General features: G+C 38.9%; 1 pseudogene; it reads left to right on the top strand.

Moving 5' to 3' along the window:
- The first annotated feature begins 18,342 nt into the window (after positions 1 to 18,342).
- Positions 18,343 to 19,083, top strand: LOC102433674 (annotated as a pseudogene).
- Positions 19,084 to 59,371: the final 40,288 nt, after the last annotated feature.

A 59,371-nucleotide genomic window follows, 5' to 3' on the forward strand; every position in this document is an offset into this window, starting at 1 on the left:
AAAGCAAATAATTTCATCTTTCTCTGTCTGGTCCCATTTGCTATAATCCTTCTGCAAAAGGCACTAGTCTGAAAGGAAAGGCGATGGATTGGGCTTGGCACAGGGCCCAGCAGAACAAGACAGTTACCTTCCCATCGCCTCCATGAACATTTGAGGACTTTGCACTGCTGTTATTTTGAAGTAATTGGTTTGCACACAAGAGTGAACATACAAATTGTGGCACTTGATCCTTCCTCCCTGCTCTGCAGGGACCAACAGGGCACCCTGTGGAGTGTGGATGTCAGAAAAATCCTTCTCTAACTTCCTCCCAAATTCTCTGTTTGAGCCGGGCGTGCAGCCTAGTTGCGAAGCACCGACTGATCGACAGCCCCTTTCTGTGAAGCCACCAGCTTGGATGTGACTCTCTCTACCTCTCCAAAGAGACCCCTGGTTGGTGTTTGAAACCTCTGAGAGTTCTCAGGGATGCAGATGATGGGCCAGAAGGTGACAGCGAGATGGGAAACTTCTTTAGTGCTGAGGAGCTAAAGGTCCTCTGTGGATTAAGGGGAGAGTGATTGCACTCTCATCTAAATCCATAGAGGGTTGTGAGCTATGAGTTGACAAGACCTCCCGTTCCTCTCTGGGTGTTGAAAAAGTAGGCTGACTTTGATATTTTGAAAAGGATTTTTAGAATTTTGTTTTAAGAGCTACCTAAGGTTTCTCAAAAATGCACTTCCCTGTTTATAGAGGGAAACACTCCATACATAATATGAAGAAGAAAATCTCTCAAATGTGGAAAAAACTAATTGACTTTAGATTGTCTTAGCAAAATATGAACTGATATCCTAGGACTCCATCAGATTTATCCACTACAGATCTTTGACTTTAATTTATTGGTTACTTTACAGAATTGCCAACCACATTACAGTCCCATGTGTAGTGGGAAGAGCCCTGTCATATAACTCTTGAGCAGATGTGCTACAAGAATCTTTTCATTTCCTTTCTTACACCCAAAGAATAATGACACTGCAATATCATGTGGTGAAAAGAGTAATAATTTGATAAACATTGTCTTTCCATTAGATTAGAGCAATTAATCTGATCCTAATTTGGCTGAAACATTATCATACTGGAGTCCCCAGAGCCCTGTGAATAATCTCTAAACACATTGGCACACTCAGTAGACAAACATTATCTCCACTCTCACTGTTCTTCCATATGGTCTCCTCCCATGGTGATGGAGGGCACCCCGCTGTTTCAATCAAATAAATGTCAATTATCTGAGATAGATTTTTAGTTCTCAAGCCTGGGCTTGCAGTGCAGCCAAAGTGACTGGGTAGAATGGTCTGCAACTTCTTTCCTGCTCATGCTGCTTGCATTTTATAAGGAACTCACACCTTTCCACATCATTCAGCATGCCAAGCACTCCATAAATAAAGTGAGTGGTTTCAGAGGCTGTGTGTGTGTGTGTGTGTGTGTGTGTGTGTGTGTGTGTGAGAGAGAGAGAGAGAGAGAGAGAGAGAGAGAGAGAGAGAGAGAGAGAGAGATTCCCGACTTTCATTTAGCTTTACATTACTTATTCTGGGAGGAAAAGAGTATTTTTTAAATTCAAGGAGGGATACTCTTCACCCTCCAGGGTCTGAAATAGGGTTACTATGCAGATGCAAGTCATATTCAGCCATTTCCTTTTTCTTAGCAGCCCTCTCTGTTCCTGAATGGAAATCTGGATACAGAGATCTCAGAAACAAAGCCCAGATCTGTCTGCTGGTTGCTTTTGCAGGCCTTTTCCTAGACAGGCTTGCTCTGAGTCTGGTGGGCTTGGTGGTGAGACCTTCAGGATTGTCCCACCAACCTTGTGGGGGTTCCTGATGAGATCAGCTGCAGCTTTGGACTCTAAAGGGCAGTGGAGGGAAGGAGGAAGGAAGTGCACTTTCTCCATGTTTGGGGCAGGGCTTTAGGGAGGCACCTCAGGAGCTGAAGAGGAGGAACTACTCTTAGAAAGAGGGCTCAGGATATGAAGCTGACATGGCAAAACAAGCAAAAGTGGACACGCCTAAGTAGCATGACATGCTGAGAAGACTGTCAGTTCTACATTTCTTTGCAGAACTCTCTATCTTTAGGGTGTCAACTACCAGGTGTTGGTTTTGTTATCAGACAAGCTCTTCTCTCAAAAGCTTGTAAATTTGCCCTGAGACCCGAGGGCCTCTGATGACTATATGTCTAGACTAAAAGCCCTAGGTCACCCTCCTGGCTGCTGCTATTGTGGCAAGCTGGAACAAAAAGAAAGACAGTCCACAGGGATCTGGACTAATTCACTGTGGCAATTCAGTAAACGTTGTCAGAAAGGATTTCAGTTTCCACGTTGGCTGTGATCCCGAAGCAAGGAGGAAAGCCACCGTGTGTGAGTGAAAAAATAGAGTAGCATCAAACTCTTCTTGCCTCTGGGATAGTTTAATCAGAGGCTGTCAGTCATTGACATCAAATGTCAAGCCCCAGGTCTTCCCCTGCCCCCTTGTATTTAGAGGGCAGGAAGTTCCTTGCTCCACAGGTGGGCCACGTGCACCTGCTCTGCAAAGCGGGAGATGTGGAGGATGGATATTTTAGCAACAGCTGGAGCGTTTGCTGAAGAGAGCAATCATTATGCCAGGCTGACATGTGGAGGAGGTTCCTGAAGAGAAGACAGATGAATGTGAGGTGATAAAGGTGCAGTGGTTAAATATGCAGGCTCTGGAGGGAGGTGGCTTGGGCTTAAAGTCTGAAGTCACCACTTCTATATGATCATAGGAAAGTTATTTAGCCAGTAGAATTCTCAGTTTCCTTATATACAAAATGATGATTGATGATAGAACCTAGCCCATGTGTTTGTCGTGGGACCTAACTAAGGTAATGAATGTAAAGCACATAGCATAGTGCTGGCACACAGTATGAATTCTAAACATTCACTGATATTATTGGAGAGTGAAGGGTTCAGAAAACTTTGCTTCACACTGTATGGTTCCACCACTTAACTAGTTCTGTGTCTTTGAGTAGGTCACTAAATTAGTCTAAGCCTAAGTAACTCACTGATGTTACCTGATTATTTTGAGATTCAAGTGACAAACATGCAGTGTTGTAATAAGGACATAATCAAAGTGTCTATAATATCATGGCAGCAGTAGCTATAGGCCTCTAAGTGCAAACCAGGTGAAATACCTTCTTCAGTGCTCTATAGACAGGCTACTGAATAAAATAGATTAAACTTACATTATAGAGGAAAGGACTCAGAGTTTGTATGGGTTTGCTAGGACTGCTATAACAAAGTGATTATAAAAGAGACATTTATTTTTTTTCCACAGTTCTGGAAGCTAAAAGTCCAAGATCAAGGTGTTTTTCTTCTAAGGACCCCTCTCTCTCTTTTATTTATGATGCAAACTGGAGTGGATACTCAAAATTAACTATAGAGGTCAGACTTCTGCCTTACTGATATGATTCAAATTTCAGTTTTCCTTAAGGGGCAAAACACTTCTCAATGAGAGTATAAACAAACTTGTACACATGAAAAAAAAAACCACCACACAAAACACTCCTTGAGTTTGTTGGCTCCAGGATACAGCATCATCATCAATCATCTATTTATTTATTTTAAAAAGATTTATCATGATTGCCTGGAAATTGCTGTGTGTGTATGCATGTGTGTGTGTGCGTGCGTGTGTGTGTGTGTGTGTGTGTGTGTGTGTGTTCTTGTTCAGAGAGGCAATGTGTATGTGACAAAAATATCCCCCCCCCTCAGTTTATTGAGATATAATTGACATATAACATTGTATTAGTTTCAGTTATACAGCATAGTGATTTGATATTTGCATATATAGTGAAGTGATCACCATAAGAAGTCTAGTTAACATTCATCACCACACAGTTACAATTTTTCTTGTGATAAAACTTTTAAGATTTGCTCTCTTAGCAAAATTCAAATATAGTAATGTAAATGGTAGCAATCAGGCTATATATTACATCCCCAGAACTTATTTATTTTATAATTGGAAGTTTGTACCTTTTTCACCAACTTCCCCCATTACAGCCAGCCCCCATCTGAAGACTTCTCTTGTTGGCTTGTGGGTGTCATCACATGGTCTTCCCTCCATAGTGTCTTTGTCCTAATTTCCTTTTCTTATAAGGACACCAGTCATATTGCATTAAGGCCAACCCTAGTGACATCCTTTTAACTTAATTACCTCTTTAAAGGCCTTGTCTTCAAGTAAACTTGCATTCTAAGCTACTGGGGGTTAAGATTTTAACATACAAACTTTGTGGGGTCACAACTCAGCAGAGATTTTAATAAAAAGAAGGCAGTAGGAAGAATATTGAACTAGATATCATGGCTGATATCTAGTCAGCATTCACACAAATCAGCTGAGTGACCTAGAGAAAATTCCTTACTATTTTAGAGCCTTAGCTTCCTCTTCTCTAATGTTTACTCTAGCAAGAGCATCTTATACCAATTTAAATAGTATCTTTCATCCATCCACCCATCTCATCCAATCCACAAATACTTATTGAGTACCTATTGTGTCCCCAGAACCACGATAATTTCTGAGAATACAGAGAAGGATAAGGCTCATTCTCCTCTCTCAAGGCATTTGCTAGTCTAATGGGGGAGACAAACAAGTAAAAAGTACATATACCCTGTTCCCTCTTCTGCATGACAGTCCGTCAAATATTGAGAAAGGCTGACATTTCCCACTTTTTCTCTTCTGGCTTTTTGTTTCCAGATTAAATATGCTCTAGTTTCTTTATTCCTCATATAACACAGTCTCCAGAGTCTACATTCTTTTGAATTAATGTTTTGTGGAATTTTCTATTTTTTTAAACTAAAAATAACAGGTATATGAAGATACTTTAATGCCACTTGATTAGAAAGCAGACAACAACCAAACTTTAGCATGCTGGGACCTCACACTGATTTAATCTGGATCAAGATGGTATATTACAAATTATACTGGCGTCTCAGATGACGTTTTGCTCCCATTTTCTCCACTTACTGAGCTCTCATTTATCACAGAGTGCTGTATTGGGCAAGGTTAGCATATATCTTTTAGTTAAATGCAGAAGTCATAATATTGACACAGGGCCACAATATTAAACAAGCAAAAAAAAAAAGCAAAACAAAACCTATTAATCATATGATAGGCACTTTTTGAACTTTTTCACCTTTAATCATTGTAACAACTTGGCAATATTCACCATTTCATAATTGGAGCTACAGGATCTTGGAGGTTAAATGACTTGCTCAAGGTCACACAATTGGTAGAAGGAGTCAGGATTTATCCTCTGATCTCTTTGGTTCTAAAGACTTGGCTCATAACCCTTCTGCTTAGCATCTCTTTAGGAGCCCTCTGATCAAGTAAAGGTCAGGGAACTGGGTAGTGGGTTTTCTGTTGGGCTGCTCAGATGTCAGGGTGAAGTTATCTGGCAGATTTAGGCCATACTTCATGGGGATTACACCTTGATGGAGACATTATGGTTTTGTGTCTGGGTCTCAGCTTTTTCCTTTTGCTATTTCATTTGTATTATTTTGTCAGGGTGATCAGTTTTTGTAGGATAGAATCTCTCTAACAAAATACAGGAGAATGATTTATAAGCCACCAGTACCCATTTACCATGGGAAACAGAACTGATTTTTAAAATCAGGAACACTTCTTTAACAAGGCACTCCCTTTCTGTGGGGGTTAGTCTCTCAGAAGGACAAATAATCACTCAGAAGGTTGCTTGGTGAGCATAGGATTTACAGCAAAGAGATTAGGTTTTGCTCAAGGGAAGCCTCCTCAGGCTAATATAACTTGGAGTTAATCCTTCTCTGCCCTACGGTTATTTCTGCCTAAATTGCTGGAATCCATCTTCTAGAATCGCAGCATAATTTTCTTTGGTCACTGCTAGACTCAGACACACTGACAGTCTAACCTCCCAATTCTCCTTAGGCAATATTTCTCTTTCGGAAATGTCTATTACCAAAAACATGCCTTGTTACATCCTTCATGTTACAACATTCTAAATTATTGCTGATCTTTATTAGTTTACACTGTAGGTTGTCTACTCCTTAATGAGGTTTGGTTTGGACCTTGTATTGGACATAGGGGTTGAGTCATCTATTTCACAGCAGGCAGGAGGTTTGAGGCATTGACCTCAGCTAGAAAGAAGAGCCCCAATTAGTCTAAGAAAATCACAGTAAAGCTTTACTCCCAAGTCAGCATCAGTGTCTGTTTTAGCAGGCCAGGCCTAAACTGGCATACCATTTCCTTAGCTGGAGAGATTGCTCCAAGAATTTGTGCATCTTTCAATTTGGGGAAATGGGACATGAAGGGAGATTTGAGGGAGAGGCACTTCTGGGAAAAACTTCCCTGCTTTATAGAGGGGGCCATGGAAAGAGTAAGGGTGTGAGACCAAAACAGTAGGGATTAATGTTCTGCCCCAGTGGAGGAGGAAAGAACCTAGAACAATGCAGGGGAATGGTTTGGAGTCATTGTATTGGTCAAGGGCAAAACCCAGCTTACCTCTGAGCAAATAAATTGGCTCTTTGTGGGATCCAGTTTGATTTAGGTTTTCAGATATATGCAGCTGGAGATATACTAATTGAATGATGAATTTCTTGAATCCATTTTTATATTCACAAGCCACCAGGAAAAGTTTTGTAGATGGCAAAACATATTAATTACATGTGATTTTTTTAGACTCTCAGTTCAGTGAGTGAGACCTTTCAAACAGCCATTAGCTTATGGGTCTAATTTGCCTTTTGTGCAATTACTGTAGTTATCAATCCAGCCATGGCTTATAGACAAATCAGTCATAGCCATTTCTCTGAGCTCCAGGCAGCAACCATTCTGCAATCATTCCTATACTGTATATCAGTCAAATGCATTATTCCTCAGAACCATCAGTTAGTTACCAGCTCCTAAAGTCTGTCCTTGACCTCACCTTGGCACCAGGGCTTCTTTGTTTAGCACTGATGCCACATACCATACATTGTCAGAAGACTTTACCATTTCTGGATCCCCAGATGCATCAAACTTATTGGTCTATTTTCTAGGATCCAACCGGAATCATAAATACTATTAAAGTTTTTAATGAAATTAAGAGGTTATAACAGAATGTGAATCAATGTTCTGTTTTCTTCATAGAAACAATAAAAAAATGTCTGCTGAACTTAACAGAGTGCTTCATGACCTGTGACTTAATTATCTTACCTTCTGGAGTGAGCTCCTTATCTTGTTATGAATCAGTAACAATAATTAACATATGGTTATTTTGAGGACTCAATGAAATAATTCCTATAAAATGGTTTTATAGTGTATGGGCTATAACTGTCAATAACTGCTACCTACTATTATATTAAAAGTCAGATATTGGCCTTAGCCGGTTTGGCTCAGTGGATAGAGCATCGGCCTGTGGACTGAAAGGTCTCGGGTTCGATTTTGGTCAAGGGCAGGGTGTGGCCTCGATCTCCAGTGGGGAGCATGCAGGAGGCAGCCAATCAATGAATCTCTCTCATCATTGATGTATTTTTCTCTCTCTCTCCCTCTCCCTTCCTCTCTGCAATCAATAAAAATATATTTTAAAAAAAGTCAGATATTGAACATATAGACCTATAGACTTTATACATAAAGAACTCTAATAAATCAATGAGAAAATTATAAAAACCCCAGAGTTTATGGACAAAGAATATGTTAGTCATTTCTGATTTTAAGAAATGATGACATTAAGTAATTAGGGACTTTCTAAAGAATAAATTAAAGAGAGTCTCAGAGAAATCCAAGAAAAGGAAAAATTAGCACAAGATTAGAAATAGGTCGAAGGTAGTTCTAGGGATTTTCACAGAATCTCCATTTATCTCTTGTTTAATCTGTGTCATTTATTCTCAGCCAATAAATCTGTGCACCATTCTGTTTTATCATAGTGCTTGTTTACTCTTGGTTTGTGCTTCCATAGATCTTTGATTTCTATATGACTTCAATTTGCTCTTGGCCCCTCTTGGATCTTATTCAGAGCTTCAGTTCTCACTGCTAAAAGCCTGATTTTTCTCCATTTACCAAATCAAATTATTTTATAAATGGAATCTGATTGGAATTTTCTTCCCCCCCTCCCCCAAAAATCTTATTGGGTGTTTCTTTGTTTCTAGTAAATCTTTTTGTACCAGCTTGTCTTGAGGCTCACTGCTCAGCTGACTTTTGGCTGCATTTATATCATGTGACCAGCCCTAGTCCAATCAGCTGTGGTCTGAGCGCCAGATTTCCATGGGAACAAAACTGATTATCTAAGGCTGACTCTAGTAAAAGGGCCATTTGTTTTTCTAAATTTTCTATTTACTGATCACTTTTGTTGTAATTTTCTAGTTGAAGATAGACTCCTCCTTCAGTTTTTATGTCTGCTTTTAATAGTTCATCTCTAACTATTTTCATAAGCTTTTAATCTATTTTCAAACTTCTGTCTATAAATCAGGATAGAAATGCAGTGGGAACATAAGATGGCCACGTTTGTAAGTTTGATTTACAGAAGAGAATAAGTCAATGAACTCTGCTTTGAGGGTTATTATTATTATTATTATTGGAATAAATGCATCATTTTTGGTGCAGAGGCTTTTTGGATCACTTCAGGTTTGTTGTGGCTTCTGGGAAGGTGAGGTGGTTAAAGTCTCTCAGGTTCAGTATACATTTCTTGTACATTTGAGCAGATGTGACACTTTCGTTCACAGTATGTCACATTCTTTTATGTACTGTGTTACTTTTTTCTTCACAGTGCCTTTGCTATGAAATGTTTCCTTTTCAGTCAAATCTTCTTGTTATCTTTTGGTTAAAGGAGGAGGTTCCCTTTTCAGGGAAAACAGTTAAAAGTAATGTAAAACTTTACAGTCAAAATAAGATGATCTTTTTATGCAAATACTACCTTGTAGTTTTTAGCCATCTGTTCTTAATTGTGTTTGCAGGAAATTATCCTTACATTTTCAGAGACATACTGTGAATGTTTAGGTATATGTGGGAGAGCCCAAGGAAGTAGGGATCCACATCATGTATGTCAAAAGAAATTAATCAAAGGATAAATTTTACCTATGTGCATGAAAGATGGAACTGAATTGGAAAGGAGATAAATTTTCTATTTGAGGGTTGGAGACAGTCAAAGGTAAACCATGGTGATTCTGTCTGGGGAACTACATATATGTATATCACAAAATAAGACACAGTTGCTCCCATAGCAATAAATTATTTCTATTTCTTCTTGTTTGTTGTGAATTAGACTCTTTTTTATTTCCAAGGCCCCAGAGATTTTGAAGGAAGATAATACAAAGGTGGACAAAGCATACATATGCTCTGTCCCATTTGTACCTGGGGAAGTCAATATACTTTTAATGTAAAAAAATGGTTGTGGGTTAGTGATGAAGACACTGTGGCTTGCAAAGTAAGATGCCCCCTGATAAAACACAGATGTCTTGAATCTTGGAGTTGCTGGTACAAGATGGATAGGACACTGGTACAACAGTTAGTCAAACAGAATTTCTCTAAAGGATATAGAACTAGTCTCAATTTGGGGGCATATGACTTATGTCTAGTATGGCAGATTTATAGATTGAAAGAGAAATATCATTAGGATTATTGGTTTGACTGTGGAGAAAGAAGAGTAAACCTCTGTCCAAGTGGGAATTTGTTCTTTTTTTTCTCTCTCTTCTAACTCAGTTAAGTCACATGTAAAACATAGAGCTGAAGAAGACCTTGGAGATCCAACACCTGAATTTTAAAAATTAAAAAACAGGCTCAGAGAGGTTAAATGAGGTGCTCTAGATCACCCAGCTACAGAGTGGTTGATTCAGGATGGAAATCAGATATGTGCTACAATGTCGTTTGAATTTACTGCATAGAACTTGCCCTGTGTTGTGCTTGCAAAAGTAGGAATTCATATCACACTGTATCACTAAAATAACTCTGTCAAAGTTTGTTACTCTTTCTTAAGACTTAGGATGGTTGTTTTGTATTGGATAGCATTGATGGTTCTTTTCATACATAGCCAGAGAACTCATGACAGAGTCTTCTTCCTGTATGTTTTATAAGGTGATTGGAGGTTAGTAACGGACATATTGTGGGGCTACTGCTTGCTTTGTGTCAGGGTGAGAGGATGAAATGTGGCTGTGTAATTTCTGTGTGGTGGTAATGACACCAGGCTGTGAGTTAAAACAACTGGATTATAGTCTCATTTCTGCATTAACTAACTCTGTGTTATGGATCTTAATTTCCTTAATCTGACCAAAGCAGTCTTCAGTTAAATTATCTCTAAGGGCCCCACAAGCCAAAATATCACAATATTCTAGATTAGGAAAAAATTAGAGAAACTTTAGTCTACACTTATTACAAGGTAGCTATGGGCTAAAGACTTGAAAAAGTCTAAGTCTACTTTGTCACAATTCACTAAACACCCAACTATTAATTTCACACTGGCTTTTGGATTTCTTACTCATAAATTATTGTCTAATTTGAATTTTCAAGTGGTAAGAAGTGAGTACATCTACTTTTCTATGCAATCACACTGAATTCCTGCTTCCACTAACAAAAGTACTGGAACTCTCATGCTTGTCTGCCTTTGCATGTGTCGTTTTTCCTGCCTATCATCCCTACACCCCATATTGGCCGTGGCCTAGCAAATTCCTATTCATCCTTTGAGATCTAACTCAAATGTCATCTCCTCAAGAAGCCTTCCATAACCATCTAGGTTGTTAGTCAAACCAATATTTATTACTCACCTACTATGTACAAAGCACCTGTCAGTAGCTGAGTATGGTATAGCTCCAGCTCTTAGAACTTAGGAAGGAAGATTAACATCTTATATAATAAAAGAGAAACATGCAAATTAACCATCCCTCTGCTACGCTGAAGCCACACCCAAGCCATGCTAACAAACCACGCCCACCAGCCAATCAGGAGCAAGTATGCAAATTAACTCAACTAAGATGGCAGTGGCCACAGAGCTGGAGCAAGCAGGAGGCTTGGGTTACCCCTGGCGATGGAGGAAGCCAAGCTTCCCACCTGCCCTGGCCAGACCTGGACTACAAAGTTTCAATTATAGAAGATAAATACATCCCAGAAAAAAAGAAAAAAGTAAAAAAGGAGAGGCTGGGAGCTTCGGTCGCCGGGGGTGTGTGGCCAGCCTGAAAATGGCCCTCAGCCCCTCACCCAGGCTGGCCACACCCCCATGGGGTGAAGATCCCTGCTGGGGGGCTTGACCAGTCTGTAAGCAGCCCTCAGCCCCTCACCCAGGCTGTCCAGGCCCCCCAGTGGGGACCCCCACCCTGAAGGGGCTGTGGCCAGCCTGCAAACAGCCATCAGCCCCTCACCCAGGCTAGCCAGGACTCTGTGGGGCACAGATTTCACCCTGTGCGCGGTCCTCTCTCCAACCTGAATTGCAAACCGCACCTTTAGGGGAAGTCTAACCTTTCCGTGAGAAGAAGCAGTGCTCCTCTGAGTTCACGCAGTCGCGCTGCTTGAGATCCCTTGTTTCCAGGTTAGTAGCTGATCTCTGGATGCCGGTAACAGCCACTCAAGATGGTGCGGTCTCCGCGGCTGAGCCGGCGCACCTGGAGAGATTTCAGCCGCAGTCTCCAACCGTCCCCTTTTTCCGGGAGTTCTCTGTCTTTCCCAGCTGCAGACTGTCTCTTCTCAGTTGAATATCCTCTGCCTATTCGGGCTGTATGTTACCCGTTTCAGCTGCTCACCCTTATCTGCTCCAGGACAAGGCACAGGACACGTCCGTCTATACCTCCGCCATTTTCTGGGTGAGATTTTAGAATTTTAAGTCCAAAATTTCCTCCTGTTCAGATGATAGGGCAGGATGTATTAGTTTCCTATGGTTGATATAACAAATTGCTACAAAGTTAGTGGCTTACAACAACACATATTTATTATTTTATAGTTCTGAAGGTCAGAAGTTTTAAATGAGTCTCAGACAAAGCTGTGTTCCTTCCCAGAGGCTCCAGGGGAGAATTTATCTTTCTCATATCTCATCACTTTGACTCTCTTGCTTCCCTCTTTTACTTATAAAAATCCTGATAATTACATTGAACCCACCCAGATAATCCAGGATAATCTCCCCATCTCAAGGTAGTTGATTAGCAACCTTAATTCCACCTGGAACCTTAATTCCCCCTTGCCATGTAACATAACATATTCACAAATTCTGAGATTAGGATGTGGATACCTTTAGGGGAAGTGAAGTCTTGAGTTTGTTCATTCTTTTAGCCCCAAAAGACCTATATACAATAATAAAAGTGATTGAGAAAATGTCTAGAGTATAAACAAGACCCAATTAGACATTCTCACAATCACTTTTATTATTGTACTAGAGGCCCAGTGCACGGATTTGTGCACTAGCGGGGTTCCTCTGCCTGGCCTGTGGGATTGGGCCCAAACTGACTCTCTGACATCCCCTGAGGGGTCCCAGATTTCGAGAGGTGCAGGCCGGGCCAAGAGACCCCACCGGTGCACGATCGGGGCCAGGGAGGAATGCGGGAGGTTGGCCAGCCGGAGAAGGACCACAGGAGGGCTCCAGGGCATATCTGGCCCATCTCACTCAATCCTGATCAGCCAGACCCCAGCAGCAAGCTAACTTACCTGTTGGAGCATCTGCCCCTTGGTGGTCAGTGCATGGCATAGTGAGCAGTTGAGTGGCCTTAGCATATCATTAGCATATTATACTTTGATTGGTTAAATAGACAACTGGATGGCCGGACACTTAGCATATTAGGCTTTTATTATATATGATATTGATCTTTTGGCACTAAAAGCCAGAAGGGCTGAGAAAAGCTAACTTTATACGCAGTTGTGCACATGTTTTCTTTCAATGAACCTTAAGATTATTTGTTACAGTATGTGTGAAAAGAAACTGAAACTGTGCTGGAGGATGTATCTATGTGAGTGTGTATGTGTGTGTTTGTGTAATTATTCCATATAAACCTTTTTATTGGTTTTAAATCTGATATGAAATCATATAAAATGAATACTGGAGTTTGTTGTATGCTACACTTAGGGTTTATTTTTGACTTTTATGTATACTTTAGTTTTACAAGGACCATATTTTCAGAACTCACAGTCTATAAAATACAAGTGCCCAAATAGGTCATTGGAAAGAACATTTGAAGTTGAGATTATCCTGGGGTAACTATTATATTTAGTTGGCTCAAGAACTGTCGCATGTTATTCTGAAATGTGCTTCCTAGCTATTCTTACTAACCTTTTCAGGGCCACCTTTTCAGCTCAGACCAGGACTAGCATCACAGTTTCCTAATTGGTCTCACTCAGGTGAGTCTGGAGGCAGAGAGTGCAGTGGTTAAGAGAGAGAGTTCTGGAATCAAATTATTGGAGTCTGGTTTCATGTTGACTCTACTAGATGAATGGTTGTAGACAAGTTATCTCACCTCTGTAAACCTACATTTTCTTTCCAGGAGAATGGGGATAACACAGAACTCACAGAGCTGTCATGAGATTTATATTAAATTACGGAGTAAATAAACATATTGGGTTCTAAGAATAGAAAGGCCAGAGACTATGAGCATAGTAGGCGAGTGGCAGAGGTAGAGAATGAGACACTGGCAGGAACAAGATCACATAGGACACTGAAGGCCTTTGTAAAGAATTTGGATATTTTAAGAGGAGACCAGTTTGGAGGAAAGGGGAGAATTGTTTGAATTTAAGCTAAGGATATGAAAAAGTGATGTTGGGTCTTAGAAATGTAAAGACATAACATCTGTAAGACTTGGTATCTTTTAGATATTGGAGGAGGCTAGGAAGGAGGGGCAGACATTTTTGACTCCTACTCAAATCTAATGTTCTTTATACTTTCATCATTTAAGTTAAAGTTTGAGTTTAGTTGTGCATTTGTGGCTTTGGGAGACTTTGATGATTAAGCATAGTTAAATGCCACTGTTCAATGGGCAAGACCCTTTAGAATGTACTTTCTGCATTGGTTGCAGAAAGTGATCTTTAGGGAAGATTGTGTTGGGTTGTTTTTAGAGTATGCCAGCCCTTCTAATTTTCCCATTCTTATTCCCCAAGAGCAGCAACAGAAAGAAGGAGGGAGGCAAGAGGAATCTGTTCCTTCTCAGAGGCAATGCTGTGGTTCTTGATCATCTGACGAGTCTAGTTAAAGCAGTCGCCTAGCAGTCCCTATATATTAAAACTGGAATCATGGTTGCTGAATGTGTTTAGAGAAGGATATTCCATTGTACTCAGATTTCACGAAAGGGAACTCATAGTTTTGGAGGGAGAACTGTGAACATATCTGACCAGATTACACCATAGAAACAGAGAATCCTGTTATTAAAGCTGCAAGAAACCTTAGAAGTTTTCTAGCTTAACCTTTTCATTTTTCATCTATTGTAGGAATATTTAAAGCTGTGTCTAAAGGCACAATTGGCTCAACTCTTTACTGATTTATCTTGACAATCATAACAATCAAACCAATTGTGTGTAGAAAGAGACATAGAGACAATTTCAGGTGGGGTATTAACCTCCTGATACATTATTTTAAATATCATTCATAAAAAGCCACAGTTTAGAAGCCCAGCTTATGGCTTATGTCATCTTGCATATTATAAATGCACCATAGTTGAAATTCAAATGCCAAATAGATATCACACACTGCCAAATATGCGGAAAATAGACAAGGGCTATGCTATTTATAACCTACAGAACACCACGAAAAACCTCGTTTTTTTAAGTGTAAAGTGTGGAAGCTAGGATGAAAAAGAGTGTTTCACTTGATTTATAAGCTTTAAAATATTAAAAAGAAGGCACCCAAACCAAGACCCGATTTCCAACATTTGATGAGAATTTGACTGCATGAACTGTCTCTGCATAAACTGCCTTACTGTGTGTGGTTAGAGTGCTTTTTCAAAGTGTTCTCAAAAATTGTCTTCCAAGTAGGTGTGAGTAGTTCACAAGGTAGGTAAATTCACCCAGGAGAATTTTTAATACTCCATGCAGTTTTTCTGGAGAAAAAAAAATGGAGAGAAAACTTGCACATGTACGGTAAGGTGAGGCTTGCAGGAAACAAAGAAATCTTTCTGATGTCTAGGTCACTTTCACACTCTTTTCTGGCAGAGAGCAAGACAATTGAATGTGCTAGGGTTTTATTAGGGGAGATGCCTATGAAAGGAAATAGAGAGGGATTCAGAAAGGCTGGGAGAATTGTCAGACCCCGAGGCAAGCCTGACTGTGAGTGAAGGAGGGAGAAAAGGTTGGGTGGAAGCATCCTAGAATGCCCTGTGGTCTATGGAAGGTTCCCCAAGGCCTAGAGTCCAAGTTGGACAATAAAGGAGTCTCTTGTCTCCCAGGAACCAGGAACCCATCCCTCTGAGTAGCCCCCTGCTGCGCAAGGTCTCTGACAGGCAGCTGCCTGTGGGAGGTACAGCCTTGAGGCAAAGGCTCAGGAGGATTTCATAGAACAGCAGCTGGAGCCCTGGATCAATTTCACTCCCTGTCATAGGATGTCTGCAGTGTGGGTTCTCATGGCTGCTACATGGGACCATGGGCAAAACTATGAAATAGACAGTTTCTTCTGCATTGTCTCCACCACATACATCTCTTTCACCTTTTCTCGCCACCACAACTCCTTTCTTTAAAGAGTGCTGCTTCTTCTCTACTCCTCTTAGACATTCAGTCAGAGCCTTTGAGTATCTTCCACTCCTAGAAAATGGTTTGCTCCCAGGAAAAATCTGATAGTCACACTACGGTGGAATTCCATGTTCTTCAAATATTTTGCTTTTGGATTATTCCTTAAAATGATGTATACATTCACAAACTCTTGGTTTAGAGTGTCTTATTTTTTAAAAAATATTTTAAAGCTTATAATCAAGTGAAACGCTCTCTTTCATCCTACCTTCCATACTTTATACTTAGAAAAATGAAGTTTTTCATGGTTTCTCTAGATTAAAAATTGCACAGTCCTTTTCTACTTAAGGCATATTTGGCAGTATGTAATAGCTAGACAATTTGGCACTTATTTAAACTATGGTGCATTTAAAATATGCAAGGTAACGTAATGACAAGAACATGATGTATATATCACAGATTTTGATGTAGACATCTACAAATTTTCTCCCATAAGGCCTCTGTGTATCGTGGTGGTGACACTTTTTCCTAAGGTTCTGTAATGAGACATGCTTTCTTTGCTCACTATATTGTATCAGAGACCTAGGGAGGCTGCACCAACTGAGGGAGGATCCAGATAGCAGGCTGCAGTGGGTCAAGATCCAAGATAAGTTGGGGGACACCTTTTAGTGGAAGTCTGCTATCCCACTTATCCCACATCTCAAAGGAGACTCACGGAAGACAGTGACATTGAGGGGACTTAAGGCTTAATTTAATTGACTTTGGGGTCCTGGCAGTTGCTTCCTAGCTAGCCCCAACTCAACTGTTAGGACACATCGTGGCACAATAAAGGTTTGTTAAGTATTAATTAGCTCAGAACTTAATCAATTGCTCTTCCTCTTAGATCATATCCTTTCTCAATTCTTGAACTTTACTGGTATCTCAAGAAGTTTATTTGCTGCAAATTTGCTGCCCCTTTTAAATTTAAGATCATTCCTCTGTTCCCCACCCCCAGGCAGACTGTGCACTTTGCACTAGCTGATATTGTCTGTCCTTAACTGTGACCCAGAAAAAAAAAGTGGATTGTTTCTAATGTGCTCAAAGCATCTCTAACTTCCTCAAGGTGAGTGTCCACTTGCAACTTCCTAGTTGAAACCTGATGGGGAAATACATTAATGACCATGTTGGAAATCTGAAATCTGCAGCAAATCGTGGACTTAAACAGGGAGAAAAGCCAAGCAGAGAAGATGCAGTGTTCCTCCTCAGACCCCTTTATTAAAACTTTCATTAAGGCTGTTCCTTCCTGCTCTCCCACACTGGTTGTGCTTCATACAGAATTCGGTGATTTTGTTTACATTTGTGGCTCAAGGACATCTTGGCATTTCCTCCTATTTTTGACGAATGCAGCATATTGCTATTACTATTTATAGACTATACTTTTGTTTGGGAAAATGATCTGATCTTTCAATAGAGTAGGATTCAGTGCCACTAATATACTTCAAAATAACATTTTAAAATTGCCTTTCCCCCTCCCCCTATATAGACATTTAGTTGCCTTTCCAACATGCAATTTTTTATGGGTGAGATTGCCATTTAACATCACTATTTATATTAAATTACTTTCTTAAAATCATATCACTCCCATAGTCTACTTAGGTTTCTAATTCCCACATGCTCTACTATTGCCAAAGCAACTTCATCTCTATGATGTAGCTGAAGAGGCAGCCTTCATTCACAACACAGCACAGTCTGTTGAAGTGGTAAATATTACCCATTTCTATTATTAGAGCTGAAATGGAATTTTCTCTCGCTGCATTTTTAAGATGTGACATAATTAGATAGCAAGCGTGGAAAAGTCAGAAATAGTGGAAGCTAATGGTCGTCTTCAGTACCAGGGAAGCTTGAATTCGGTCTTGCCTTGCTCCTGACTCCCTGGCAGAATGCCCTCAGGCCATCTCATTCTCTGTTTGAGTAATAGGGTACTATGTGAGCTTTGCAGGCACTGGGGTAAAGAAGCGTGAAGCAAGGTTTCCAGTTCTATATTAGTTTTCACACTGATAGAGAACAGACAAATTCTTGTTTGATGTTTTAATTCTCTTCAGCCTCCTACACACACACCTTCCCAGCTCTGAGAAGTAGCTGAGTAGCTTTTCACTGTACTGAGAAAGGCTCTGACTTCTTCCTTCTTTACTACATATCAGAAGTAAAACAAACAAACAAACAAACAAACAAAAACAGCTGTCCTTGTTGCAGAAGTGTTATTGAAATTAGTGCAATGTGCAATTCCTGGCAGAAACAAGGGAGGGATGGGGAAGTGTGTGTGTGTGTGTGTGTGTGTGTGTGTGTGTGTATGTGTGTATGTGTGTGTGTATAGATCTCACAAAAGTGATTGAGGAAGGAACTGGGCTAACTGGAGAAAACCTGAAAAAGTAATTTTTTTTTCAAAAAATTTACCATAAGAACATTATAATTAAAAATTGGATTCAAGTTGTGCATTTCTGCATAGTCTGGCTTGTCTCATTGCTGAAATAGATTTTTAATCTTTTATGTTATTATTAGACCACAGTATACCAAGGATACTAGGCGAAGTTAACAGGGTAGCATGGCTTGATTAGTTTTAATAAACATTGGATAAAATTACTGGTTTCAGTAGAGTGGTCTGATTTGCAACTCCCCGTGAAAATCCGCCTTTTGACTCATGTACGTTGGGATCAGAAGAGAAGCAGTTCTTTTTCATGGCGCCTCCAAGGCTGTCAGCTGCTTCAGGATGAAGTTAAACATCTCTTTCCCAGCCACTGGCTGCCAGAAACTGATTGAAGTGGATGATGAATACAAACTCTGTACCTTTTATAAGAAGTGTATGGCCACAGAACTTGCTGCCGAAGCTCTGGGTGAAGAATGGAAGGGTTGTGTGATTTGAAACTAGGTTTCCCCACGAAGCAGGGTGCCTTGACCCATGGTTGTGACTGCCTGCTACTGAATAAGGACATTTCTGTTATAAACCAAGAAGGACTGGAGAAAAAAAGCGCAAATCTGTTTGGGGTTGCATTGTGAATGCCAATTGGAGTGTTTTTAACTTGGTCACTTTGAAAAAAGGGGAGAAAGATATTCCTGGTCTCACTGATACTTCTGTGCCTTGTTGCCAAGATCCCAAAAGAGCTAGCAGAGTCCACTACTTTAATTTCTCTAAAGATGATGTCCTTCAAAACGTTGTGAGAAAGCCCCCAAATAAAGAAGGTAAGAAACCTAGGACTGGAGCACCCAAGATTCAGCATCTTACTACTCCATGCGTCCTGTGACACAAACATAGGCATATTGCTCTGAAGAAACAGCATGCTAAAAAAATAAGGAAGATGCCACAGGATAGGCTAAACTTTTGGCTAAGAGAATGAAGGAGGCCAAAGATAAATGCCAGGAACAGATTGCCAAGAGACGCAGGCTGTCCTCTCTGAGAGCTTCTACCTTTGAGTTCAGTCAAAAAATGAGATTTTCTAAGAGTAACAAATAAAAAAAGATGCAAACTTCTCTTCTTTTCTAAAGTCGTATATGCAGAGAGTAGAAGGAGGCTTGGATAGACTATCAGGGACCATGCCTTCTAAATAGTTTTGCCCATAACGAGCCTTCTGACTTCAGGTGAATTCCTTAACCTCTTTGGGGCATGTTTCTTTATATATACAATTATAGGAAATGGACTTTATGATTTTTTTCTTAATGATTTAGACATTCCCCAAAATCTATAAGATCTGAACAAGAAACACCAGCTGAGGGCTGTTTGTTTGGCATTGTCCTTTGACTTACTTAGCGAGTGAATAACAGGGACACCAAAGATTATTCGTCTTTGTCCATGCTCAACAAACCGTGTTGAGATTATGTCTCTTTGACAGATGGAAAATGGTTTTGGTGAGAAGAGGAATGACTGAATCAGTGATTTTCTTGTTTGTTAAGATGTTCACAGCACACTAGCTGGAAATCAGGAGTTTAGCCACACATGACAGTAACCTTTTCAAGTTATCTCTGTCTCTCTCGGTGACAAACTGATTTCAGTTCATAGGTAGTTCAGAGGTATCTCGGACACCTCTGAAGCAACCATTAGTAAAGAGACTTGATGACTCCTGTCTAGATGCTGTGCTTAAGGGTGCGTATCCCTAGCTCTTTCCCAGAGCTTGGAGAAATGACTGATTCAAATATTTTATGTGCAACTACAAGAACTCACTTATGAAAGTTACACTAGCATCTGAGAATGCTTATATTGTTTCTAATTGTAAATAATTCCCTGCCTTAAATGACCTCACTGCACAAAAATGTTTTGACCAAAAATGTCCATATCAAGGGCTTGATAGAGATGTAGCCTAAGATTAAAATTTCCAGGATGAATAATGATGTGACAGGTTATTGTCATTTATTGGATACTTATCATGTGACAGGTATTATGCATTATATGTGCACTGCCATTTATAGGCATTACCTCATTTTAATGTTTAACAAGAATCTTATAAAGAAGAGACTATTATTTTACCAATTTTGCAGATACTGTGAGGCTCAGATGAATTAAGGGAATTCTCCAGTTTCAATGTAGAAACTGTTAGAACTAGAAATTATGTCTAAGTCAGTTTGACCAGAAAGCTTTGTCTTCACCAACACTACACAATTCTATCTCAGCAGGTCATCTTCCTCCTGCCCAGGAACAAACTTTCTCACCTCCAGCAGGTCATGCCGTAAGTGCAAAGATGCTTTCTTGAACACAGATGTACTCTGAAGGATACCGTGTTACTGCCTTATTAATTGAGTATTCTGATTTTTTTCCCCCAGTGACCAGCCAATGGAAAATACCTAAACTCACACATTTTCATTTATACAGAGACATTACTATTTCCTACATTTAGGAGATTCCTCCAAATTTAAACAAACATTTTTCTTCCTGTTGAAAACAAAAGTGCCTCTCAGCCAACAAATGAGCCAACTATCTCCCCAACAGGTCTTATAATTTGCAGATGCTTGAAAGTGAATGAAGATCAAAAGCTTTCTTGTAGACCACTTTTCCCTCTGGGAGATATTTGAGCATGTTGAGACTAAGTATCACTTAAAAAATTAATAAAACAAGATGGATTTAAATATGTTTGAAAAATAGGTTGCACAAACATTATGCCATCTTGTGCTATTCATTCTGTGCTTTTAGGCACCCAGTGAATAGTTCTTTCCTGCAGCTAATCCAGGCTTTTTGTGCACATAGGCTTTTGTAGTACAGAACATCTCAATTTAACCACAAAGATCATTACCACACAACACATCTGTACATTGCAGAAAGCTCCACAAAAAGGTATGTGTCCTTGCAGATAAGGATGGTCCCATTTAGATTAACTGAAAGAAAAACAAGCCTAACAATGGATGTTGCCTTTAAAAAATAAATAAACTGATTTTCAAATAACATCCCAAAGCCACTGTGGGAATAGCTGTCATTCTGTCAAACAGAGTTGGCCTAGTTTGCAGTGGATCATCTTAAATGGCAAGGGCCAAATGCGTGCTTCAAATTCCTAGCTGAGTTTTCTTCTGCAGGCATATGGACTTTTGGACCATCTTTTTTGTTAGGATTAGGGTTAGTATTTTCTGTCTTGTTTATTGGATTTACTTAGACCCAACTAGGACCAGCTCTAGATAAAACTATAATGGAGTCAATAAGACTTATTTAAAGTATCCCCTAATCTTCCTTTTAAAGCACCCTCCTCCAGGAAGCATGTTGTGTACCCCAGTTCTGAGAGGGGGAGTATTCATGTATTGCCTGTCACTCTAGCTGCCCACCCTGGTAAACTCTGTTTAACCACCACCACTCACATCTCTGGTCCCTACACATGTTCTGGTACATCCCTTTCACCTTGTCTTTCATTAGTGCTTACCCGACCAAGTTCTATTTTCCCTGGGTGACTGAGGCTAATGTGATAAACTAATGACTGATATTGGGTGAGCAAAACATTAGCATTTAAATAGGGACCTTTGGAGGAGATGCACTTAACAAGGAGGAGGTCTTCAGAGGGGGCAATTTCAGACATTATGACAGGAGCAGGTCAAAGATAATTTTGTCAGATGGGGCCTTGAGGTTATGACCAGGGGCAGCCCTAGTTTCGAGCCTTTCTCTCAGTCAGGATTTCAAACATTTATGGCAGGTTCCCAGCAGCTTTCACAGGACTGTTGACATAAGTGCTTTGACCCAAGAACTTTTCTTCCACTCCTTGAAGGCTCCCCCTTTCCTCCTTCAGAGGAGTATTCTGTTCTTGAAACAATTGAATATAGAACCAACCTGTCTTGAGGTTGGAAGGTTGGAAAGGAAACATGATTCACAATATGGCAAGTGGACATTTCCAAAGGGCCTTAAATCCAGGGCCCTGCATTGCATAGCTCTGGGGTGCCATCCACATAGAATCATAATGATTGCTGCCTCCTGGAAGTTGGAACACAAAAAGGCTGCAGAAATCTGGATTTGTGTGTGTGTGGAGGGGCTCCTGAACAAAAGTGGGCTCCCTTTAACCTAACTAGGCCTATATGAGTTTTTACACCCTCATTTTCTACAGGTACAACAAAGGTATCTTGATTTAGGGCTCAGTGCTCAGCATCATCATTTTATCCCTGAAATACTGAGAAAATAAGTTTGCTACATGAAGCAAAAACTACGAGGGGTGCTTTGGGACCATTTAACAAGTCTGCCTGAGGAATACCTATATGGGAAAGCGGTACTGACCTAAGGCTATTTGCTTTATTATCTTTATTAATATATTTAATGTCCCCTCCCGGGTCCTTGGGATAAAGATGATGGGAGAGACATCTGTTCCAAAGCTGTTTCACTGAGTGGTGATTTTGATGACTTAATGCCTTTTCAGACTTCTGCTCCCACTGCTGTTCTTTGGTTTTGATTTTAAGCAGCTAAATGGGATCTCTAAGCCTTCCATTATGTCTGCCTTTTCTTTTTCTTTTTTTAAAATTCTTAAGAAATAATTCAGAACACGTCAAGGACAAATGCTTGAGTTATAGTAACTTTTAAAATTACGATTATTATTACAAAGCAACCCAAAGGATCTTTTAATTTCTTTGATTGTTTAAAGTAGCGCTGTAGAAACATGACAGCTTAGATGTGGAGAGAGTTTATAATTGAGCACAAAAGTCTGAGTGCTGGGACAACGCAGTTGATTGCTGGGATTCCCAGGGACTCCGGAAAGTGAAAGGGGTCAATAAAAGTTTATCGGAATTTGATAGCAGCCGCCATACAAACATCCAGATAAAACTACAGCCAATTACTATGTACAGCTTAATATGCCCTCCCTCCCTCCCTCCCCCAAACTCCCCAAGTTCTGTGGAGATTTAAATCTTTCATCTGGAATAAAGATTTGGAGCGTAATGACCTGATTTAGCTACAAAGAAGAAATAAATCTGACAGCTGGGACCAGAAGGGGTATTAATCTCTAGAGTTCACGTGAGCCTTTGTTTCTCCCTTTCAGTTTTTATGCAACAGGAACAAAAAAAGAAAAGGGAAAAAAAAAGTGAGCAGCTCTGTATTTCAGCTTGAATTACATTGCTTGGGAGAAAAAGGGCAGGGAAGCGGGAGTGGGTGTTAGAGTTGAAAGGAAGATTTTCCATTCTTTAGAGACAGTGGGGAGATGGCGCTGAGCTAGTCCATTGCATGGTCTGCCCAGGGCTTCAGAAAAGGCAGGCAGACAGGGAAGAGGCGTTCAGCAGGAGGAGCACCAGGGACATATGGATATGGTTTCTGATGACCCAGGCATAATTTAGAGGGACGTTTCACGATGTGGAGTCAGGTATTGAATGAGTAATTATTCTACTTTCAGTGTCGGGTTTGACCCCTGGCACACACTGACCCTAGGTGAAGACAGAGCCCACTCTGTAGTCGACCAAAGGATGGACTCTGAGCTAAGCCCTCTGAAGCAGCCTTAGCTTCTGGATAGATGACCTCTTTAGTTAGGCTTCTTACGGTTTCATACGGATGGAGAGCTTTTGGCTCATTTCCCCACTCCTGCCTTTGCTCAATGTGAAAACACATTATAAAATATAATCATTTGAGGGTGATTCTAACAGTTCTAACCGACTTGGTGTTCTGAAAGAGGAAAAGAATATGGTTTTAAAGAACTTTAACTTTTGAAAGTGAAGTGAGTACTGCCCTCTGCAAAGGGGTATATTGATTTAATGGTCACACATAATCCTGTGAAACTAGTCATGAAACAGACACTAATTTTAAAGAATAGGGCTGCTATTAAATATGTCTCTGCACAGTAGGACAAACAGATATGATTTCCCCTGGGGGAGTAGATCTGTGCAGTCTTTGCCAGTCTATGAACTTGCTGTGTGTGTTAGTGACAGGTTGAGTACTTCAGGCCAAAGGACTTAGATTCCTAAGCAAATTCTCTAGGCTCCCACAGAAATAAGCAATAAAAACTGCCCTTCTGCGTTTCTAGTTAACTTCCTTTAGATTTCATTGAGCCAAGAGTCAAATCCACCACGAGTAAATGTGTTGAGCATTGTCAGAGAGCTGTGTTAATGGACAAAAGCCCACTTTGAAGGTCATGAAGTATTTTTCTTACATGGGTGATGAATAGCAGTTTGAAATTTCCTTGGCTGTGTTATTCTGTGTGCTGAGGTGGTGGCAGCTTCCTCAGGGACAGCCTGCCTTGACTCATTGGACTACATGAGAAGCTAATAACTGAACTCTCTGCCATGGCAGGATCTTATAGATAAGTCATGAGATTTTCTCTAATGAGGTTTGCAAAGGCTCAGTTTTAACATTAGAAGAATGAGAACAATTAGGAGCTACAGCTACTAGTTATAACTAGTGTTCCAAATGAGCTGGGCTTGAACCCAGGGAAACTGTTACAATTTCATCCAAGACCTGTATGTATGACTGGAATAGAAACTCTAACCCACAGGGCTAGCAGATGTCCATAGGAAAGTGGGTAGCACTCTGAGGGTATAGGATTAGGATGTGAAATTTCATTGGTAAAGTGTAGAAGTAGAATAAAGCAGAAGAGGTCTGGTAAAGACAAGATCATAGCATGTGGAGAAAACAAGCTGTACAAAGATCAGATAGGAAATAACAGCTGGTATACATTACCAGCAGAAAACATAATTTGTGCACTTGTCTAATTATTTTCTGTTCTGTTGTTCCATCATTTCACAATTCATCATCCTGTCTAGTGAGTCTTCTTCCAATGAAATTAAAGCCAGCGGAAAGCCCAAACTTATAAGAAGTTTGGTTATTTCCCCACCTCTACCTTAGAAACAAAGGTGGTTTTGAGATAGAGTGAGAGAGTCCAAATACTAAAAATGACAGCTCACAGTGAAAGGTAGAGAAGTCTGAGGCTGTAGAATCCCCCATTATAAAGCAGCCTGGGGCCATTTAGTGTAGGGGCAAACATCTGATAGCCATGAGGTTACTACTGTATTAAAGCATAGTGCAATAGTTAATTATTTTTACAGTGCTAACAGTCATCATGAAAATATGAAATGATGTTCAGTAAAAATTTAGGCTCTTAAATATATCTATATGGCACTTATTCTCTAATAACCCTGGATAAATTTACTGACTGCAATCTATTATTACTGTTATTTTTTTCACAGATAGTTCTAAAGTAAAAACCTGCAGGCTAGCTCTTGCACAAATACTTATATAGTTTGAAGTAATAGGGACTAATTTGATGGGTTTTCAAGGATATAATAATGTGAGCAAAAGCAGTTTGATGGCTCTAGATATGTTAACTCTTTCCTACCTTTATTTACTTCCATCTTTACATTGCATATTTCTTACAAAAATGTAAAGCATACACATAAAATGAGAGAGAAAATATCTTCTTGTATATTATCTATAATAATAAAAGCATAATATGCAAATTGACCAAATAGCCGAACAGCAGAACAACTATCCAGACGACCTTCCAGACGAAGCTGGGGCTGCGAGGGCAGAGGCAGCCAGGGCTGCGAAGGCCTACTCTTGCACGAATTTCATGCATTGGGCCTCTAGTACTTACATATTGATTCAAAAACTGATTCGACTAACTGGTTAAATGCTTTCCAGCTTATGTCATCTTCTTCAAATGTAACATTTTCCATGGCTTTTGAGGCTAGGATAAGTAATCATGGAACCACATTTTAAAACAAGGATTCCAAGAAAAACAAAAGGAAAAAAACCCCCACCCTCTCATAGCTGCTTTAAAGATCCTGGCCTATATAATTTGCTGCTGAAAACAGTTCCTCACTGCAGGGAAAACCAATCAGTCATACATGCCCATGGATAAGCAGTAGCACCATGGTGTCATGTTGAATATTGAAAATGTCAGTGACTATTCACAGTGGCAGACCCAGATATTCTTAGCAACTCTATCCACACAAACAGTTCGTTAGATTAGGACAAAGAATGTTGGCAACATAGGTCGAGGAAAATTGGGTGTGCATTCAACACAAAGGAGACCCCTCTAGGCCGTTGTGAAGGGGGAGCACTATTTTCCCTTGCCTTCAACACAAACTTTTTTTTTTATTGTTTTAAGTATCACATATGTCTCCTTCTCCCCCATTGACGCCCTCCCGCCCGCCCCCACCCCCAGCACATGCCCTCACAGCCCCTAGTGTCTGTGTCTATTGGTTATGCTTATATGCATGCATACAAGTCCTTTGGTTGATCTCTCACACCCTCCCCCGCCCTCACCTTCCCACTAAAGTTTGAGAGTCTGACAAACTTTTTTTGAAAAATAACCAAACAAACATCAAATCCAAACTATGTCAAAACCAAAGAAATAAGACCTTACAACTGCCCCCATATTTAGGCTGTTTTCTCAGTCCATCTTCATAGCATAGACTCCAGTAATCAGATTTTAATGAAGGCCTTCACTTTGTTCTGAACCAAGGACTTCCTGGAATTGTGTACTGGGTCAAAAATGTAAGCCAATTCCATCTGCTCTATTTCATCCTGTTGAAAAATTACTAATAAATTTTCTCTAAATATTGAATGATCTTTTTCTAGTCAAGTGCAGAATGGGTTTTCAAAATGGTAGGCTGTGAAATACTGCTAATGGGGTCCTTATATAATAAACCCTGGAGTAACAGAGCTAGTTGTTTTTGCTTTATGTTCTCTTCAGGAACCAGTTCTTTATGAGATTTCAATAAATATTAAATAATTAGGGCTAAAGCTATGGAAGCACAGCCAAAGGCTAAGTGGCGTTTTCAAGGTTGTAAAACGTGTTAGCAAGGAAACCTGGGATTGAAATTAAGAGTTCTTAACCTCTTCCTGGGGCTTGAATCACTACATCCCTCTATTTCCTTAATCACATATAACCACCGGGTTCTTTAGCAATTCTTAATCCAGTGCTCAGTTAGGCAAAATTTGGAAACCTCCCGGCAATGACCTGTTTTTCAATGGGAGAACATATTTACTTCCAGCTGGAACACATCAAGACAGGCCATTTCTCTTATAGCCCCATTTTTGCCAAAAGACTGGAAAATAGCTTATTAGTGAGTCTAACATCTCAAGAGTCACAACAACAGCTGCACTGAATATAGAACACACAGAATGACTGGGCGCTGTGAAACTGGGATGACTGAAACCAATGCAATGATAATTCCAGGCGTCACTTTGATCTTTTCAACTAGAGGGCAAGTCAGAAGGAAACTTGAATGTTTACATGCTCAGATTGACTTAGATTGTCAGTTCATTTGTACATTATCCTTGTAGCCTTTGTGTATGTGCTACTTGAGATCATAAATTAATAATAGAAGTTTATGACTGTATCTTATTTTTAGAACCTCTTTATAGTTCATATTTTAAGACTCTTAATTAGGCCAAATAGCACATTGGAAATATAAACTCAGTTTAAAAATATATATGGGTAATAGTCATAAAATTCAAATACTCTATAAGATCAAAGGAAACTAGGTTCAAATAATACATTATTTGTAATATACATTCCCATCACACTACTGAATGTTTAGTAATTTAAGGAATTGAGTAACTTAGCAATTATATTATTTACCAAATATATAGATTTAATGGTTGCAGTTTTCATATTTGCATTTTAGCCAGTTGGCTATAGCATTTATAGAAAGACTCCTGTGTTCTGGACATGTATAAAGATTGAAAAGGGAAAACATTTCAATCCTCTAGTATTTCATTTCTTTAAAAATTTTTATTCTTGTTAGTTTAACAAAAAGATTTAACATGTGAAGGCAAATGCTATCACCCAGTCATTTAATTGCTGCTGAGATACTGACAGTTCAGATTTGATAGTTTAAAATAGAAAAAATCTATAACCTTTTAAAAAAATTTCTTTATTGATTAGGTATTACATATGTGTCCTTATCCTCCCATTACCCCCTCATCCCCCCCCCACTCATGCCCTCACCCCCCTGTTGTCTGTGTCCATTGGTTAGGCTTATATGCATACATATAAGTTGGTTGGCCTCTCCCCCTTACCCCCCACCCTCCCCTACCTTCCCTCTGAGGTTTGACGGTCTGATTGATGCTTCTCTGTCTCTGGATCTGTTTTTGTTCATCAGTTTTTGTTGTTCATTATATTCCATAAATGAGTAAGATCATGTGATATTTATCTTTCTCTGACTGGCTTATTTCACTTAGCATAATGCTCTCCAGTTCCATCCATGCCATTGCATATGGTAAGAGCTCCTTTTTTACCACAGTGTAGTATTCCATTGTGTAGATGTACCACAGTTTTCTAATCCACTCATCTGCTGATGGGCACTTAGGCTGTTTCCAAATCCCAGCTATGGTGAATTGTGCTGCTATGAATATAGGGGTGCATATATCCTTTCTAATTGGATATATAACCTTTTTAAAAATTTGAATTTATTTCTAAGTTGGTTCAATTATGGCAACTGGTGTACATCTTATAAACATTGTTTCAGTAGTATATACACAATCAGAATGTTGAAGAGACATTTTAAAATATTTATTGAAATATAATGATTTATACGTATTTGTGTGGTATGTAAACACTAGTCCTAGATGTATTATATAACCAAATTAATTACAATATCTATATAATAAAAGCCTAAGTGACCAACACAGTGGAACGACCAGAATGACTGGTCGCTATCATGCGCACTGACCACCAGGGAGCAGACACTCAATGCAGGAGATGCCCCCTGGTGGTCAGTGTGCTTCCATGAGGGGAGCACCACTCAGAAGCCAGGCTCACAGCTGGTGAGTGCAGCCGCAGTGGCAGGAGCCTCTCCTGCCTCCACGGCAGTGCTAAGGAGCAGCGAACTGAGCTGTAAGAGCAGTGAGCAGGCGGGTAGTAAGGAGTGAGGGATCCTGGATTGTGAGAGGGTTGTCCGACTGCTGGATTAGCCGGCAGTCAGACATCCCCCGAGGGGTCCTGGACTGCGAGAGAGTGCAGGCTGGGCTGAGGGACTCCCCCTCCCCTGTGCAGGAATTTCATGCACCAGGCCTCTAGTAAATAAATAAATAAAAAGAAATGAAAATTCAAAAATAATTTTTATTGCCTTGTTTTAAAAAATAACTTTTTGTAGTTCAATTACAATTGATATACAATATTATATTAGTTTTAGGTGTATACCATAGTGATTAGACATTTATATAACTTATGAAGTGATCACCCTGTTAAGTCCAATACTCATCTGACACCATGCGTAGTTCTTATAATATGATTAACTATTGTGCTCAAAAATGCTCTCTATGAGTTTGTTTCTGTTTTGTTTGTTTATTTTGTTTTTTAGGTACTACATATAAGTAAGATCATATGGTATTTGTTTTCCTCTGTCTGACTTATTTCACTTAGTACAATACCCTTTATCTCTATCCATGTTGTGGCAAATGTCAAGATTTTATTCTTTTCACAGTTGAGTAATATTCCATTGTATATATGTACCACATTTTCTTTATTCATTTGTCTATTGATGAACACTTAGGTTGCTTCCATATCTATTCCTGGTCACCATCCCTCCTACTAGTCTTGATGTGGCTTCTTCAGTATTTCCTTAGTTATAGTGCTTTAGTTCAGTTAGTCTGCAGGCAGGTCTCAATAATGGTTGTTCTGCAGTTTAGTTGTAATTTAATGTGGTCATGGCATGAGGGTAGCAAAACTTTTACCCACTCTTCACCATCTTGATTGGAAGTGGCTGATAGCCATTTAATGTAAGTAGGTTTTTATTTCAATTGTTATAAGAAAACAAAACAAAAACTGCAATAATAACATAAAATAAGTAAATGCTATTATTCATTGTACATTGTTCTTTGTGCACATTGTCTCATTGAATACTACAGTAGTAACCCAGTGAGTCAGAGACTAATGATTTTTTAGCTGAAGAAACTGAGTCCCAGGCAGAATAATATCACATGGCTAGAAACGGACAGGGCCAGGCTTTGAACGCAATTCAGTATGATGCTAAAACTTTTTTATGCTCTCCTTTGTTAAATGTTGAAAGATGTGACAGAGGTGTATTCCAGTCTGGCGTGCGATAGATATGTCAAAATGAAAGCCTTCACTTTTATTATTCAGTGTACTTAATAAGATTGTAGTAGATGTTATTTGCCCACTCATTTGCCCAAAAGACAAAGGGGGATTACAGAAATAATATATGTGTGAGCCTGTATGTAGTTTATTCTTAAAAGTACATAGATGCTGGGGGCAGGGTACTTATTTTGTAAATGTGTGTTATGAATCATGTACTGTAGAATTATATTACCACTTTCATTAAGAAATAATTTCCTGCTGTATGTATATTTCTTATAGAGATACCTGCAGTTTAAAGGGCATCTCCAAAAAGTGTTGTGATTTTAAGATTGATAATAAATAACTAACCTAATCTTGAGATACAATGTTGAGAGGGCCTTGAAGAAAAAATGTAAAACCATGGATAGCAAATCTTAATAATTACATTTGTCTTACTAGTCAAGATCACAATATGGTCTGGAAATTGGAGCTTTCTTTTTAAGTTTGTCTATTAAAATGAAAATACCCGAGAAACTCTTTGGCATGATAGAGGAATACAAGGATAGCAAATGGCTTTCAGTTCTATTGACAACTCCCGTTCATTAACACTTGCTGTCTGGAAAAGCATGGTGTTGAGAAGAGCTCTGAGATGCAGTCTGAGCTCAGGAAAGAAGGCTGTCTGAATTATTAGTAATGTCTACCACGGACGAAACATTTGGACACAGTATACATGTGCCATGCATTACTTTGACTAGTACCTCCCTATCCCACAAGGTTATCATATTTTTGTTAGATATGAGATCACTGAAGACAGAGACAATGGGTAGAGTCCTGAACAGTCCCATCACCCTATTTAAAACACACACACACTTTTGCAATACTTACAGACTCATAGGAAGCTGTAAAGTAATAGTACAGAGTCCCATGTACCCTTTCCCCAGCTTCTTTCAATGGTGACATTTATATATGTATATATGTATACACTCTCTATTTTTGTGTCTCCATCAGTGTCAAGTGCCCAATTAGACACTCCACAGAGATGTGTTAAATGAATGAAAACATGGGTTGAATGAATACTGATGTCAGTGAAATGCACCCTGTATTTTTTAGGGAATTTTTACCCCCTTCCTAAAGAAACAGGGTTGAGTGTTCCCAAAGCTTAAAAATTAGGCAAAGACAGAATGAGAGGCACTTCATTTAAACACAGGAAGAGTGGGAAAAACATAAAGCCCTGTTTAAACTGTACACAGAAGAAGTTGGGATTATAAAAGGAACAGGGAATTGTGAACTTTAAAAGAAGGGCAGTGGCTCACATCTCAGTTCAATAATGTCAAACTGTGGATTTCTTCAGTTTCTTGGCAGTTGAAAAGATAAAGTCTAGTATATTTGGGTGTATATTCAGAATGCTCTTGCCAGCTTCTCTCTTACAGGCAAAGAGAAGCTGGGTGCTATGAGTAAGCTGGTGAATCGTGGAGGTTCAGTGTGGGATGGAGAAGCAAAATGGAGTGTACTTATCTAGGGAGGAGACAACTAAGCTGCAAGTGATCTGGGATGTTTGTTGTTTTGCAGAGTGCAGTCATAGGTTTGTTTGGGTCTTTAGAAAATACTGTTTGGAAATTATTCATGTAGCAATAGCATGAATTAGTGATTCAAACTTATGGAAACAATCAGAGTTTTAGCTCTCTAGAACTGTGATGTAAGTGTGAGCACACATGCAAACACACACCATTAAACATTCAGTAAACATAAATACTGAATGCAAGGTTTACTTAAAATTTAGAGCATTTAAAAAAGTAATCTGAGAAAGTTGATTCCTTTTTTCTTTTTTTCTGTTGGTATTTAATTTTAAGCTCCTTTATCTAACTTTCAAGTTCATCCTGGTTTTTAACTCAAAACCAAATGCCAGACACCATAGATCTTGAGACTTATCTGTCTTGTTGACTTCATAGTCACCGTTTAGCTTTAATACTATTCATCCTCATCTTGACTTTCCCCTTTAATTTGTTTCCCAGCTTCCTTATCTTCTCTCTTTACCTTCCCATAGTTGCAGCAGGGAGGAGCCATGCAAATAATTTTATTTTAAGCCTTTCTGTTCATTGTGTGATTAAACTCCCTTTGAAGTCTGTGTAATTGGACGCTAAATGACCTGTAAGAAATTAAAGGATACTGGATTTCATGATACTGGCATCCAAAAGATATTCTTTAAACTGGTTAGGGGAAAATTAGCCTTCCATTAGTAGAATGAAATAAAAGTTGTCTGTGTGTTCCTAACAAATAAGTTAACATCCAATATTTCTCTTTCCAAAGGACTCGTATGCATGCATATAAGCCTAACTAATGGACACAGACAATAGGGGGGTGAGGGCATGAGTAGGGAGGTGGAGGGGCAATGGGGCAATAAGGACACATATGTAATACCTTAATCAATAAAGAAAAGAAAATTCTACTTATATCACACTAGAAGCCCGATGCACGAAATTCATGCAAGAGTAGGCCTTCCCTCCCCCAGCTGCCAGCACTGGCTTCCCTCTGGCACCCAGGACCCGGGTTTCCTTTGCAGCCTCAGCTTTGTCCAGAAGGTCGACGAGTCTAATTAGCATATTATGCTTTTATTATTATAGATCTTTCCATATCTTTTTCTTGGAGCAGGGTGGAGGCTGGGAGAAGACAAATGAGGGGGCATCACACTTCCTCACCAGTCTATTGCACTGGTCACTACTGGTCTTGGGTGCCTTGCGTCAGAGGAGCAGGAAGCCACAGTACTTCCCCCAAAATGGGACAAATCTCCAGCGAGGGAGCAAAGTCACACGAAAAGGGAACTGCATGTTTGTTCACATGGTGTCCACACAGGCACCAGTGTGATTGAATTTAATTAAAAGCAACACCAAATGGAGAAAGACATGCTTTGATGCCAAACAACTGGTTTTCGCTAATGGTTTTACTTCTGTGATTCCATTCTCTGTTCTGGCTGGTTGTGCTGCAGAAGTTCAGGCAGTTTTTTGACCTCCCAAGACCCTGTTGGCACAACTATCCTTAGTGATTATGGGACTCCATGCCCTGCATGAGGCTCACCGTTAGGGGGTTCCTGGGTCAGGGCACACACAAATGGCTTGTCTGGCTCTACATTCCTGGGAGAGTCGGGGTTCCCAACTTCCTTTGTGTGAAGTGAAAGAAAAGAGCTGATTTACAGGGTAAATAAAATATCAGAGGAAGTAGAGGTTAGTTGTTACTTATGACTAAGAAAGATTTATGAGATTACATAGTAACTGAACCTACACTTTAAGCTGTAATCATTATGGTCTACATAGTTCCATACCTCATTAGAAGAAAAAAAATGTGGAGAATAGAGAACACTAAGCCCTTCTTCTGTTAAAAAAATTGTTTCTGGTCTGGGTGCAGATGTGATCCAAGAACACACTATATTTTTTATAGCATCTTTCCACAGCAGGTTTCACTAGAGACTGTAAATCCTATTCTAACAGAGTTGAGTGGAAAATCCTCTATTTTATGTTCAGAGAAACTGAGGCTCAGAGGCATTCAACACTTTATGGTGCACACAAAAAGCAAATGGCTGAGGCAAGAGCACCTGGACATTTTAATTTATTTTAGTCTGTTTTTATCTCTCTCTTTCTCTCTTAAACAAACAAACAAACAAACAAATAAATAAACAAGTAAATATCAGTGAATGACAAAGGAGGGAAAACAGCCCTTACTGAATTCCAGGCAGCACTCCATGCTCAAATCCATTTCCAAAGCTTTTTTGCCCCTACAGCGCTGATAGATTCCACAAGTCTTGGAGCAAGTTAAGGGATGGAAATGTGTTTATGGGTATGGCAAGCTATTTTGGGTATGCGTTTTGGAAACTGAAATTACTGGAACAAAATCTGTAAAGGCATAATATTATACTTGTTATATAAGGTGAATAATTCATGTAGACCCAGTGGTATGTGGCTTAAGAAGTGGACAAAATTAGAGACAGTATGGTCTACACGCCAACATCTTAGATGCTAAGTCATTGCTACTCCAAGTGTGGCTCCTGGACCAGCAGCATCCGCATCACCTGGGTGCTTGTTAGCAATGCACCTCAGGCTCCATTTCAGACATGGCGTCGGGATATGCCTTTTAACAAGATTCTAGGGATTTGTATACACATTAAAATTTGAGAAGCATTGTGTAAATTGACATGAAAGAAGGGCCAGATCTGAGCTGGGACAGGTAAGACTGCAGTGCTGAGCCAGTGATGTGAAGGTAGTTTGGGATGGTGTGGTGAAGGGAACTGATGTTAAGCAGGATGATCAAGGTGAGTGCTGGTGAGTGTTCATAGAATCAAGACAGGGAAAGGGAAGGTAGGCAGAGTCAGCCAGCAAGGCACAGCGATGTGGAGATGGACATGTTTGAGAGCACTTTCATGGAGCAAGCCAGCAAGCAGTGGGAGTGGGGGAAGAGACAGGCGAGGTGAGGGCCAGAGCAGGTGGATGGGAAATGCAACTTGCAAAAGACAAAAAAGAGAAAGGAATAATTGTGTTGTCTGAAAGAAACCCATGCTTGGAAACTAGGAAAACCGAGGAGGCTGAGGAATGGTGCATAGTTGCAATCCCTTTTTGGGGCAGGGGATGTTGATAAGGCCTATATACTGATGCAGTAGAACAGGCAGCTCATGTCCTTCTGGTGGGGTGGGTGAGGGTGGGGTGGGGGCGGGTGTCCCATCTGTTTTTAGAAGGAATTGGCCTTGATTTGTCCTCCAAAACTGACATTTTTAAGTCACATCAACTTAGTTTCCATCCATTTAACCCATAAATGAAGTTAATAGTATTAAGTTAATAGTATTTTTCTTGTACATGCTACTACAAGGTCTGAAGAGAATTAACATTTTAAATGATCATTGAATAGGAAGCTTTTAAAAAAAATATAGCATTATAGGCCAAATTACAGTTTAGCTTCTGACATTGTGCTTATCAAAATTATAAATGTTAATAATAAGGAAGATTTTGTTTCAGAAGCAATTAAAAAATTTGGTCTTATGCTTTCTGAACTCCCACCTCTTTGCCCCCAGAATAGAATTCATCATATTTGAAATTAGCAACTGAAAATTTAATTTTAACACCATATCTGGCACTTCATTTCATAAGATTGCACTCAGTTTCAGAGAGAGGAATGCATGCACTGAGCCTGATCTCATTTTACACACTATTTTGCAAGCTTTCTTTATCTGGAAATAAAAGAGCAATTTAGTCCTTGGGCAGTGTTAATTATAAACCAGACTGAGACACCATGCCTGTCTTTGTAGGATGAGGAAACACAAAGTTTCTTTGGAGGTTGGATTCTTTTAATGAGATAAGTACAGGGCCACGTTTCTATTTGTAGCTAAGTTGTTTAAGGAGAAAAAAAGGCTTTGAATTCCGCAGATGAGCTCTAGGCTAGAAAGCACAGAAACAGCATTGTCTCCTGTACGCCCTGGACTCCAATTAGCAGTCTTTTTAGACGAAGAAGGGCTCCACGCTTTGTAAGAGTGACCATGATTAATACATATAATGCAAATCTCTGAAGGGTTTTCGTAGTACTCCACTTCATTTGCTAAAAGGAACGTCCAAATGATGGACTGAGTGGAGCCTAAAGAGGCATGTGGCTGCTGCTGAAGATTGATGGCACCTCTGCAAGTTGTTCAAACACATACGAGAACAGTTCTTAGTCAATGTAAGTGCTAATTAAGCATCACCTCCTCCAATAAAAAGGATGGGTGTATTTTGGAGGAGATGAGGTAGAGTGGGAAAGGAACAGAAAGTTCCTAGTAAGATGAAGCCCTTAACCTATTCTTAAATGATCCTTTCTGGATTCAGCACTGACTTTTTTTAATTTTTGTATAGCACATAATAAATTTATAGAACTTAGTATTCAAGAATGGTAGTAGAAATATGTTTTTTTTTAAAAAAATGGCATAATTTTTTGAATGTCAGAGACACACATAGCCACTGATAAAGTTAGATTATTTCAGATCTTCAAAATGAATGTTAGGGAGGCCAACATGGTGTTTCATAATGATGAAATCCTGGAACAGATGGAGTATTTGACTGTCGATACCCTAAGATCAAGACATCACCACTGACTTTTGATATGAAAAGAGTCAACTACTCCATAGGTCATTGCTTCTTGCTCTTCAGTGGTAGAGTCAGCTTAGTGGTAGAGTTAGTAGAGCTCGTATATGTGTGCATCCAGAGTTGGTCATAAATAGACATCTTATCATTTAATTAATTTAACTACTTCATCACTTTTTATTTTCATTTTCATAAAGAGGAAGGAGAGTTGCCAAAGGTGTAGGGAGAACTGATGAGCCTCAAAAAAGAGGATCTCTATACTGACCTGGCTGTAACCTAGTCATTCTTTCCCAAGGCCTCTTTTAAAAAGATGACATTGTCAAACCCTTTGTATTTGCTATGTAACAATTGCTACCATTTATTGAGCACTTCATATGCACCAGGAGCTATATGTAATCCTAACAGTGCATGTATATAATTCTCAAAGTAATCTTAAGGCATTGGTTTCATTACAGTATTAGATGAGAACACTGATGAGTTTTACAGATGAGAATACTAAGTCATAAAGACATGTAACTTTTCTGAGGCCAAACACTTGTTAGTGGTAGAGTTAGAACTCAAACCCTGATTTGTTTGGAACCAGAGTCCATGTTCCAAATCTGTACCTGTGCTAGTCTGTGTACCATAGAACAAAGACTGAGCTTTTCAGTTGAAACCTATCATATAAAATAAGAATGATTATACTTTCCAATATAATCAAATTGTTCCCCATTGTCCTCCATCTACAAATTAAAGTATTTCTGGTCCTACAGTGGGTTTTCCAGCACAAAAGCTCTATTTATTTTCCCCTGTGATCTCTAAATTCTCTTTCCCATGTACTCCATCCAGTAAAGCAAACTTCTCCTGGGTCCCTTAAGTTTTTCTTTTCTTTTCTTTTTTTTTTACTCTTGCCTCCCTTCATTTTCCCACATCAAACTAGACACTACATAAGAGGATAGATGTGAGAGTATTTTGAAAAGTTAGATGGAAATCAAACATAAAGTATTATGATTATGTCTGAAACAGCTTCCTACATCTGTGCAATGAAACTACCTCTCTTTTTCCAATCAAGACACTCAGCAAAATTCTTTCTGGAAATTCCAGAAGGTAGCATGACTACGAATTAGGCACATGAGCTGCCAAGTCAGTCAAATGTGTCAAACCAGGTTATGTGTGTACTTGTGCCTTCAACCTAATAAAGGCCAGTTTCCAGGTAAAGGTCATAAAGTAATTTTGGAGGAGATTTAAGTATTGTATTGCCTGGAAGCTGTTCCATGACCAAGAGGTTAAATAGCCTTCTTTTGCCAAGAAAAATGAGTAGACTAAGCATGACACCATGTAGACTGACTAAAATGAGGTGAATGAGAAAATAAAAAAGCGACACAAAAAAAGAGAAAATGGGTCAAAAACTCTGTTTTAAGAAGAAGCAATACAGTTTTTAAAGAAAAATTGATTCCTAAAACCAAAGCTTTCTCTTAGTTTGTATACCCGATACCACAACTAGTTTGGGAATAATACGGAATTATAAATGAGTGAAGATTAACTAAATGGTTACAGTGAGTGGCTGTGAAATCTCAAATTGGATGCAATTTTTGATTTATCTTTTCTAAACGTTATGCCCACATGGGTGCTTTGTGAGTCATGCCAAGTGAATCACCATCTACATGTTCTCAGATTTCTACCATGGCCCCCAGCCATAATCCTGTTATTATTTATGGGGCTTAAAATTTGGTTCTAGTCATATGACGATTTATAAACTGTACAGCAGGAAAAGTATTTAATGACTGTTCATAATACCAGGGTCTCCTCCAGAAGGTTCTCTCTCCCTGCTCTAGAAATGCTCTGTAGTCCTCTGTTCTGCCCTGCATTTCCAGGTGAAGACAAGGTGTTGGCCCGTGAAATATTCCAAATGGCAATGAGGATACATCGAAGATATTCATTTTTATAAATCTCTATTTATTTGTAATGAACTTGTTTTAAAAATAGTTTATAGAAATCTCTCAAATAAACTAATGATTGAGAATGAAGAAATGAAACATTGTTTTATAAATATAGGTCTTGATCCTAGATAGAAGTGGAAGTGTGTGTTATTGCCTCTCATTCACTCATCCCGTCTTTTGCATCCCTTTCCTATTGTCCACTTCATAGATCCTTATGTTGGATGTAGAAGAACTTTACCCAGGCATATATACTGTCTTTGGTGTCTGCAATGTAATAATTAGATCAATTTTATCAATCAGGTAATTTAATTTATATGAACTATGATGAATAATATAATGTTTTACCTCTTTAAGGATATTTAAAATTTTAAAGAGAAAAACAATAAATGCTTATACAAAGGAATGAATCTAAAAGTGATGGCTAGTAGAAGTGTTTTTGCTTAAGTTAATTGTGAATGAAATTTTTACTTCACAATTCATTTTTGGAATGGGAATACCCACAGAGACTTTGAAGAAAGAGATGTTGACAGACAATTATGTTTTAGATGCACTAATGTTTTGGGAAAATATTTCTTGAGAAGAGATACTGACCCAGAGATGACTACCTGCACAGAACTTAGGGGAAGTATGTAACTGTCTTAGCCTAGATTTCTTAGAAAACAGAGTATCTGAGGCGAAACTGCTACTGCTTTATTGGGGAGGAAGGTGCCATACCACGGCAGGGAATGAGGCAGGGAAGAGGTGGAGTATTGCCGAGCTTCATGAGAAAGATAGCTTGCTAATATGTGTCTCTGAAGGGGGCTTATGGAACCAGTGCGGCTCAAGACAGTCTTGGTGGAAGGAAAGGTGTAGTATTTATTTGCTGAGCCTTTCTATCTCCTGCTTTCACTGGGTCAAATTTATTGCAGTAGTTAGGGCGGGGGCGGGGGGGGGGTGCATTAACTCCTTTGGATTTCTGGCTTGTGTGAAAAGGGAGGCTGAGATAGGTGGTTAGGTTCTCCCTTCAGTGAGAGTCTGAGGCCATCTGGCAAGTGGAGAGAGAAAGAGAGGTTGTGTATGGCTCAGTGAACGTGGGGGTCCTGTTGCTGATCTCAGGTGATAACTACATGCTGACAGATACAGATAGAAATGGTGGTGGTGGTGATGAGAAAATAATGAAACCACAGAAACTGTCCCAAACAAGATGAAAATTACCAAAAATGTAATTGGAATAGTCATGCAGAGCATTTGTAGGAGAGGTAGGCTGGTGCTGGATACCCAGGAGAGAGCAGAGGAGAGGTTCAGGAGCACAGAGATGCTGTGTCCTCGTAGATCTAGTAGTGACGATGGCCTACATAGTGACTAAGGCCCTTGAGGACAGGCTCCTATCCTTTCTAGTTGTGTCACTCCAGTCATGGCCTGGGTAAGCTGTGGGTATTCTAATAAGCATTTGTTGAATTAGCACTTACTGCTTTAAGTTGAACCAAGTTCATCTCTCTTTTAAAAAAATATATTTTAATTGATTTCAGGGAGGAAGGGAGAGGAAGAGAGAGATAGAAACATCAATGAAGAGAGGCAATCATTGATTGGCTGCCTCCTGCACAATCCACACTGGGGATATGCCCTTGACCAGAATCGAACCTGGGACCTTTTGGTCAGCAGGCCGATGCTCTGTCCATTGAGCCAAACCAGCTTGAGCCAAGTTTCATCTCTTTATTTACAAGTAAGTTTGCCTTGGAAAATGCACTTAAGTCTTTTGTGTGTGGCAGCCAGGGCTATGTAAGAATGTGATCTTCCTTAGGGCCAGGGGAAGCCTCTGTATTGGTTTGGAGATCCCACAGTGTAAGAGTTAGAGTCAAACAAATGTGGGGTGAATCCTGGCTCTGTTACTTACTTGTAATGTGATGGTGGGCAAGTTAATTAATATCTCAAAGCCTTACCTTTCCTCATCTGTAAAATGTGTATAATAATATTACTTATCAATGGGATTGTTGGTACAGGCTAAGGGGTACATACTAAATGGACAATTGCTATTAGCTATTATTACCATTGTTATTGTATGCTCTTTGTGTTTAATCTACAAAAGGTAGATTAAACCTGGTCTGATAAAGAATTTTTAAAAAATGTATCTTATGTCAATATTTACATACCTCTTTATAGGAAAGTGAAATGGTAAAGAGCATTTGGCTGGTAAGTCCTACACAATTATTTTTAAAGCTGTTTTAAGCTTTAATACTATGTAAAAATAAGAAATTCTAATGAATCAGGTAGCTTCTTTTTAGAAGATAACTGTGCTGTATGTATGACTTATTCTAGTTAAATGGGAAGGAGACTTAAGTGGCTTTAGTGTCTCATGCTGTGAATATGCACATAATTTGAATGGAAACTTCCTATTTTCTACCTTCCCTGTTATTACTGTCCTCCATTAATAAACAGAAAAATATTGTCCATAAGTAGTGACTTCCTAAACCTGTCCTGGATGGATTTTGTAATCATCTATTCGACATACAAATGATAAAAGTTACTTTCTTATTAGCAGCAGTCTTTCCTGTAATTTAACAAGTAAAAATGTCACACAATAATCATTCCAAATCAAAAGAGATATGGGAGCCTCTACACCAAGCATGTCAAACTCAAAGGCTAACACGAGCCAAATAAACGAGGCATGCGGTCCGTGGGCCGCGAGTTTGATATACTTGCTCTACACAGTTGTTTGAATATTGTTAAAAATTCAGAGCCAACTAACATCTATGTGAAGTAGAAAAGTAAGCAAATTATTAATTTGCTTTGCTGTCCAATTACTCTTGAAGAGAGACAAAGTGATGGTTATTTCTACTTTATTTTTACTTAATTAAGATTTGTGACTTTATCAGAAATGTAACCATAAAGAAAAACTTCCCAGCTCTAGCTTCTTATAGTAAAGTAGAAATATCATGAAAGTACAAATCTGAGAGGAGGGAACAACAAAAAGCAAAATAAAACAAAATCCACCCAAAACCAAACAACCGCACAGCAATTTAAATTTATTAAGGGATTTATTATCAAGGTATAAGCTCTTACTTAAATCAATGAACACTTAGTTTTAGAAATAAAATTGTAAAGAGAAGCAGAGTTTGTAAATGTGTCCATGAAGTAGTGGCTTTAAACACTGGCTCCAGTGCTTACCAGCATATGAACTGGGGTTAGTTAACATACTTTTAAAAATAAACGTATATTTTTATTGATTTCAGAGAGGAAGGGAGAGGGAGAGCGAAATAGAAACATCAATGATGAGAGAGAATAATTGATCAGCTGCCTCCTGCAACACCCCACACTGGGGATCGAGCCTGCAACCCAGGCATGTGCCCTGACTGGGAATCAAACCATGACCTCCTGGTTCATAGGTCCATGCTCAACCACTGAGCCACAACAGCCAGGCTAGCATACTTTTTAAATTAAAATAATATTAATAAATATGCAAGCTCTAATAACTACTTTACATGCTGTTCTGGGGTTTATGAATTAATGAACAAAGTACAGTGTGAAGCATCTGTCAGACAATAGGAATGTAATAAATACAAGCTATTATGTTCTTACCTGCAGCGAATATTGTTATCACACAAACCACCTCATTTGTGAGAAACCCCTGCCATCATTGTGTTTATTCACTGAGACAGACTGCACACATTTTATCAGACATAGTGTTCATTATTAATTGCATTTTGATTGAGGGGAGCAGGGAAAGATCTAGATAATCCCTCATCTCGACACTCTCATCTATTATCCCAAATATTGCCTGGGGACTTGTTTCTGATGTAAATGTCTAGGAAAAATGTAGCATTACGAAAAATCTTGTTCAGACTACTAAACCCAGTATACAGCCAGAGATGCTAATGTAGAAAGATTATACAACTGGGATTTTTTTCTATTGATTAGTAATTTGTACTTTGCAGTGAGGTAAAGGAAACTGATCTAGTTTGAGGCTGCAACTCTGGGGATTTAGTAGCAGAGGAAAACTCTCAGCTCCATAATGTTACCAGCGTTCTGAAATTAAGAAATAAAGAAGTTATGGGATTTGAAATACATAGCAAAGATTGCATTATAATAGCCTGATTAACTATGAAAAGTTTATTAGCCCACTTATTTAAAAACTTCCTACCTTCCACCAAGTGTATTATACTCATGATAAAAACGAACAAAATCAGCATCCATTTTTAGTACTTTGAATAAATTGTTTCTCACCTTGGATGACAATGTGAGTGGTTATTTCTACTGCTGTCTTACAATGTAGTTATTTTATGTTTCCCAGGCTTTTGGAATTCCAATCACCACAAATTTTAACAGGCTACAACTTCATAATATAAACATACCAAAACCACAAACAAACAAACAAACAAAAAACCCCACCCCCAAACCGAACTACCTAACTATCTATTGGTTGTAACCTATTTACTTGAAAATAAATTCATCTAGTACCAGAAAATATATACTTTATATTTCTCAGCTTTCAAATTGTATAATTGTATATTCAAATTCTGTTGCAGCAGAAATTCTCCGGTAGTCATTGACAATGAATCAGCAAACATCAAGGATTATTAAGTAGAGCACAGGGACCATCCCCACCTGCTCCTATGTGACAATTGGGGACTATAGCAGAATCACTTGAGTTTTTTAAAAAAATAAAGCTCCAGCTCCTTAGCTATTCCAATAATGCCTACCCCCTTCCTAGCAGGAAATGGAGGTGGTGGTATTTATCTACCCTTTGGAAATTACACTCTAATAATGATGTATGCAGTTTACCCACTGTTTTAGGGTGGAAAAGTTTTTGAAAATCCTTGGTCCTGATGGAATTTTATAAAATCATAGAATTTTGGGAAGCATATAGACAGAGTCTCTGTTGCCTGAAAAATAAAAAACAAAAATTCTCAATCCAATAAACCCAATAAAAAACAAAATGTTCTTCAAATCAATACATTTTCTCCTTGATAATTTAGAGAGTAAGGTCTTGAGGTCAAATGATCTGACATAATTTTATATCAAGTTGGCTGATACTTCCAAGGCAAGTTTTGGAGGTATGAGTAAGTCCTGGGGAGGGTTTTTGACTGTATTTTTCTAGACTGGTGTCCTAGAGAACACTGCTCTTACAAGATATACTAGGGGGTGGGGGGGGTGGGGGGGGCGGGGGGGGGGAAGGGAAACATTTGGATGGGTTTCATGGCCACATTGGGAGATCCTATATCATCATCCAAAGGTTCTAGAGGGTCTTGCAATCACAATGTCCATCCCACTCAAAACTTGAATGGAAATGTATGCTGCTCTCTCTCTCAGCTTACCCTTTAACCAATCCAACTACTCAAAATATGGGGAGGAAGGAGGGGGCATTTGAAACCTATTGTTGACTTAGTGGCAAGCAACCAAAATTCTTAGTGGAGTTCTGTGGAAATTTTAATGATTCTAAACACGGTGCATATGTGCTTTTGATCTAGCCTTATATCCTTGCACCACAGATGAATATGTTGAAGGACATTAGAAAAGCACACAGTAAACATTTTTAAGCAATAAAATTAACTAAAAAGGGAAGCTGCTTTACCTTTTGATGTTTTACTACTTCCCTGTGTGGATTTTATTTTTCTTTTTTTTTTAAGGCAGCTCAGAGACAACTTCAAAAACCATAAATCCTAAAAAGTGATCCTTGCATTTCCAGACATAATTCAACCAGGGCAAGATTTGAAAATCTATGGCTATCTGATTGGAGGCCCCTGATCTCTGTTCTAGATAAAAACTTGGTTTTCCAAGACCTCCCACGATCAGCGGCCAATGACAAGTAAAGAGCAAATAACTTGTGCACAAAATATAGGGTCCAGTGATGTGATTCTTCAGGATTTTGTGACTGTTTATGCACTGAGTCCTACTTACTTGCTTGTTTCCATTGCAGAATGTCAACCCACATCCTTTCCCTTGGAACTGAGACCTCAAAGATGTACCAGTCCTCAAGGATATATATGATATTAATAATTTGGGGTAAAATATAAATTTTCTTCCATAACATTAAAAAAGTAACACACTTTCTAGTTATAAAATAAATATAAGGGAGCTGTCCTACATGCTTTATATGTTTAGCATTTAATCTTTCATCTATGTCATAAGGAATGCTATTTTAACCACTTTAAATATGAAAAAGTGCAATCAGAGATCATACAGCTAATAGGGGAGGCAGTACTGAATCTGGCCGTCTGGCTCTGGAAACTGCTTTTCACCTCTTTGAGTGACTGCCTCCGTACAGCTGAGATAGATGAGTCAATGTGAAAAGTTAAATGAACTCGGCTTCAAATAGCTATTGGAAATAGTAGAAAATATATCAAAAGGCAATATATAATTAATTACAAATAAGTTATACAGGTCACACAAATTACTGGAGTATAAGAAGATTAGGTTGGGGATGCATCGCCAGGCCATGCTTCCTTGAGAGTGATTGGACAGGAGAGTGCGTTCTTAGTTTAGGCTTGACAGAGGGTGATGTTTACAGCATCAGAGCGCACAATGTCTTGGGAATGAAATGGGTCCTGGTTAGTGTCCTTACAATTGTGCAGGCTAGTCCAGGAGAGGGGGTCCTATGGCTGGAATTAGATCTCCTCATTAGTGTAGGACAGGAATTGGGGAGCTGACCCAGGTGATGCTGACTCTGGTTCACTCTGACAACCACAGACCTAATTTCAGGGGACAGAATTATTATTGGTTTCAGACGATACATGATGGAAGTAATGAGATGTCTCAGCACAGAGACAAGACATGGCCATATGGGGAGAGGCAGACTTTTAACAGAACTGTAAATGCTGGGAGCTGGGGGAGGAGTGTGGGTGGGTGGAAGCTGGAGAGTCGCTGAGAGGACAGAAACTTGGACCAGAAAAAACAAACAAATCCAAAAGCCCAGTTATATGAACTGGGAATAAGATGGTAAGTGAAGTAAGTCAGAGAAAGACAAATATTATAAGATTTCACTTATATGTGGAATCTACAGAACAAAATAAATGAACAAAAAAATTAGGAACAGACTTATAGATACAGAAAACAAACTGAGGGTTGTCACATGGGAGGGGAGTTGGGGGAAAATGATGAAGGGAATGAGAAAAAATTGGCAGTTACAAAATGGTCACAGGGGATATAAAATACAGCACAGGGAATATAGTCAATGATATTGTAGTAACTGCATGGTGTCAGAAGAATACATTGGGGGATCACTTCATAAGTTATATAAATGTCTTAACACTATGCTATATACTTAAGACTAATATAATATTGATTGTCAACTGTAATTGAAAAATAATAATAAAATAAAAAATTAAAACAAAAGTTATATTTAAAAATTTGGGCATAAGAGTTGAGATTACACTTAGGAATGATGTGGGGGGCCCAGGTTTGAAAGTGTAGTTGGGTATTTTTCTGTTGGGAGAAGCAGCAATCAAGTCTTGAGGTGGGATCCAGAATATGGGGGAGAGAGGTTTGGTAAAATTGCTTCAACATGCAGTCATAGCAGACTAGGTAACAGGGATTATAATTGAGCGTGCAGGTGGGAATTAATTGGCTCCAGTAGTGTGGTAGAAGTGGTGGGGAGATGATGGATTAGTATGTCTGAGAGGAAGGAAGGGGTAGAGTATTACAAGTTGAAAGGACAGTGTGAACAGAATCATGAAGATGTATGCAGAAAAGTTAGGAAACCACTGTGTTTGAAGAGGAATGTCTGTGCAGGTCAACAGCAGGAAACAAGATTAAAAAGTAGCATTGAAGTTAGATTATCAAGAACTTTGATATCCAGGCTAAAGCTATTACCTTTCATCTTGTTGGAAATTGAAAGACTTTGAACACTTTTGAGCAGAGTGGTTGATATCATCAAAGCAATTGTGAAGAAATATAATTTAACAACAGTGTGCAGGGTAGATTGGCACAGGACGGAGCAGGAGGTCAGTGGGGAGGATTCTACTACAATAGCTTAGCGTAAAGCTCTGAGAACCTGAAATAGGTTGGTGGCAGTGAGGCTTGGAATTGAGGGAAAGATGCAAGAGAGATTGCAAAATGAAACTTGACAGAACTGGGCAACTGCTGGGACAGGTGACTGATGTGGAGAGTGGAGTCCAAGATGGTACCACAACCTGGGTGATTCCAAATTTTTAAGAGGAAATGTGCAAGTCAAAAATGGGAGATGGTGTTGGAAAATGAAATGTTTGATTTTATTAATGTTTAATCTGGAACAACAGGGAGATATTTAAGAGGATATGTCTAACATACCACTGGAGACACAATACCTGGGGAGAGAAGTAAGGGTTAGTGATACATATTTATAAATCGTCCACCTAGAGATACCATTTGAGATCATGAAAGTCAGTGAGGGACAGATAGAACATAATAGGGAATACAGACCACAGTAACAAAGATAAAGAGACTTTAATGTGAGAAATGGGCAAGTAGTCAAAAGTTTCAAATACTACAGGGAAGTCAAGGAGAATAAGTACAAACACAGGACCATTGTTAGATGGTCTTTAATTGTATTTAAGAATTATTTTTAGCATAATGATTAGTATATGGAAGTTATATATTTTTGTGGGTTAAAAAAGCTAATATGTTGGAGCCATCTTCTCAGAAATATAGTTCAGATATGGCTGAACAATGTGTGTACTTGTCTTACATATTGTCTGGTGTTTGAGAAACCTTCCTCTTTTCCCACTCAGGCCCTTAAATTGATTGGTCACTGAGTCTTCTAGGTATGCTTATATTTCCTGCCTGCTTCATCTTATATTTCCATTTCCTTTGATACAATCAATCAGAAATATTTTATCTCAATTACTCTTCATAGGTCAGGGTTTCAGTCTTGGCTCCATTGACATTTTGGGCTGGCCTGTGATTTCAAGATGTTTCTCAGCATCCCTGACCTCTATCCTTAGATGCCAGTAGCACCCCTATCTAGTCATGACAACCAAAAATGTCTTCAGATATTGACTGCTGTCAGGGATATCTACAATTTTGGCCTTCCAAAACTTAGTTGCTGCACTGCCATTCTGGTAATGACACTTCAATTTTCCTTGTGTAAGAATTACCTTGGAGTCAACTGTGGACATTTTAGTTATGTGAACCACTAAAATATACTTTGTTTGCTTAAGTCATACTTTCTCTTACTTGCAACAGAAAACCCCTCTGATTTAAAAAAATGAGTTCTAAAATTTGGAATTAACAAATAAGTGATCCTACAATAGGGAATGGGCTGATTTAGAGTTGGTGAAAGAGAGTGAAGACATTTCAATCACATTTTTAAACAACTAGTGGACGTGGAAAGCTGTGTTATGTAACAGTGTAGCAGATGGTTACTGTCCCATTTGGTATCTTGGTGCTTAGGCCACGTGCTTACTGAGGCTGGGGTATAAATTAGGGGCTTGCTAGCAAAGTCACAGGATGTTGGATTTTATGGGCTATATCTTGAAACCTCAATAATGTCCTACCAATAAGAGACAGGCTTTGATAGAAGCTGTCTTGTCTGAAGGCAGAGGGAAGAAAATGGGTCCTTGCTAAGAGAGGCCCTTTTTGCCCACAGCCCAGAATCCAAAACCATTTAAGAGTCTAGTTTTAGCCCTGGCCAGTGTGGCTCAGTTGGTTGGAGTGTCATCCTGTACACCAAAAGGTGGCAGGTTTGATTCCAGGTCAGGGCACATACCTAGGTTGTGGGTTCAATCCCTGATTGGGGCACATGCATCTCTCTCTCTCTCTCTCTCTCTCTCTCTCTCTCTCTCTTCCCCCTTTCTCTCTAAAATCAATTTAAAAAAGAATCTAGTTTTAGAGGTTTGGAAAATTCTAATCCCCAAATTAGATATATTCATATAGTCCTGGCCAGTGTTGCCTAGTTGGTTGGGCATTGTCCAGTGCACCAAAAGGTTGCTGGCTCGGGGTTGCATGCAGGAGACAGCAGATCAATATTTTGCTCATAGATTGATGTTTTTCTCTCACATCAATGTTTCTCTCTCAAAAAATATCTTTAGAAAAAAAAGATATTCACACAAAGCCAGGATGGGGTGTTCATACAGGAAGTTGGGAAACAATAAGAGGCAGGATTGAGGCTTGGGGAAAGTCTGATTCCCTAGTCCCCTTTGGGCTACTTCTGTTATGTCTTCCTGCCCCAGAGAGTTACCAGTTGTCCCCATAATAGCTGGGATGCAGTTTAGGGCACAGGGCAATTAGCGTCCTAGTGACAAATTGCTCCCAGACAGAAACCAAGATAGGTGTTATTAGATTGAGCTCAGAGAGGATGGGCTGAACACCTAGACCTCTTGCTAAAGGACAAAATTCCCAGGCTTAGTTCCAGGTTTGAAAACTATGACCTAACCAGATCCATGGGTTTTGAATACTAAGTCATTGAATTGATTTGGAATCACAAAACCCAGACCTACCAGGTATTTAAGAGAATTACAATGCCAGAGAGATGCCAAGTCTGGCACATTGGCTCAACATCAGTTACCTCAGACCCCCAAACCTCCACCAACAAGTACACTTAAAGGAAATATTCCGAATCAATATTTATTCATTCAGCCAAGAACATTTAATGTGTGCCAATGGTCAGGCACTGTGCTCCAAGTGATCATATGTTTTTAAATGAAACACATCCCCCCTCTCCCAACCCCAACTGAAATTCCAATGAAGGGAACCAGACAATAAAGAAGTAAATAAATAGATGAAAAGATGAAGTCAGATTGTATAAACGCTCTGAGAAAAAGGAGAGAGCTATAATAGAAGTTGACTGAGAAAGGGGAGTGATAATATGAACATTTGGAAGCTCTCCCTTTTCTTCTATAAAGTATTAACAGCCCATTTTGGCCCTTCTAAAAAGCACTGAAGTGGTAAATTAGCTTTGGCTTTGATACTGTACTTATCCCTTCAAAAGGTCCAGATCTTTAGTATTTGTCAGTTTTCAGTGCAAAGGTAGGCAGTTGCGGGTGGACTTAATCATTGTTATTTTTGAGCAGATTTGTCGAGGGCCACCTTCCTTGTGCAGAGGCAGTAACCTGAAATACAGACTGGATGGCATATTACAACCACATAATGAATCAGCTCCCTCCCAGTTGGGATCTCTGGCGCATTTACTCATCTTCAACCAGTATAATTAAAGATGAAAAGTATAACACTGATGTGTACTTCTCTGGGGAGGGAGTTGTTTTAATTGTAGACCCATCAGTGGAAAATGAACTATGCTAGAGAAAGATCAGGCTTAATTACACACCTGTTGGTGGTATCCAGCAAAGCTGTTGCACTCTGCTGTAATAGGGGAACTACTTGGAAAAACCCTGCGTTTTGGCAAAGCTCAAAATATCACCTCATTAGAGTTTATAATTTCTGCCTTTTAAATCATTGAATCATCAAATTTTAGGTGAAAGGACCTTGAGGTTGTTTAGTCTAATCCACATAGTTTACAGATGAGACAAGGAAAGTCTGGAGCAACTAACTGACTTGTCCAAATTCACGCAAATAATTTGAGAAGCATTTATTCAGCTTCTTTGCTATTTGCGTATGCCTTCTAAATCCTTTCTGCTTAGGTTTAAAAGTGAAATGTAGAGCCAGAACTTCCATTCAGAACCTCAGAAAAAGGTTTAAAATTAAAACCAGACAAGTTTCCTTTTGTGACCAGCTTTTCTCAAAATGTGAGGTACAGACCATTATTTGGAGAGAAATGACTATGATCCTATGTCCTTTAGGCAGCCACCCATCTACTAGAGCTCTAACCAGTTCTTATAAATTCCTGAAGGATGTAAAGAATAGAGAACTCTCTGGGAAAAATCATATTTTAAAAATGTCATCTCGTGATTTAACATGAAATTCCTTTTTATTTTCTTCTTGGTGACTGTTCTAACGTGTGTGATACTGAAAGTCTTCTCCTACCACTTTGCTTAATCCTAGACTGCGTGTGGGTCTGAGTGATTGGCTCCATGCCTTCTTTTCCCTGGGCCACCCCTTGGAATCTGCTTGGCTTTCTTAAAGCAAGGTCTTCCAAAGCAAGCAGTACACTTAGGCACAATTGAGAGAGAACTCTAAGATACAAGACAAAAGCTGTGTGTGTTCCCTGACAGATGGGTGGATAAAGATTCATTTATTAATTCAACAACTTCTTATTGAGAACCTATTGTACATTTGAAGAGTTTTTACAGGCACTCTGATGGTTCTATAGGTATAGAGATGTAAACCAAAGAGATATGATTATTCTCCTTGTGGAATTTACAGTTTTGGAGGATTTGGAGCATGAAATGGATATCGTCAGCTAGAAAAGTCTTTTTTTGTGGGGGCTGTCCTATGTATTTATGGTTATGTGGTGGAATTCCTTGCTTCTACCAACTAGATGCCAGTAGCACAACCCCAGTTGTGGCAATCAGAATTAACTCCAAATGTCCTCTGGATTGTCCCTGGTTGAGAACCACTGAGCTAGAGAATAAGCAAATGTTCACACATAATTAAATAATCATAATGGTATCTAATTCCATGTTGTTATATTTTCTGGTTGGTTACATTAGAAAATCAGTATAGAAGAGAAATATTATTTATTGGAGGTAAACTTTATATTGAAATAGAATATACATACAAGAAAATGCATGAATCATAAGTGTACATTTGAAGAGTTATTACAAAGTGAACACACCATGTGAAGACCCATTTAAGGCAATAAAATATGACCAGTTCCATAGAAATCTCTCTCATGCTCCATCCCAGTCACTGTTATAATTTCTAACATCATGGTATGTATTCTTTTATGATGGGCTTCTTATGCTCATTGTACCTTTTATGAGAGTCATTTCTGTTGTTGCATGTGGAATAATTTTTTTTCTCATTGCAGTATAATATCCTATTTATATTATATTTTGGTGGACATTCTTATTCTTGCCAAATTATCCTGGCTAGAAACCCTACACAATGTTGAAAAGAAGTGGTGAGAGCAGATATCTTTGTCTTGTTACTAATTTTAGGGGGAAAGCATCCAGTTTTTCATGATTAAGTATGATGCTAGCTGTGGATTTTTTGTAGATGCCCTTTATCAAGTCGAGGATGTTCTCTCCTATTCTTTATTGTTGATTTTTTTTTGTCATGAAAAGGTGTTGGATTTTGTCAAATGCTTTTTCTGTGTCTATTGAGATGATCATGTATTTATTTCATTTATTCTCTTAAAAATTTTTAAAATTCTAATATTTTTATTGATTTCAGAGGGAGGGAGGAAGGGAGAGAGAGGGATTGAAACATCAGTGATGAGAGAGAATCATTGATTGGCTGCCTCCTGCACAGCCCCTACTGGGGATTGAGCCTCCAACCTGGGCATGTGCCCTGACCATCAATCCAACAGTGACCTCCTGGTTCATTGGGTCAACACTCAACCACTGAGCAACACTGGCCTGGTTTATTTATTCTCTTAATAGGGTGTATTACATCGAGTGATTTTTGGATGTTAAATCAAGCTTGCTTTCTAGGACAAATCTCACTCTTTCATAATGTCTAATCTTTTTTCTATGTTATTAGATTTCCTTCTTTTTAAAAAAATTTTGTTGGTTTATTTTCCTTTTAATTCTCACCCGAGGAGTGAGAATTTTTTTATCCATTGAGTTTTTTTTTAAAAATATATTTTATTGATTTTTTACAGAGAGGAAGGGAGAGAGATAGAGAGTTAGAAACATCGATGAGAGAGAAACATCGATCAGCTGCCTCCTGCACATCCCCTACTGGGGATGTGTCCGCAACCCAGGTACATGCCCTTGACCGGAATCGAACCTGGGACCTTTCAGTCCGCAGGCTGATGCTCTACCCGAGGAGTGAGAATTTTTTTATCCATTGAGTTTTTTAGAGAGTGGAAGGTGGGGGGTAGAGAAAGAGGAGAGAGAGAAACATACACACACACATCCATTGGTTGCCTTCCATACCTGCCTGGACCGTTTTTTTTAAAATTTTTCAAAATGAAATTAGATTTATATTTTTTTTAGTCTCAAAAGAAACATATGCTTATTGTAAAATATTTTAGGCTATATATGGAAACAAAGTATGAATAAAAAAATCTACTTTCATTTTTTTAAATGTAAACTCATACATTTATTTTTAAGGGGATAAAAATATAGATATAGTGATTATGATATTTTATAAGCCCTGTGCAGCAAGCATGCCTTTAATTCCATTCCAAGCCCTCACTGTTCCTAATATTGAAACCTATGGAGTCACTTCCAGGTATATACAATTTTTGGAAGTGATTTCTCAATCAATTCACCTCTTCCCTGCTCTCTTCATGATAACATGTCAGGATATTGTCTCCATTTCTGCTTTGGGTAACATTTGAGTGTTAGCTGGTATTATGCTGTGTAAATTTAGGCAATGATGGGAAAGGGCATTCACTGAGGTGTAACTTGTCCACTGTCTTTGATCATTGGTCTCCGCTTCTCTGCATCTGGTGATACGTCAGTAAAATAATTTTCACATTGATTCCAAATATATTTATTTCTCATAAATTACCTACATATAACATTATGTTAGTACTATATTGTATACATTATAAAATCTATAACTATAGAAATTTTAAACAGATAAACTGAAGCTAAAATGATTATTTAAAGTAATTTTTGTTTTAGTTACGTCCATGAAGATCACTTCATGTTTTACTGGACCTAACTAGAAGGCTATTTTCTACCCCTTTTGGGGATACAGGGGAAATTTGAGTTATTTCAAGTGTAGTCAGGCTCTTCATCAACTGCTGTTACCATCTATTATTAATTGCATAAATTTTAAGCCCAGCTCGCTTCAGTGAGTTCTAAAATACTCGGTTCTGGAAAATCAATAGCCTTGGCCTTCAAACCTTTTTCTCTGTTAGGGGCTCCCACTTCCTGTTTTGAAACTCAAAGCCAAGATTTTTTTCTCTTTCTCTCTCTCTCTCTCTTTTTTTTTTGGAATGACCACTGAGACAATAAATGATATTGAATTGATGGGGCTATTGGGGAAGGGATAGAAGGAAATGCAGGAGAAAACTCTAGGTAAAATATATCCAAATTCAATCCCACTACGTGGATCTTTAAAATAGGTTTGTAATTTTTTCTGCTATATGAAAATTATACATAATCATACAGAAGATTCAATTTTTCTTTTTAATGGGATCAAAAGAAATATGTCATCCTATATTGTTTTCCTAGACCACTGAGAACTGATTCACTCTGTCTACCATTTACATTACCATTTACACCAATATGCCCTTACTTTATATGGATGGTATATAATATATTTGTTATTTTGTGACTGGCTTCTTTTTTAAAATAATTTTATTAAACATTGAATGATAAAAATGATATTTATAAAATATGTGTGGGATGTAAAGATAATACAGACAGTACTCTGTGCTAACCACCTAGTTAAAGGAATGAAAACTCTCCCTTACCTGTAAAGCCCCTGTGCTCCTTTTCTACTATTCTTTCCTTTACTCTCCCAAAAGAGAATTATTCTGAATAGTGTGCTTATCTTTTCCTTGTTTTTAATTATAGCTTTTGTACACGAGTATGTCCCTAACCAATAAGTTAGCCAATAATTAACAGTAAGTTTAGTTGTGCATTAAAACTTCTATAAATGAAATCATACTTTATGTACTTTTCTGTACTTGATTTATCCACTTAAGATTTTAATCCTAGATTTCTCTGTGCTGTGTAAACAATGTATTTTATTCATTTCTACTACTGTTTGGTATTGCGTTGTGGAATATACCATAATTTATTTAACTATTTTACTGTTGATGGACAGCTGTCAGAGGGGAGAGAGGTGTGGGGAACTGGATGAAAGAAGGTGAAGGGATTAGCCAAAAATATATATACATATTGCATAGATACAGACAGTGGTGTGGTGATAGCCAGAGGGAAAGGGGGTGGTGGGCAAAGGGCGGGGGGGAGAGAGGGAGGGGAAGGCTGAAGGTGACATCTGTAATTGTGTCAACAATAAAAATAAAGTTAAAAAATCAATTTTCCACAAAAAAGCAACAATAAAACATCCCAAAAAGTGCTCCTATGAAGCGTCTTGTACATATCTCCCTAGTGTAATTCTAAGTTCTCTAGGCTAGATCTGAAAAGAAAAATTTCTGGGTCATGTCATGGGAAATCAACATTTGGTTGCCACTTTTTTAAAATATATTTTATTGATTTTTTACAGAGAGGAAGGGAGAGGGATAGAGAGTTAGAAACATTGATGAGCAAGAAACATCGATCAGCTGCCTCCTGCACACCCCCCACTGGGGATGTGCCAGCAGCCAAGGTACATGCCCTTGAGCAGAATCGAACCCAGGACCCTTCAGTCCGCAGGCCGACACTCTATCCACTGAGCCAAACTGGTCAGGGCTGGTTGCCACTTTTTTATTTTTGCTAATTAAATAGTGTCAATGATAGCTTATTTTGTTTTAATTTCATTTTCCTAAATATTAATGAACTTGAGCATCTTTCAGTGTCTGTTGACCGTTCATATTAAAATTCCATTTCAATGAGCCTGTCCAAATATTTTTCTAGAGTCTTTGTCTTATAGGATTTTTAAAAAACCTATTTTCAATACACATTCTTTATTGGTTATGTATAAGACGCTTCATAGGAGCACTTATTGGTTATGTGGTTTAAAAATATCTTATCCCAATTTATGTTCATGTATATTAAGACACATTTGGGCAGTTAGATGGTTTTCAGTGTTTAGCTATCATAACACACCATTGAATATTTTGTAACATCTTGCTCCAGTTAAAAAACTTGTATTGAGTAGGATAAATCCCCAAAATCCAATTATTGGGCCAAAAAGTATGAATATCTTCATGGATTCTATATAAATATTGCTGAATCACTTTCAAAAAAGATCATACCAATTTGCAATGCCAGAAACAGTCAAAGATGTAACAGTTTCACTCTAATCAACCTTAGGTTTTGTCATTAAATATTTTTCACTAGTTCGATGTGCAAAATGTTTCTCAACATTGCTTTAGTTTGCATTTCTCGATTGCTACAATGGATGAACATTTTCCACAGTGTTTGTTCAATAATAGTATTTTCACTTATGTAAATTGTGTATTTACCTTCCAGGTCTTTATTTTATGTTAGGCTAAGAATAATAAATACAGGTCTTGCAAATGAGAAGTAGAAAGTGATGTTCTGATTTCAAAATGATTATAAAAGACTTTAAAAGTCTGAGTGTCTTACATATAACTACTTATGGTAATTTTAACAAATATTTTTAAAAATCATCTATGTGTCGGGCATTGGGAATGCAAAGCTGAAACAGTTGGTTCTTGCTTTCAAGGAATTTAGTTTTTAGGTTAAAGCAGACAGCTATGACAGAGAGGTGCTCCAGTGTTATGGTGGCCCCTCTGAGTTAGAGGAGGGGGTGTGGATGGAGGAGGAAGAGGGTGTGGGGGTATAAATGGTGATGGAAGAAAAATTTTAAAGCACAACAAGAGGAATAAGAACATGAATATGTTGTTAAAAAATAAACTAAAAGGCTTCTCTAGGTGGTGACCCTTGCATTAGACCTGACAGATGAGTGTTAAGAATTACAGTGAGTGCTGCAGACTGAGCTGACTGCATGTGTAAAGGAACAGAGGTGGGGAAGAGCTTGGCCCTTCCCTGTGACGAGCCGGAGCTGGCATTGGAGCAGCAGACTGGAGACCCATTTGTCCACTCTAAGGAGTTTAAAGTCTATTCATAAAATGCTGGAGAGCCTCCAAGGATTTTTAAGCAAATCTGGAAAACTCACAATTGCAGAATAGGGTAGTGGATAGGTGGGTCATGAAGAGATCAGTGTAGCGACATTTAGAAGTATTCTGGGGAGAAGAGATGGGACAGTAGTGATGGCAATACAGAAGAGGTGATGAACTCAAGAACTATTGGAAGTATATCAACAGCTTTAAGACAACCAAAGACTTACTAGTAAGTCAAATTTGCTACGATAAGAGAAGACAATGAAAAGCCACTATACCACCAGGGACAGGAGTGACAATTTCAAGACAGAGTCAGACAGAGGCAAATGGAGGCCTGAACCCTTTCTCCTCCAATTGGCAACAACATCCTTTACTAGGAAAAGCCCCTGCGGTGAACACCTCATACAATTATGTGCTAGTCTCCCTGTAATAAACAGCTGTCTCTTTGCCTGAGTGTGTGCATAGTGCCTCCATATGCCTTTGGAAGACAGAGGCCTAGGAAATCCTTTAAAGCAGGTGCAAGGCTATTGGGGCAGGGATCTCCAGGTTCCTGCAGGCCCAGAATGTGCTCTAGGAAGGGTAGCATTGGGCTGCAGTTAGCCATGTACTGGGGACTCAGAATCTTCTTGCTCTATGAAGCAGGCTAGAGAATAGAGGCCCCTTTGCGAGGACTGAGAGCAGTAAGGTGAAAGGTCCTGCCTCTGCAGAGGGGATGTCCCAGAAGGCACACACCTTTAAGACTAGGAGCTGAGCCTGTGTCATGTGGATTCTGGGGCAGCTTTAGTGAGTACTCAGTTCCCACCAAATGTCTGGAACAACTTAACAGGAACAGGGAAGCTACAAACCTGTTTACAAACCTGACAACAACCCCATTTTTGGAGATACAGGAGATGACATTTATCCACTTTATCCAACTCGTTTCAAGTTGGGTAGTCTGAGGAACTGTGTTATAGAAAATTAATATTTATATTAATAAAAGTCTCCTTTTCAAATTATCAATACTTCCTTTGGTTCTAAATGGTCATCCATGGTTTTCCTATACTTGTTGAGTATCAGTTTTCTCATTCTTAGTAATGAAAACCTATTTACAAAGCAGCAAATTTAAAATACCCAACAATACTAAAAAAATATGTACTGAGTAACTACTATTTATGTGGTTGGGGGAATAGTGGTAAAACCAGGCAGAAAAAATTGGCCTTTCTGGAGTTTAATTTTCTGGGGATAGAAAATGAAAATGTAAAAAGTGAGCATATAAGATAATTTGAGATAATTTGAAAAAATGATAGATGCTACATGTAACAATAAAACTGGTAATGTGCTAGAGAGTGACAGTAGAGTGGGGTGAAGACTTTTCTAAGGACTGAACTTTTAGCTCAGGTCTCAGTTCTGTTGAGATACTGAAATGTCTACTTGTAGCCATAATGGCTATTTTCTCCTAAAAATCATCCCCGACTTTGTTAAATCTTTTGTTCTAAAAGCTCCATCATGTTTGAATTTCACATTTTTAGGTGTTTATTGATTAATGTCCCTCTCCCCCAGAGACTATGTTCTATGAGAAGAAGGACCAGGGTCAGTCTTTACGTTCTATTCCATCCAGGTACCAGCTTATTGTAGGTGCTCAGTATATATATGAGTGAAGGAACATCTAGCAGTCTGTGAATGCTTAACAAGTCTGGAATTGTGCATATTTTTCTGATATTTTTCCATGTCACAGTGTGCTTGACAAAGTGAGCACATGATAAATGTCTCATTGGCTATTTTTGGTTGGAACTTAGGAAAAAGAGGAAGCTAGTATGGAATAAGCAGTATAAAAAAAGTGTAAATTACATAACTTACATTTGTCAAATTATGGAGTATTGTTAGGATTCAAAGGCTGATTTATGAATCTTTTATTTTAGAAGCTATTCAAACTAGGAGAGAAAAAAATAAGGGATTATTCAGCTTGACACCCCACTCCCCCACCTGCCCCCAAAAAAGAATGGATGAAACAAAGGGGAAAAAAGTGAGCAGAGTAACTGCTTAGAAAGAAGGTCAGCCCTGGCCAGATCCTCCTTACACAACACAAGCAAGTTCAAGGCTCTAATGGATATTTGTTAACTTTTCTGATTAACTCTGCTTTGCAATAAAATAGATCCGAAATGAAGGATCAGGTAGAAAGATGGGACCACCTGTGACTTCTTCTTTTTAGGCCTGGAAGATTCTCACTGATGGGGAATTCACTGCTTCCCAAGTAGCTCATATTACTTCTAGATACTACTATTAGAAAGTTCTTGTGCAGGTTAAGCCTAAGTCCATCTTTTTTTAAAAAAATACATTTTTATTGATTTCAGAGAGGAAGGGAGAGGGAGAGAGAGATAGAAATATCAACGATGAGAGAGAATCATTAACTGGCTGCCTCCTGCACTCCCCACACTGGGGATCGAGCCTGAAACCCGGGATGTGCCCTGACCAGGAATCAAACCATGGCCTTCTGATTCATAGGTTGATGCTCAACCACTGAGCCATGCCGGCCGGGCCTAAGTCCATCTTTTTATAGCTTCTTAGTGTCTTCAGAACAAACCTAATTTGTGTTCGGCATAACAACCCTCCAACATTTGTAGTCATGTCTCTGCCCTTCCTCTTGTCCCTATTTTTTCCTCCATAGGCCACCTTTTTGCTCCCCTCTGCAAATGCATGGTCTTATCTATCTGTGACACCCTTGAGTTCTGTATGGAGTGGGGTGACCACCTCTGTCATGATAAATATTATACTGTCATTAATGGAAAACAATATTCATGGAATCCACATCATCCTGTAAACAAATATTGAGCTCAATACCAGATAAAACACTTAAGTCTTTTCCAAATTACTCTGCTGCTGAGCTATGTTACCCTATTCTGCCTTTGTGTAGTCACTTGTTTAGTACCGTTGTTTTCCTATGCCTCCAGGCTGGTAAATATTTTAGATTCTAATTCTGTCATCCAAACTATATTGTCATAGTTTTATGCAATAGAAAAAACTGTTAGGCATGCTTTTTTACTTCCATCCAGTCACTGGTAAATCTTGATCATGAAAAGACTGAGCTCAAAGCCTATGGTTATCATTAGAAGGAACTTTCTCACAGGTTGGCATTCTCTTTGGCACGGTTTTTCCATCTATTACAAATCTATCTTGTTATGTTATCCTCAGGCCAGTGGTTTTCAACTTTTGCAGTATATTAGAGTCAACTGAAGAGCTTTGAGAAATCCTGAAATCCAATGCCCACCCCATACCAATTAAGTCAGAACCCCTGGAGGGATATTGAAGTATTAGTATTTTTAAAAGCTCTCCAGATGATCTTACTGTGCAGCCAGGGTTGGTCACAACTGATCTAACCCGGTGTTTACCAAACTTCTCTGATGACAAGAATTATCTGGGGGAACATTTTATAAGTACAAATCCCTGGTCCCATTCCCTACTCATGGAGTCAGAATCTCCTGGGAAGCTTCAGAAACTGGGAAACTCTGATGGCTCGAACTTAGGACTTTTTTCCTGCAAAAGGATATGACCAGAGAAATAGTCAAATCCCTGTTGAAATCCAGATTTACTATTTCACCACATGTCTCTGTAAAAGAAGGAGAAGGGCCAGTATGACTTATACACATACTAGAGGCCTGTCACAAAAATGGTAGAATATCTTACTTATGTT

The sequence above is a fragment of the Myotis lucifugus genome, unplaced genomic scaffold (assembly GCF_000147115.1).
Source record: "Myotis lucifugus unplaced genomic scaffold, Myoluc2.0 scaffold_96, whole genome shotgun sequence".
In the NCBI taxonomy this organism is placed as follows: Eukaryota; Metazoa; Chordata; class Mammalia; order Chiroptera; family Vespertilionidae; genus Myotis; species Myotis lucifugus.